Source organism: Mustelus asterias, chromosome 17, assembly GCF_964213995.1.
Source record: "Mustelus asterias chromosome 17, sMusAst1.hap1.1, whole genome shotgun sequence".
Classification (NCBI taxonomy): domain Eukaryota; kingdom Metazoa; phylum Chordata; class Chondrichthyes; order Carcharhiniformes; family Triakidae; genus Mustelus; species Mustelus asterias.
The window spans coordinates 63,283,338-63,355,426 of NC_135817.1; the positions used below are offsets into that span (position 1 = coordinate 63,283,338).

Consider the following 72,089-nt stretch of genomic DNA (forward strand, 5'->3'; position numbering starts at 1 on the left):
ATTTTTTGCCTAGTCCCACTGACCTGCACTTGGACCATATCCCTCCACACCCCTCTCATCCATGAACCCGTCCAAGTTTTTCTTAAATGTTAAAAGTGACCCCGCATTTACCACTTTATCCGGCAGCTCATTCCACACTCCCACCACTCTCTGCGTGAAGAAGCCCCCCCTAATATTCCCTTTAAACTTTTCTCCTTTCACCCTTAACCCATGCCCTCTGGTTTTTTTCTCCCCTAGCCTCAGCGGAAAAAGCCTGCTTGCATTCACTCTATCTATACCCATCAAAATCTTATACACCTCTATCAAATCTCCCCTCAATCTTCTACGCTCCAGGGAATAAAGTCCCAACCTATTCAATCTCTCTCTGTAACTCAGCTTCTCAAGTCCCGGCAACATCCTTGTGAACCTTCTCTGCACTCTTTCAACCTTATTTACATCCTTCCTGTAACTAGGTGACCAAAACTGTACACAATACTCCAAATTCGGCAGAATGTTAATGTTAAACGCTGAACACGGAATCTAATATTTGAGTTCTAGTTTTGCTTGATAGAAACACTTTAGCTTTCCTGATGACAATTATTGTGCTTAATCTTGATGGGAGTACTGAGGCCAAAACAGAGAGGGCATTAACATTCTTTAAGCTGGCTTCTTAAGTGACTGAATGGAGTCTGTGGGATGAATTATCCAATCTACAATCATCAGGAAGATGCAGAGAAAGAAAGGGATAAGGAATCTGTAACCTAAATTAAGTAAAGGTGACTGTCTCATTATGGATTTTAATCACTCTCACTGGAGTGAATAGGCTTTGGAAATCAAGGTGCTAAATTAATAGCAATGCAAAAATGGGCTGGAGGAGCATTTATTCAATAGAAAGAGACAGTGGCAGTGATGTGAATTCTTTAAGCAACAAAAAAAGCTGATAATTTAAGCAGCAAAGAATGATCCCACATAGCACAATAAAAGACCAAACACACTCATGAAGACATCATAAAAAACAGATAGGTTTTTACAACAATTGATGATAGTTTCATGGTCAACTTTAGAACCTTAAAGGATCTAAAAAAAACTTTCAAAATCAGTAATTTACGAGGTATCTGAAACCGGACTGGTGAGGCATAATGTGGCGATATGGCGATGTGGCGATGTGTGGCATAATGTGACATTGGTTAGGTTATATCCAAACCTGATCCACACATACAAAGAATGTGTTGATTATGATAAACCAGAGAGCTAGAAACCAACATTGAATAAGCCATAAACTGATGATGAAAGTAGCACCCAGAGGAATCTTTGCAAGGAAATGTCTTCTGAGTTGAGCTATTAATCATGACTTGTCATCAGACTAAGATGGAATCACCTTGAGACAAGTGACAGAAGGGATAATTTTATAAATTTATGGTGCTGGAAACGCATTTCGGAAACTCAAGCACACACTATCACAATATGAGTCGCTGCAGGCAAGGTTCCTTTCTGGTCGTGCAGACTAATTAAATGACCTTTAGCAAATAATAGGGAAAGACTGACATGCAAGGAGGTACCTGAGCAAGAGACGGCAAAGTGGCTGAGAGAATTTATATGGGTCACCGTGACTTTTCATTTGTATTTTTAGTTAGATAACCATTACCTTTTGGAATACCAGAAACATTTAAGGGTTAACCTCTTTTTCAAAGTAATGGAAAGAAGGATTTTTTTTTTGGAAATGTGAGCGCCCGTGGCAAGGCCAGCATTTGTTGCCTATCCCTAATAGCTCTTGAACCGAGTGATTTGCTGCACCATTTCAAAGGGCAGTTAAGAGTCAACCACATTGCTGCTGGTCCAAATTCAATTCCCAATTTTGTCTCATCTGCTGGCTATATAATGATGATTTACCATGCTCCACTGAAAAATCTTTTAGTACTCCCCACCATGCCAGGAAAAGTACATGGAACATTCCCAGATTATATGACTCACACGATGTATTTACTGATTGAGCCATAAGGGGCTCTCTGTTAAACAACGTTCATATCCAAGGTTCTACTATTAATAGTAACCACTTAGAACTCACCATTCTACCTAATCCAACTGTTAACCTTATGACAGTGGGTCTTTTCCATTACTGGGACTGAGAAGAACTGAGTGAGCCAGTTCACCAAATAGAAGTATATTTCTGAACCATTAGACCAAAGACAAGCCAGTATGTGTCCAGTAAAAGATACTACTGTGTGGAAGATAAATGTTGATGTACTGCCAGGATTTGACAAACAGACTTCGGAGCTGTGTTGACTTACAAGAAAACTGTCTCCTGCAATGGAAGCCATGAAATCCTGTGGGAAAACTTACAATCAAAACATGAAGCTGACTTTATACATTAAAAAAATAGTTTGGGTTGTGAGAGTGCAACAAACTCTCCCAGTATGGTGAACCTTTGTCTGAACTGTATAGAGGTTACAGGCACGGTACATTCTCCGAAGTCAGCTGCTACTGTAGTTTTAATAGGTTGACTTGTTACAAAGTTAGTTTAAGAAACACTTATTTTAAGCAGACCTCACTTTTCTCATGTTGTTAAGCTGTCATTTGCTTCTATTTGGCTGGGAAAGAGGAAGACCTTTATCATTTTTGTAATTCTTCCAAAATTTGCGTTACATTTATTGCGTTGTCAAATGTTGGCTGTTAGCTTCAGGCCTTTATGCCTTAAGGGAAGAGTTGGTATCAGAATTTCAGTACGTAAGTAGCCAACTGTATTTGGGAGTTGATGCAAGATAGCTAAAATTGATAAGGATTCTGAGTTCAACATTGGAAAACTTAATGTTGGCTGTTTAGATAGAGCAGGCAAAACTTTCTCATGAAGTTGTGTGATGATGATTGCTGATGAGTTATACCATCTGTGTCGAGGTTCAGTTACGACATTCTCATCTCAGGATTCAGGAAGTTTCAAGTCCCATTCTGGAAACTTGTGTACTTATTCCAGGCCAAAACCTCCTGTGCATTACAAGGGAAACGCTGTACTGTCAGATGTATCATCTGTTGGACTGTTTCAAATAAGAGTGAGGAGTTCTGGCCAACATTTATTCCCCCCAAACAATACCTAAACCAGATAATTTTGTCACCAGCATTTTATAATTGTCGGACCTTTCTACGCCATGTTCCCTACATGACATCATTGACTACACTTGGATAGTACTTTGGTGGCTGCAAAGGGAATGGTAGCATAGTGTTTATATTACTGGACTAATAAGATCCAGTGGCCTAGACTAATGATCCTGTGTCAAATCCCACCGTGGCAGCCAGGGAGTTTAAATTCAATTAGTTAAATAAATCTGGAATAAAAAGTTAATAATCAATAACGGTGATCATGCAACTGCTGGATTTTTATCTGATTCAAAAATAAAGATCCACCTGATTCATTCCTGCCCTTTAGGGAAGGAAATCCGCTGCCCCTACCTGGTTTGGCCTATTTGTGGCTCCAGACCCACAACAAAGTAGTTGACACTTAACTGCCCTCTGAAATGGTCCAGCAAGCTAATCCATTACCCAAAAGGTGGCTCACCAGCACGTTCTCAAGGGGACGTAGAGATAGGCAATAAATACTGGCCTTGTGATGCTCACATCGCATGAAAGAATCAAAAATAAAGTTCTTTGGGACATAAGGTCATAAAAGTTACTCTATAAATGCAAGTCTTTTTTTCCCATTCTCACTGTAATTGCAGCTCTATTCCGAGAACACAGGAATATGAAATTAAGCGGTAATAAATTCCTTACCCTAATTCCACTGAATTAAAATTAAATAGCATTCTTAATATCTCCCTTAATAACGTCAATCTTATTTGACAGCAGATTTTGTGCAAAATTCCAGTCAGCAGCGAAACAATGGTGCCCACGGCTCACCTCAAAGAAACTGGCTCATAAAGATCAAACGACCTCCGTGGTGTGGAATATTCTTCCCAGTTTTTGCATCAAGCACCAGGTCAACAACAGCAGAACAAGCAGCTAATCAGATTGAAGTATTCTCACAGACAGCACCAGGAACTCACTTTTCATTTAAATTTTCAGATGCCAAAATAAGACCATAAGAACATAAGATACAGGAGCAGAATTAGGCCACTCGGCCCATCGAGTCTGCTCCCCCATTCGATCATGGCTGATATTTTTCTCATCCCCATTCTCCTGCCTTTTCCCCATAACCCCTGATCCCCTTATTAATCAAGAACCTATCTATCTCTGTCCTAAAGACACTCAATAACCTGGCCAAATAAATGATTGCGATTGAATTTAGATAGAACTAAAATATCAATTATGAACAAATTTAAAAAAATAAATGCAATGTTTTCGCGTAAAGGAGAAATTTGACATTCCACAATTGCTTCTTAGAGCCAGTGAGGGTGTTTAATAATCATGACGAAGTTAGTACATTGTTAAAAATCCAGGCACCCCATTCAACACAGCATAGCTTCTTCAAGGACTTTTTACAATGAGATTATCAGTGTAAAAGTGGAAATTTTCATCAATCCCACCGATTGCTTAGGGATTGCACTTAGCAGCACTCTCTCTGGAGGAATGTTGAATCATTGATGAAAATTTTTGGATTTCTGCAATATTCTGCACATAGACAGACTTCTGAAGTTGCTATCAGTTTCATGATTAGAATGCTAACAGTTTCACTGTCGCTACCAATGTGAAACTTAGGCCAATGTCCTGGTCCCTCCACGCTGACGCTATAGTTAAGAAAGCTCACCACCGCCTCTACTTTCTCAGGAGGCAAAGCAAATTCAGCATGTCCACTACGACTCTCACCAATTTTTACAGATGCACTTTAGAAAGAATTCTTTCTGGATGTATCACAGCTTGGTATGGCTCCTGCCCTGACCAAGACCACAAGAAACTGCAAAGGTTGTGAACGTAGCCCAGTCCATCATGCAAACCAGTCTCCAATCCATTGACTCCGTCTACACGTCCCACTACCTCAGAAAAGCAACCAGCATAATCAAGGACCCCACACATGCCGGGCATACTCTCTTCCACCTTCTTCCGTCGGGAAAAAGATACAAAAGTCTGCGAGCACATACCAGCCAACCCGAGAACAGCTTCTTCCCTGCTGCCATCAGGCCTTTGAATGGACCTGCCATATGTTAAGCTGACCTTTCTCTTCACCCTGTCTATAACTGCAACACTATATTCTGAAGAACATTGTTCTTCTCTCTTTGAACAGGGAGATGAAGGCCAAGAGGAGATTTGATAGAAATGTTTAAAACCGTAAGACCATAAGACCATAAGACATAGGAGCGGAAGTAAGGCCATTCGGCCCATCGAGTCCACTCCACCATTCAATCATGGTTGATTTCAACTCCATTTACCCGCTCTCTCCCCATAGCCCTTAATTCCTCGAGAAATCAAGAATTTATCAATTTCTGTCTTGAAGACGCTCAACGTCGCGGCCTCCACAGCCCTCTGTGGCAATGAATTCCACAGACCCACCACTCTCTGGCTGAAGAAATTTCTCCTCATCTCTGTTCTAAAGTGACTCCCTTTTATTCTAAGGCTGTGCCCCCGCGTCCTAGTCTCCCCTGTTAATGGAAACAACTTCCCTACGTCCATCCTATCTAAGCCGTTCATTATCTTGTAAGTTTCTATCAGATCTCCCCTCAACCTCCTAAACTCCAATGAATATAATCCCACGATCCTCAGACGTTCATCGTATGTCAGGCCTACCATTCCTGGGATCATCCGTGTGAATCTCCGCTGGACCCGCTCCAGTGCCAGTATGTCCTTCCTGAGGTGTGGGGCCCAAAATTGCTCACAGTACTCCAAATGGGGCCTAACCAGTGCTTTATATAGCCTCAGAAGTACATCCCTGCTTTTGTATTCCAAGCCTCTTGAGATAAATGACAACATTACATTTGCTTTCTTAATTACGGACTCAACCTGCAAGTTTACCTTTAGAGGGGGCTGGACAGAGTAGAAACTGTTCCTACTTATAAAAGGATCAACAGCGAGAGGGCACAGATTTAAAGCAATTTGCAAAAGAAGCAAATGTGATGTGAGAAAAAACTTCTTCACACGGTGGTTCGGGTCTGGAATGCGCTGCCTGGAAGTGTGATGGAGGCAGGTACAATCGGGGCATTCAAGAGGGCATGAGATGATTATTCGGATTGAAACAATATGCAGGGGTATGGCGAAAAGGCATTAAATCATGATGCTCGCTTGGAGAGCCAGTGCAGACACCATGGGCCAAATGGCCTCCTTCTGTGCTGTAGGGGAAGGGGGGAATCAGGATATTGAATCTGATGATCAGTAGTGGTCATAATGAATGGCAGAGCAGGCATGAAGGGCCGAATGGCCTACTCCTGCTTCTAGTTTCTATGTAACGATTCATTTCTTTAACATTTGAATTGTATTTTTTCGATAAGAGTCAGAGGTGCGTTAGCTCTGATGAAGGCTCATCCTGACTTGAAACGTTGGTTCTCTTTTCTCTCCATGGATGCTGTCAGACCTGCTGAGATTTTCCAGCATTTTCTGTTTGTGTTGCTGCATGTTAGTTTACTCACTTTGTCAAGAATAGTAAGGGATCATCTCATGGCGTTTCTTTTGATTTGATTTGATTGATTATTGTCACATGTATTAGCATATAGTGAAAAGTATTGTTTCTTGCGCGCTATACAGACAAAACACACCTTTCATAGAGAAGGAAACGAGAGAGTGCAGAATGTAGTGTTACAGTCATTGCTAGGGTGTAGGGAAAGATCAACTTAATGCAAGGTAAGTGCATTCAAAAGTCTGAGGACAGTGAAGAAGCTGTTCTTGAGTTGGTTGGTACGTGACCTCAGACTTTTGTATCTTTTACCCGGACTGAAGAAGGTGGAAGAGAGAATGTCCGGGGTGTGTGGCTGGCTGCTTTGCCGAGGCAGCGGGAAGTGCAGACAGAGTGACAGAAGATGATTACTGTCCAATGGTGCCCAGCAGAGGGAGTTCCTAGCAGCAGGTATGGCGATGAGGGAGGGAGACTGGCTTGCTACTGGAGTTGTTTCAGACACAGTGCTGCATTCAGTTAACAGTGACTGCAGCGGAGACGCAGGGATAGTAGCAGCGGTGGCGGCACAGCTGGGACACTGTCGCCGTATGCTGTATCTTACTGGCGCGCCGTGAGTTGTCTCCGAGCAAGTCTGGATAACCGGGATGACTGAGGTTAAAGCTCCGAGTGGGCTCAAAAACTCTTCCGAAGAATCCTTGATCAGAAGTCATATTTACGAGTACGAATATGAATATTACGAATGGGACGTTTCATTTGACGGGCTCAAAGCGAACAAGTGTAAGTGTTTCCATTCACACCGTTACCCCAGCATGGATTTTCTCAAACTAGCAAGAAAATACTGGGCAAACAATATATCTGCTGAGGTCTATAACTGAGGTTTCCCCGTCTTCATATCCAGACCAACAAGATGCAAAGAAACCCCACTATTCTCTGAGTGAGCTTTACCTTCTAAAACAAGATGATTCTTTAAATAACCTGGTTTGGGCAGAGTTAGTGATGTTCTCAAGTTATCAATAAATCAGCAGATGTTTCCAATGTAGTGGGCAGGGTAGGAAACAAGACATTTAAAGCCACAGTTTTCACTGACAGATTGAAAACATGTCCTTATTTTCTCCCTAAATCTTTGTTTTCAGAGTGTTGGGAGTGCTAGCCACAGTATGTTGAAGGGTTAGAATCAGGGTCAACTGTCAGGGCGGGAGAAGAATTTTCTTTGGAACTAACATGTTTCTTTTCCCCTACTTGGGATGCTCTGGTGCATCAGTATGTTTCTTCCCTACCATCTCCGCTGCTGGCGGCTATGTCTTCAGCTATCTCGACCCTGGTTTCTGGAGTCCCCCTGCCCCGCCCCACCCCGCCCCACCCCGCCCCACCTCACCCCACCCCGCCCTACCTCACCCCGCCCCGCCTCACCCCGCCCCGCCCTGCCTCGCCTCACCCCTCAGCCTCCCTCTCTCTCTCTCTCTCTCTCTCTAAAGTTTAAATTTAAAGTTTTTGTGAGATGTGACTATCATGGTTTAAAGCTTATTTATGTCACAAGTAAAGCTTACATTAACACTGCAATGAAGTTACTGTGAAAATCCCCTAGTCGCCATAGTCCGGCGCCTGTTCGGGTACACTGAGAGAGAATTTAGCATGGCCAACGCGCCTAACCAGCACGTCTTTCAGACTGTGGGAGGAAACCGGAGCACCCGGATGAAGCCCACGCAGACACAAGGAGAATGTGCAAACTCTACACAGACAGTGATCCAAGAAGATCAAGTGTAGTTGGATCTTGTTTGTCTCTCTTGTGGGGACCATGAATTGGATTCAATTGGAATTTGAATTTGGTTTTTGGAGCAAGCAAGGAACGGATTTGGGGTTGCCCGGTCGACTGTGAGCTTTGTGTTTGTAAGGATGGAGTAAAAATTTAAAAAAGAACCCTATACCTTTGATCAATTACTTTGCGTTACGCGCCCAAAATTTCCTTAAGTGACTTTACTTTGATAAGGATCTACCGAAGCATCTTGCAACATTTTAACAATGTTAAAAGTGCATCATGTAATTACATATAGATTTTCTCAACGCTATTGTTTAATCTCAATTTTTTTAAAGAAGCCCTTATTTTTAAAAAAAATTATTGAGGGATAGCTTGGTGGAAAGGGATAGAGATGAGGATTTCTGCCAAAAATTATGTTTGAAAGCACCTAGGATCTTTGTATAATATTTGCCCGTAATATGGTGAATGTTTATCACATCAGTGGGGAGTCTACCCACCAGGACAATTATCAGTGGTGTCTTTTGCAGTGCTGCTTCAAGGCATTAAAATCGTATGCAATGTGCTTTCTCGAAAGTGGCTTTGCAGAGCTCACCTTGCATTCTCGATGTAATTATTGAAAGATTCATTTTTGTTCTGAACTATTATTTTATTGGTATGGCTGGAACCAAATCAATGCTGCCAAATAAATAATGGTTGAATGTTTGAGGGAGTTCTCCTGATTGTCCGCTTGTCACCAGTTCTGATGCAGGGCCTTTATCTGTAAAGTTAACATGTGAATTAGGGGTAAAAAAAAAGTTTATTTATTAATCGCAAGTAAGGCTTACATTAACACTGCAATGAAGCTACTGTGAAAGTAGGTGTGGTAGTGAATCTGGAATTCGTTACTGCAGATGTGTAGATTAGATGTGTGGGGTTACAGGGAAAAACCTGTATTGGCGAAGGGGTGGGTCTGGTTAAGATGTTCTTTCAGATAGTCAGTGTAGATTCCATGGAGCAAATGGACTGCTTCTGCACTGTAGAGATTCTATGAGTAAGGTTTCAGGGCGGCATGGTGGCACAGTGGTTAGTGCTGCTACCTCACAGCACCAATGACCTGGGTTCAATTCTGGCCTTGGGTGATTGTCTGTATGGAGATTGCACATTCTTGTGTCTGCGTGGATTTCCTCCAAGTGCTTATTCCTGTACCAAATTGTGAAGCCTCTTTAATTGTCAGGAGCTGAGTGTTCTATTGTTGGAAATACAACAAAAAGGCATTTTTTTAAATAATATTTTTTATTTGTCTCTTTTATCTCCCTTTTTTAATTCAATGTTTCTTTTGTCATTTTATTTCAATTCTCTATTTTAGTTGACATTGAATTAATCATTGTAATTGACACTTCCTGATTGAGACTTTGTGCTGCTCATTGGCGATTCTTCAATCTGATTAGCCAAGAAGATGCACAGTTGATTGCTCTGTACACAAGAGTCCCAGATGCTTTGCAGAAAACTCAACACTTTTCAGTAGTTGGTTTACAGGAACTTCCAGTATAAAAGTTAATCAAAAGACTATACCCAAGTGCAGGTATAACAAATGTTCTTTCACTGCAGTAATGCTCATCTGCTGCTTTGTGATCCCATTGTGATGAACTTCAGGGGCACATAATTGTGTTCTGGCAAGATAATAAATGCATTTTAGTTACATTAAACCCTAGCGGTGCCTTGCATTGAGGTTTGAAAATACTCAGACAACTCGCATTATGATGGTCAGTTATCATATTGACAAATTCACTGGTCATGCCTTGAAAATCCATAATCGTACAACCATATCAATATATCTTTGCAGAAGACAATTTTTGTTATAGCTACATAATCCTACTTGTTCCTACATGGGCAGCTTAGGCAGCAAACACTACAATCCTTCATAAATGATAAAAGTAAAGCACTAATTATATTTGTAGTTTATTAAATGTAGTAATGCCAAAGTTTAATCACTTTTATTCATTTTAGATACTTATGTGCAAACTACAATTTCCTTTCCTTTGATGCCAATAGTCAATGCAGGAAAAACTACCAATTAGTAGCGGATATGAGTGAAACAATAAACACGTACTGATAATGAAGTGACATCAGGTCCTCAGATTTGAGGAGGAAAATCTAAATATGTAATTGTGTTTCCAACAGAAAATGGATTTCGATGCTATTTCTAATAATCTCGAAGTCTACACAACTCAAGAAACAAGAAATTTGTTCATGCTATCCTATTTACAGAAGACTCTGAGATATGAATCATAGAATCCCTACATGCAGAAGGAGGACAATTAGCCAATCGAGTCTGCACCGACTCTTTGACAGAGCATCTTACCCAGGCCCTAACCCTGTAACCCCATGTATTTATCTCGCTAATCCCCCTAACCCATACATCCTAACACACTAAGCGGCTCTTAAGCATGGCCAATCTACCTAACCTGCATGTCAAGCGTGGGAGGTAACCGGAGCACCCGGAGGAAGCGCACGCATGGAGGACATGCAAACTCCACAGAGACAGTCACCCAAGGCCGGAATTGAACCCAGGTTCATGGCACTGTGAGGCAGCAGTGCTAGCCACTGTGCTACCGTGCAGCCCATTCTAGAAGCACTTTTGCTCGGTCAGTCATTACCAAAGATAATTTCCAGTTGGAAAATAAATTATACAACAAAGAATTCAATTCCAGATTCCTTGGGATTACTAGGTTTGAGCTAAATCAACTTGGCCTTCAGGAATTCTACTTAGGCAGTCCCTCCAATTAGAGAATTATTCACACTCGTTCGATGGGTTTGGAAATGACTGATCAGTGCGCGATCTACAGACTCTGCCACATATGAGACAGGTGGTGCTTGAAGGGTTGAATAGGTTCATGCCTTGACTTCACTTCTGTATGTTCCCAATGAAAATTGTCGATGTATTGGTGTCTTTCCAAATGAGCCTTCTCCATTTCGGTGGGTCAAAATCCAGGGTTTCTTATGAATCAGCGGGTGTGTTTGACCTCTTCAGTGATGCTTTGAGGACATCCCTGAAGCGTTTCTGCTATCCTCCTGGGAGCCTCCTGCTTTGGTTTCCTAGTAGAGTAGTTGCTTCTGGAGTCTGGCATCAGGCGTACATGTCCTACCCAGCTTTTTAATGATTAGTCCCTCAATGTTGAGCACGTTGGCTTGGGAGAGGGCGCTGCTGTTAGATCTCTTTTCTTGCCATTGAATTTGAAGGATCTTGCAAAGGCACCACCGGTGATACATCTTAAATGCTTTGAGGTATCTGCTGTGGGTTGTCCAAATTTCTGAAGCATATAAGAGCACAGGGATCACTACTGCCCAGTAAACTATAACTTTATTTTTGGGGAATTGAGATCTTGGTTCTCAAATACTCTTTTCCTCAGTTGGCCAAAGGCTAACCTGGTACATTGGAGATGATGATGAATTTTATCATCTTTATCTACCTTCATCGAGAGGAGGCTCCCAAGATCAGGAAAATGTTCCACGTTCTCCAGGATCTCATTGTTGGTCTTATTTGACTGGGGGAGGTGTTTTGCTGTGGGAGCTGGTTGGATGAGGACGTTAGCATTCTGGATGTTTAGTGAAAGACCCATTTTCTCATATGCTTCAGAGAAGGAGTCGACAATGACTTGGAACTCAGTTTCTACCTCAGTGTGCCCATGATCACTGTGAACTAAGTCAGCCTGGCATTCAGGACCTACTAGAACTCACAAACACAGAGGGCACCACAGATAAAGAATGGGCAGCTTGCACAAACTAACAATGTGAAACTTGACAGAAAGATACAACTAGAGTCCCAATCCAGTTATCTTTCAAATCCGTGAGTTACTGTTGGGAGCAGACTCATAAAATGCAGTTCCATGCTTTGCTCTTCCTGTGTAAAGGGTGATCAAAGGTTTAAAAAAAAGGCATGGGGGAGAAGTGCATCTATAATCTATGGAGTTATCTCTTCGGATGATGGAACAGGCTCAGAAACTTTCTGACCGTTCATGCCAGCGGGATTTTCCCATCCTGCAGCAGTGAACGGAGATTCGGCTTGTCGTTAAATTCTCCATCTACGCTGCAGCGGGAGCGTTGTGTAAACGGGTGGTAAGATCGAGCCCATATATATCGGAAATTATTTCATCCTCACTGCATAACTAAATCAGATTAGTGCAAATCTTTTTTGATGTGTAATTTAGAGAGATGTTCCTTTAGCAATTGTTTTCTGACAGTGTATTAACTGGGACAGCACGGTGGCACAGTGGTTAGCACTGCAGCTTCACAGCGGCAGGGACCCGGGTTTGATTCCCGGCTTGGGTCACTGTCTGTCTGGAGTTTACACATTCTCCCCGTGTCTGCGTGGGTTTCCTCCGGGTGCTCCACTTTCCTGCCACCTTCTGAAAGACATGCTGGTTAGGTGCATTGACCCGAACAGGCACTGGACTGTGGCGACTGGGGGAATTTCACAGTAACTTCATTGCAGTGTTAATGTAAGCCTTACTTGTGGCTAATAGATCAACTTTAATATTTTAATAGCCGATGATGCATTACATCTAATTCTTATTCTCCTCCCCTAGATTCCATTGTAATAGCATTCTGGGTTGGCCTTGCTGTCTTTATGATATTTCTCTTCATAATTCTTATGTTGATGTCACGTTCGGGCTCCACACCTGCACAGTAAGTGAATTTCGTAACCCTTTCATGAGATGAGCTCGACTTTATTGAGTTTAGTTACAGTGATTGTTTGATTTGAGTCTTGTTAATGCACATTTCATTTGTGCAGTGACACATTTCTATAATTTCCTGAGTCAACTCCCATTTTAATGAGGCCTACGTCTGTCTAATTCTATGTGGGAGTCGAGTGGAATAAAATTAGATTGATGCTTCTAAAACCCTCTGACAGCTCAGCTAGTTAAAGCAACGAGTAACTTAGCTACGAAGGTCAATGCAAACGTTAACGCAAGTGCTAGTGTGACCATTGGCAGCTTGAATGAAACTAATTTTCGTCACTTAGAGTTTCTGATTGCTCACTTCACAGCCAGCCTGAAAATGTGGCACATTATAAAAATCATTAAAAATCAGACCTCCAAATGTATCTTTCTGTCAAGTTTAACAACCATATCCTGCTTTGTTTTTTTGTTAAACAGTGGCAGAAAACATCTCTCTAAATAATGTTATATATTACAGCTCGTCATTGTTAAATCTGGAGAGTGATAGGTTGTCTGGATGGACTAATGTGTTTATTTCGCCTGTAACGTATTCTTTCTGTGGGATCGTCCAAAATGGCTTCAACAATATGCTCTCAGATAATCTCCACATCTCAGATAATTAACCATAGTTCACGGGGTACGATGGGTATCTCGCCCATTAGAGAGCGACAATGGGTTAAATAGCTGGGGGGCGGGGGGCAGGGGGGCAGGGGGGGGGGTGGGTGGTGGGTGGTGGGGGGGGGGGGGGTGGAGAGAATCATTCCGCATGTGACATGGCAAGGAGGCAGGCTTTTATAAATTACTACAACCGGTAACGGGACCTATGCCATTGGCATCATTCTGCACCATGTTTTAGCAGCCTGGCCAACTATCTAACCCACCTCCTCAAAGAGGGCTCAGAATTATTGATCTCAGCTCCAACATCTCAACTGAAGCAAGATTTTAATGCAGGTAAACGCACGGCAGTAGTGGTTAGCACTGCTGCCTCACAGCGCCACGCACCTGAGTTCGATTCCCAGCCTGGGTCACTGTCTATGTGGAGCTTGCACATTCTCCCCGTGTCTGCCTGGGTTTCCTCTGGGTGCTTCAGTTTCCTCCCACAGTCTGAGAGACGCTGGTTAGGTGCATTGACCATGCTAAATTCTCCCTCAGTATTCCCAAGCAGGTGGCGGAGTGTGCCGACTAGGGGATTTTCATAGTAACTTCAATACATGTTAATGTAAGCCTACTTGTGACACTAATAAATAAAAGCAAAAAAAAATCATGAATATACAGTGAAAACACCCTCGGCCAATGACTGCTCTTCCTCTCCTGAAACATGATTTCCCTGCTGGAATATTGTTGGTTATGTGTCAACTGTTTGCTGGCATCTAATTTCAGTGGCCATTGCTCATGTATGTATTGACTAGTTTACCTTCAGTGCTTTCTCAGTTAAACCCAATCTTTCTGACCCAGTACAGTACCAAACATGCCTAAGTCATTGAAAATCAATGGGAATCCCTTTCCTAATTAAGAGACAATGAGGGCCACTGTCTAATTCCCACTCTTGTTCCTGGTGAGATCAACTAACTCAGCAGTGTCGAGGGTTTGAACATGTTATTTTCCTAATCAGCATGGCTGAGGTGCTTACTGTCTTAGCCAGCTGACTCATTGGTAAATTTTTAAAATTCATCTCAACACAGAAACAGAGAAGGAGGAATAGGCCATTCGGCCCTTTGGACCTTCTCCACCATTCATTTTGATCTTGGCTGATCATCAAATTCAATATCCTGATCTCACCTTCCCCCCCCCATATCCCTTATCCCTTTAACCCCAAGAGCTATATCTAATTCCTTCTTGAAATCACAGTGTTTTGGCCTCAACTACTTTCTGTGGTCGTGAGTTCCACAGATTCACCACTCTCCTTATCCTCAAACTATGACCCCGAGTTCTGGACTCCCCCATCATCGGGAACATTCTTTCTGAATCTACCTTGTCTAATCCTGTTTCAATTTTATAGGTTTCTATGAGATCCCCTCTCACTCATCTAAACTCCAATGAATACATTCCTAAGAACCTTAGTCTCTCCTTATATGACAGACCTGCCATCCCAGGAATCAGCCTGGTAAACCTTGGCTGCACTCCCTCTATAGCAAGGACATCCTTCCTCAGATAAGGACACCAAAACCGCACACAATATTCCAGGCGTGGACTCACCAACACCAGCTCACATTTCCATAGCACTCCTAGTGTTGAAAAATGTCTGAAAACACTCGGTAGAAGGGTAATCATAGAAAAATGAACATCAAACTGAAAGAGGAGATAGTAGAGGAGTGGCTGAAAGATTGGTCAAAGAGATGGGATTTGAAGAGGGAGTGACTGAAAGATGGTTAAAGGCAGAGAGGTTTAGACAGGGAATAAAACTTGAGAGGTAGGCAGTTAGGTGATGGCACGTAGTGGAATAGTGAAGTGGTCAGAGTCAGTGGAACATAGAGATCTTGGAATAATTTGGAGAAGATTATAGGAAAGAGGACGGGTGGGATTATGGAGGCTTTAAAAAACAAAGGTGATCATTTGATATTAATACCGCCAGGGAACTGGGAGCCAATGTAGGTGGCAAAGTACAGGGGCGATGGAAGAGCAAAGCTTGGAAATGGCGGCAAAGTTTTGCATGATCTGAAGTTTATCGACATTTGAAGAAGGGAGATTGACCAGACAAAATTTAGAATATTCAAGTGGAGATATTACAAAGACATGGATGAGGTTTTATGTAGGACCCATGTAGTTTGCAGACAGGGAAATGGTCACCCAATCAGTCAGGATTGGAAGCTAAGTTAAAGGCTATGCAGTGAAGGATATTTGATAGCAGTGGCATGGTAATTGACCATATAGAATCATAGAATAATAGAATCCTGCAGTGCAGAAGGAGGCCATTCAGCCCATCGAGTCTGCAGTGACCACAATCCCACCCAGGCCCTATCCCCAAAACCTCATGCATTTACCCTAGCTAATCTACCTGACACTAAGGGTCAATTTAGCATGGTCAATCCACCTAATCCGCATATCTTTGGACTGTGAGGGGAGCACCTGGAGGAAACCCACGCAGACACGGGAGAATGTGCAAACTCCACGTAGACAGTTACCCAAGCCAGGAATCGCACCTGGTCCCTGTCACTGTGGGGCAGCAGTGCTAACCACTGTGCGACCGTGCCACCCACTTTTCTTTTACTGATAATAACTTAACACTGATTGGATACTATCAATAATATTAATTGTATACTGAGATTTATTTCAAGGGCTTTTGACTGTAACTCAGAATGAGTCATTCTAACCTTGAATAGATCTGTGTTGAGGTTATGCTGTGTACAGTTTTCAGCACTCTTATCTTCGAAAGAAGGTTCATGCCATGGATAAGGTTCAGAAAACAGTGATAAGGATGGTTCCCCAATTTATGGCTTTAATTTATGAGGAAAGACTCATAAAACTGGAGATGAAAAACGCAGAAGTGGAATGAGGCAGGGTTTAAAAATGCTGCCAGCAAGGACAAAATCAACAGGGACAAATTTGTTAACTTAAGCCTCGTGTACAGGTGTGTATGGCTTTGGACAGTGCCATACCGAGTCACTGAGCAAAGAACAAAGAAAATTACAGCACAGGAACAGGCCCTTCGGCCCTCCAAGCCTGCACCGACCATGCTGCCCGACTCAACTAAAACCCCCTACCCTTCTGGGGACCATATCCCTCTATTCCCATCCTAATCATGTATTTGTCAAGAGCCCCTGAAAAGTCACTATTGTATCTGCTTTCATTGCCTCCTCTGGCAGCGAGTTCCAGGCACCCATCACCCTCTGTGTAAAAAAAACTTGCCTCGTACATCTCCATTAAAGCTATGCCCCCTAGTAATTGACTCTTCCACCCTGGGAAAAAGCTTCTGACAATCCACTCTGTTCATGCCCCTCATAATCTTGTAGACTTCTACCAAGTCGTCTCTCAACCTCCCTCGTTCCAATGAGAACAAACCAAGTTTCTCCAACCTCTCCTCATAGCTAATGTCTCCATACCAGGCAACATCCTGGTAAACCTTTTCTATACCCTCTCCAAAGCCTCCACATCCTTTTGGTAGTGTGGCGACCTGAATTGAACACTATATTCCAAGTGCGGCCTAACTAAGGTTCTATAAAGCTGCAACATGACTTGTCAATTTCTAAACTCAATGTCCTGGCCGATGTAGGCAAGCATGCCATATGCCTTCTTGACAACCTTCTCCACCTGCGTTGCCACTTTCAATGACCTGTGTAACTGTACACCCAGATCCCTCTGCCTATCAATACTCTTAATAGTTCTGCCAGACTGGGATTTTCCTGGGAGCTGTTTCTCGGTCAATTTGACTTGACAGAAGTGAGGCAGAAACTCCAGGAAACTTTACTGGGTGTGAAAACTAGCTGGTAAGTGAACAGTCCAAATCAGTATGTATTTCACTGCACCCTGTCAAACGAAGCTCTGTTAGTCCTCTTGTGGGCAGATCTATATGCAGAACATGCAGATAGTGACAAGCAGGGCCAACTTTCTTCAGGGTAGAATCCTGTGCAGAAGGAGGCCATTCGGCCCATTGAGCCTGCACTGATAACAATCCCACCCAGGTCCTATCTCCGTAACCCCATGTATTTACCCTGCTAATCCCCCTGACACTAAGGGGCAATTTAGCATGGCCAATCAACCTAACCCGCACATCTTAGGAGTGTGGGAGAAAACCGGAACACCCGGAGGAAACCCACGCAGACCTGGGGAGAACATGCAGACTCCACACAGAGACCCGAGGCCAGAATCGAACCTGTGTCCCTGGCCCTGTGAGGCAGAGATGCTAACCACTGTGCCACCATGCCGCTCATGATGTCTATTCTTTTATATTAATACATAACAAATTTCCTCACTCTTGCTACTGTGCAATTGGTCATGATGATCATGTTTAGGGACTGAATAATTTTAAATTATAGACCTCAAGTACTCTCTGTAATCTAGCTGGTTATAGAAACACATTTTATTATGAAGGTAAATGGGCATGTGTGACAGTTGATCTCTTTGATGATACACCAAGTAGGGCCATTGCGCACAGTGAGGTCTGGGGAAACTGACCTCAAATAAGGGCTGACCAACTGCAGAAAGGTAGCGTTTCTCACACTCCAGCTCGAGCTGCAGAAAATCCTCAGGGCAATAATACCAGACCCGGTTAAAGTGAATAGATAGCTATGTGAGCTGAACCTTTCCCGAGACACCAGAACTGAATCTTCACCCAATTACACGGCAATTCTCAGTCACTCATCCCTGATGACATTTAAACAAAACCCATTCTGCACAGCAGAGTTTACAGAAAAGAATCCAATTCTGAGTAGTAGACTCGAGCATTTCAACCTAACTGTTCAACACCATATGATGTTTTAGCACATCTGTGCAATGGCAACTAGCCAAGGCGGGTAGATGGAGTTAAGGTACAGATCAACCAGGATTGAGTGGCCTGCTACTGTTCCTGTCTTCCTATGTGCTAATCCTACTAGCCTGCAGTGCTGAGCATGATTTGATTGTCTAAAGGAGGTGTCTGCTTAGTCATGCTGCCCTGAAGGATGGGGATCTCGTTCATCTGTGACTCCTGCATAGCTTAGTTCTCACCATGACCTTCACCACCATCCTTCTTTGCTGCTCATGGTCACGGTAGATCATCAGAAGGTGGAAGGTGAGTGTCAGTGAACATCACCCTCTTGGGATTAAGGAGTGGGGCAGGTATGTTTGGCAATGAATTGTGGCAATGTAGTGTTTGATAGAGAAACCAAGGCGACAGAGCTGGTGCTGAGTTAGTAACTTAAGTTTATCTATTAGTCACAAGTAAGGCTTAAGTAACACTGCAATTAAGTTACTGTGAAATTCCCCTAGTCCCGACACTCCGGCGCCCGTTTGGGTCAATGCATCTAACCAGCACGTCTTTCGGACTGTGGGAGGAAACCGGAGCACCCAGAGGAAACCCACGCAGCTCAGCACCTCCCATGGAAAGGATTGCGTGCTCCCTTATGAGTTGCCTAACCTTGTTCAAAAGGAGATGCTGGGTTTATTGGTGGAGAAATGTAAAGCTGGAAGTTACAACAACAACACCAAGGGTGGCACAGTGGTCAGCACTGCTGCCTCACAGCGCCAAGGACCCAAGTTCAATTCTGGCCTCCGGTGACTGTCGGTGTGGAGTCTGCACATTCTCCCCGTGTCTGCCTGGGTTTCCTCTGGGTGCTCTGCTTTCCTCCCAAAGTCCAAGAATGTGTAGGTTAGGTGGATTGGCCATGCTAAAAATTGTTCCTTAGTGTCCCAAGATGTGTAGGTTAGCGGGATTAGTGGGCTAAATACATGGAGTTACGGGGATATTGCCTGGGTAAGATGTTCTGTTGGAGAGTCGGTGCAGACTCGATGGGCCAAACAGCCTATTTCTGCACTGTAGTGATTCTATGATTCTATAAACTTCCATTTGTCTGGCACCTTTAACGGAACAAAATGTTCCCAGGCACTTCACATGCATATTATAAAATAAAATGGCACCGAGTCAAAAAAAGAGATATTAGATCAGATGATCAAAAGCTTGTCCAATGATACAAGTTTAAAGGAGTGTCTTAAAGAAAAAAGAGAGGTGGAGAAGGTTAGGGAAAGAATTGCAGAGTTTAGGCAGACGAAGGCATGGCCAGCAATGGTGGGGTGTTACATAGTGGCAATTGAGGCATCAGAGAGGTAAGGTAATAGAAATGGGGGATGTGACAATGTTAAAGTGGAAGAAACAATTATACATATCAAATGTGCAGTAATGTAGGTGTGTAGCCATTGAGCACAAAATGGAATTGAAAGCGGCCTCAGCCAGAGAACACTGATTCTGAAAGTGTGGCTTTAAGTCAGTGAAGGTTGTGCAGATTAAACTCAGCAGGTCTGACAGTATCAGTAGAGAGTGAAACAGTTAGCATTGCGAGTCCATATGATTCTTCGACAGAACTGCTGTTATTTTAAATTTTCAGCATCCGCAGTATTTTGCTTTTATTATAAGGTTGGTGCTGGTGCCTAGTGGTTCTAGGAAGAAGTCAAAGAGGTGTTTGCATTATCAACTTACAGAAGCTGTGCAGTGTTCTGCAGTCCTTGGGGTAAGCAAGCTGGCAATCACTTCTCTTCGGGTAAGGTCAGTGAAAATAGGTTAGTTGTCTTGTCTTCAATGCCTCTCTCCATTCTTTTTGATTTGATTTGATTTATTATTGTCACATGTATTAGAATACAGTGGAAAGTATTGTTTCTTGCGCACTATACAGACAAAACATACTGTTCATACAGAAGGAAACGAAAGAGTGTAGAATGTAGTGTTACAGTCATAGCTAGGGTGTAGAGAAAGATCAACTAATGCAAGGTAAGTCGATTCAAAAGTCTGAAGGCAGCAGGGAAGAAGCTGTTCTTGAGTTGGTTGGTACATGAACTCAGACTTTTGTATCTTTCTCCCGATGGAAGAAGGTGGAAGAGAGAATGTCTGGGGTGCGTGGGGTCCTTAATTATGCTGGCTGCTTTGCCGAGGCAGCGGGAAGTGTAGACAGAGTCAATGGATGGGAGGCCGGTTTGCGTGATGGATTGGGCTACATTCATGACCTTTTGTAGTTCCTTGCAATCTTGGGCAGAGCAGGAGCCATACCAAGCTGTGATGCAGCCAGAAAGAATGCTTTCTATGGTGCATCTGTAAACCTTGGTGAGAGTCGTAGCTGACATGCCAAATTTCCTTAGTCTTCTGAGAAAGTAGAGGTGTTGGTGGGCTTTCTTAACTATAGTGTCAGCGTGGGGGGACCGGGACAGGTTGTTGGTGATCTGGACACCTAAAAACTTGAAGCTCTCGACCCTTTCCACTTCGTCCCCGTTGATGTAGACAGGGTCATGTTCTCCACTATGCTTCCTGAAGTCGATGACAATCTACTTCGTTTTGTTGACATTGAGGGAGAGATTATTGTCACTGCACCAGTTCACCAGACTCCTGGCATTCATGTGAATTTATATTTTAAAAATATGCAAGTCATTTAAGTAGCAAATTAATAAGCTGAGTGGTCTGTGGTCTGTTGAATTCTATAGGTTGAACAGTGGAATTAAAAGGTTGCACCAAAGTTTTTTTTAACTTATTCGTGGGACATGGGCATCCCGAGTTGCCCTTGGCAGGCAGTTGAGAGTCAGCCACATTGCTGTGGCTCTGGAGTCATACGTAGGCCAGACCAAGTAAGGATGGCAGATTTCCTTCCCCAATGGACATTAGTGAATCAGATGGGTTTTACTGACAATCAATGAACGGTTTCATGGTCATCAGTAGATTCTTAATTCCAGATATTTTTTATTGAACTCAAATTCCGCCATCTGCCATGCTGGGATTCAGAACCTGGGTCCCCAGAGCATTAGCTGAGTTTCTGGATTAATAGTCTAGCGATAATAGCACGAGGCCATCGCCTCCCCTCTAATGTGTCATGCTGGTTTAGCTGCTTGCACTGGTTGTACAAAGAACAAAGAACAGTACAACACAGGAACAGGCCCTTTGGCCCTCCAAGCTCGTGCCGATCATGATGCCCTAACTAAACTAAAGAAAAAACCTTCTGCCCTTACTCGGTCGGTATCCCTCTATTCCCTCCCTATTCATGTACCCATCCAGATGCCTCTTAAATGTTGCTAATGTGCCTGCTTCCACCACCTCCCCTGGCAGCGTGTTCCAGGCACCCACCACTCTCTGCATGAAAAACGTCCCTTAAACTTTCCCCTCTCCCCTTAAACCTGTGCCTCCTTGTAATTGACACTTCCACCCTGGGAAAAAAGCCTCTGACTATCCACCCTGTCTATGCCTCTCATAATTATGTAGATCTCGATCAGGTCTCCCCTCAGCCTTTGTCTTTCCAGAAAACAATCCTAGTTTATTCAACCTCTCCTCATAGTCAACACCCTCAAGACCAGGCAACATCCTGGTGAACCTACTTCGTACTCTGTCCAAAGCTTCCACGTCCTTCTGGTAGTGTGGTGATCAGAACTGCACGCGATACTCCAAATGCGGCCTAACCAAAGTTTTATATAGCTGCAACACGATTTGCCAGCTCTTGTACTCAATGCCCCGGCTGGTGAAGGCAAGCATGCCATATGCCTTCTTAATCACCTTGACCACCTGTGTTGCCACTTTTAGAGAAACACCCATTAATTCCACCCATCTTCACAGTGAAGGATATGTAAATGAGCATACCTCGGGAATGTCCGTACTTTTCCAGTCAGAGGTCAGATATAACACCTTTGTCCAAGTGCGCTTCTCGGCCTTTTGGCTAAGATCAAGTGTAGTATGGATTGGATGCTGCACTTGGTTGAGGTCATTAGGTTACATTGAAGCTTCATATGTTCCATATGAAGCAATTTTTAAAAGCGGCATCCCGACCTTTTGGCTAAGATGCAAATAAGCTCAAGTCTTGGAGGAGGAACCTCCCCCTTCTCCAATCAGCTTGGCTCATGTAGATCAGGCCCAGGACAGGGTGATTTGGTCGCTCGCCCTGTCTTGTCAGCCTGGATCTGAAATGTCTCAACTTGTTGAGACTTTTGAATTGGATTTGATTTGATTGAATTGGAAAAGTATATTAAAAAAAAGTGTCAGTCACACTAAGGAAATTCTGAGCCACAATCTTGCAACTGCGAATCACATGGCTTTAGCATGTGTCAATCAGAAATCAAGCAGGATCTCCACATACATTTGCTGGAATTGTCTGGCCATTCACGCCCCGCCGCGAGCGAGAACGGAAAATTTGGTGCCCAGCCAAATCTCCATTCACTGCAGCGGGACCGGAGAATCCCAGATGTGGGTGAGATCGGAGAATCCGGCCGATTTTTTTTTAGCAGCCACAGAACTGTATCATTTTGTCTGCTCTGCCTTACAGCAGCACAGTGTCACAGTGGTTAGCACTGCTGCCTCACAGCTCCAGAACCCGGGTTCAATTCTGGCCTCGGGTGTATCTCTGGGCCCGATTTTACCATTGAGTTGCGCCTGTTTTCGGGAGCGGAAACTTGGTAAAGTCAGGCGTGAGGTGAGTAGCACGATCCGCGACCACCTCCACATCGGTTCCCCTTTACCAAGGCCCGAAAATGGCCTCAATCTGAAATGGGCCCGAAATGGCCGTGATGGCCATTTAAACGCATTTGCATGCACTTCAATAGACTTAATGGGCCCAACTTTACCGGAACTTCCCCCTTTACCACCGCGTTCGCCAATCCAGAATCGGCGCAAAACAGACGTGCTCCATAAAAGTCCAATTTGGGCGCTCCATCAGTGAGGGTTAGTGAGGAGGTAAGTGCTTAGTGTCCCACAGCTCTCTGCTGCTTATGTGGTCCTTTAGTTGCAGCCATTTAGCTTCTTGGGACGGTAGGGGCTCTGCGAATATGTGTGTGGGGGGGTGGGGGGTTGGGGGGCTGTTGCTCAGCAGGGTCTCCGATATCTGATTTTCAGCATGGACCCGGGTCTCAGCACTAACCTCGGGTCTTGTGGATGCTGCTGGGTCCTAGTGTAATCAACACTCTTCCACCTGAAGGATGTGCACAAAGTCCTGGCAAATTGCACTGCTGTGGAGATGCCGGCGTTGGACTGGGGTAAGCACAGTAAGAAGTCTCACAACACCAGGTTAAAGTCCATCAGGTTTATTTGGCAGCACAAGCTTTCAGAGCACTGCCCCTTCATCAGGTGAGTGGGAGTTGTGTTCACAAACGGGGCATAAATAGACACAAACTCAATTTACAAGATAATGGTTGGAATGCGAGTCTTTACAGGTAATTACTTTGCAAGGAGCTGTGATTCTGGGGAGCATGTGGGTGTGGGAATGGTGGGGGGTTTGTGATTCTGGGGAGCATGTAGCTGGAGGAATGGGCAGTATGGACAATGACTGTTGCTGGGCTCGGGGCAAGCAGCATTCGTTAACCTCTACATGTGTTCCTCTTCATCTCCAACCACTCCCCACCCCCCCCCCCCGCCCCCCAGAGTGACAAGATGGCTTTTGCGATGCAACCAATCGATCTTGCTGTTCTTTTGGTTGCTGCTGGAGCTGAGGAGGAGGAGCAGGAGGAAGAATTACGGGCCCAGGAGGTCCAGGCCTTACCACTTGCAGGAGCAGAGGGAGACGACCACCAGAGGCATGAGGTGGCTGCCAGCCGCCCAGAGGGGGGTCTTGAGGAGAAGGAGGGAGCAGAGATTTCAGCAGTCCTGTGCACGAGCATCACTTGAACAGATGTCGGAAGCCGTGTGTTGCCAACGGCTCCGCCTCTGAAAGGAGACAGGGCCACATCTGTGCCACCTATTGCAGGACCTGGCACCTTGGGGGCACCAACTTTCAGTGGCTGTCAAATTGACGGCCGCTCTGAACTTTTATGCGACTGGCTCCTTCCAGACCCCTCGCAGAGATATTTGTGGCATTTCCCAGTCAGCTGTGCTCACCTGTGTCAAGCAGGTCACAGAAGCCCTGTATGCCTGGGCTGGGCAGTACACCAAATTTAACCTGGACCAGGTCCATCTGGAAGCCCGGGCTGCAGGGTTCGCAGCCATTGTGGGGATGCCTAACGTACAGGGGGCCATCAACTGTACCCATGTCACTTTCAAGGCCCCGCTGCAGAATCCACGGAGATTCATCAACAGAAAGGGGTTCCACTCCCTGAATGTCCAACTGTTGTGTGACCACAATATGAACATTATGCACATCTGTGCGAGACGCACAGGCAGCGTGCATGACAGCTTCATTGTCAGGAGCTCGGACATCCCAGAGGCATTTGAGGAGGAGTCCAGGCTGTGGGGGTGGTTTGTGGGTGATATGGGTTACCCGCTTTGGACATGGCTGATGACGCCTGTGTGGAGGCCTGTGACTGAGGCGGAGACCTGCTATAATGAGGCCCATGTAGCCACCCGCGCGATAGTGGAGAGGCGCATTGGGCTCCTCAAAATGCAATTCCAGTGCCTGGACCGCTCTGAGGGAGCCCTACAATACAGCCCAGTGATCTCTTCCCGCATTGTGGTGGTGTGCTGTGCCCTGCACAACCTGGCACACCAGAGAGGTGATCTTTTGGAAGAGGAGGAGGAGGAGGACATGGAGGCCGACCAGCCTGGTGTCGCTGGGGAGGAAGCTGCCCAGCAGGAGGTGGAGGAAGAGGGGGAGCATGCCAAGCAAGATCACCCAGGCGCTTGGGGGCTGGCAGCTTGAATGAGACATGCGAGGGTGGCCAGGCGGTTCAGTCACTAGTTGTAGGCTCTGATCAGAACTGCAGGGTTTCAGGCGCGTTAGGCCCCACCCACAGGCTTGTGCAGTGTGATTCGGAATCACTGATATTTTTCAGGCAGAGTGCAAATGGGGGCGCCTGAGAACGGGTCTAAAAGTCGGATCTGAAACACTCCCAGTTTCAAGTCCGTCCAGCACTTAGAATCAAAATGGTAAAATAGGGCCTTCTGTGTGGAATTTACATGATCTCCCCGTGTCTGCATGGGTTTCCTCCGGGTGCTCCGGTTTCCTCCCACTGTCCAAAGATGTGCAGTTTAGGTGGATTGACCATGCTAAATTGCCCCTTAGTATCCTAAGATGTGTTGGTTAGGTGGATTAACCATAGTAAATGCGTGGGGTTACGGGGAGAGGATGGGGAGAGAGCATCTGCATAAGATGCTCTGTCACAGAGCCGGTGCAGACTCAATGGGCCGAATGGCCTTTTCTGCACTGTAGGGATCCTATGATATCAGTCTGCTTAGGTGAGACATATGTGTGCGCATTTAGGTATGAAGCTTGATGCCTTTGGCTGTTGTAATTTTCCTACATCATCACTCCTTACTGTGTGCCTTCTGCATGACAGAAAACTTACTGAGTAAACAACCTGTAGCTATGACAGGAGGCAAGCACATTGTAGAGAGGATGTCAAACTACTGGGGCTATACCAACCACCCTGTGGATATGTGCTTGATCCTAGCAGATGAAATGGTGATTGTCCCCGTTTCTGCTGTCCTGGATGTCAGGGATAGGTGAAAGATCAGGAAAGATTGACAAAGATGCCATGGACACAAGGAGTGTTAATGGCAGTGTTCAAGACTAAAGAAGGTGCTCATACTGGCATAAAGATAGAAGGATGTTGTTATATATTACTGTGGTCAGCTCACTTGTACAACAAGATAAAAGGATGTAAAGGTTGCCACATGGTGGGTTACTTAACCAGTTAGTCGAGCTTTAGGTGTTGCTTGCTTATAGTCCAGGATGGAAGAGGGAAAATCCCGTGAATGCCTCTGATGGCATCAGTAAACTTCAGATGACTAATCAAACAGAGATGCATTGGTTTACAATATATAACATCCCTCCCCCTTTACTTCAATAGTACAACAATGAATTTTAAACATTAAGTATTAACACTTATCCACTATGAGCATAGGTTACATTGCCAACTATTATATACATATATGTACAGTTAATACGAGTCTTTTTGGTGGATGTCGATATCGTTTTGGTAAGACGTGACGCTCTGGAGTCTTATCTTCAATACCCTCAGCAGTCTGTTCTTCACTAATATCAGGTACTTCATCTTGTGAAGTTGCTTCCTTGACGGTTTCCATGGATGTTGGTTGTTCTATCAGAGTAGATTCTGAACTCGGTTCTGTAGTCATCCTTGGCTCAGAAATTTTACAACCTTGCGTGTCTGACGTAAACCTTTTTGATACAGACTCTGTAAGTTCTCTCTTTGAATGGATGGTATGGTGCAGTCCTCATGTGCTGTATACTGTTGCTCATAAGGGAATCCACAAATTCCTTTGATGTAAATTGTAATCTGTTATCAATGGCTAGTTGTTTGGGCTTTCCAAATCTTGCGAATAACTCACTAACTTCGCTATGGTTCTCTCCATCGTGGTAGATTTCATCATCATGATTTTGGGCCATTTTGAATGCACGTCAACTGGGACAAGAAGCATGTATCCTTCGATCGGTCCCCCGTGTATTCTCTGCCATAGTTGTTTTGGTCATTCCGACAGATAAAGTGGTTGTAGCGGTGGAGTATTTTGTATTCTAGTGCAGGGCTGGTTTTGCCCCACTTTTCCTTCTGTTGTGAATCAAGTCCCAGGCACTAGGAAAAGCTTCTTGCAGGGTCTTTCACTCTTACCACCCCTTTGTGACCTTTGACCTTTGTGCAGTTGATCCAGGATTCAGCTTCGCAAACCTGGAGGGAAGATTACACTGATTCCCCAGAGCAAAACTCCATTTTGGACAGTTAATTCAAGTTCACTTGTGATATAAGGTCTAAATTCAGCCTTCTTCCTTTGTTGGGCCAGTGATGTTTGTCTTAAGACCATGTCCATAACCTTCCCTATCAATGAATCATTTCCATTATGCCTTTGCGCCTGAGGCAATGTATTTGGTACACTCTTTACCTGGGAAAAGTAAAATATGTTGATGTAGCTATCCTGGGATTTGATTTTGTCCTAAATTGACAATCATGATAAGGCATTGGAGTTGGCATGTTGCTCTGATCTCCTATACTTGATATCAAAATTATGTGCTAGTAGTATTAAAGACTATCTTTGGAGATGACTTGCAGCTAATGATGAAATTCCCTTGTGTGGACCAAATATGGTTGTCAATGGCCTAGGTCGGTTAACAAAGTGAAGTGTCTCCCATACAGGTACTGGTGAACTCATTTGATTCCCAAAATTATGCTCAGGCCTCTTTCTCAAGTTGAGCATAATTCTGTTCAGTGCTTGATAAAGATCAGTGATGAATGCTATTGGTCATTCTTCCCCTGTTGGCATGATATGCGAGACTGCATCCACCCCCTAGGGCGGTGTGTTACATGCTAGCTGAACTTTCAACTTTAGGTTAAAATGGACCACTACTTCAGATTTCTTTAGCACGTCTCTAACTCCTTTGTACGCACTTCACACTCTTTCGTCCAATTCCATTGTTGGGTAGCACACATTAAGGTACTAAGTGATTTCAGTTGTGTTGCAAGATTTGGAATGATACTTTATTTATTCTAAAACTGATTGCAACTGTGACATATTCTGTGGTCTTGGTGACCTGAGGATTGCTATCTTTTTCTTTGGTTCTTTATGGAGGCCATCTTTATCTATTGCATGATCTAGATAACTGATTGACGATTTGAAAAATGAACGTTTTTCTTTCTTCACATGAAGATCGTGTTTCTCCAGATGCTCCAGTATTTCTTTTTCTAAGTTTTGTATCTTTTGTATCCAGATAATATTGGACACCTTTGAGATCACTTAGGATTTGATCCATGGATTTTTATAGTATGGCCACTGCCGACATTATTCTGAATGGTAGGCGTTTATACTCCTACAACCCTTTGTGAGTAACAATTGAGAGCAGTGGTTGCGTCTAGGTTGCCACTTTCATTTGGAGGTCTGCTTGGGGTAAGTCTATGTTACTGAACTGCTGACCCCTGGACAATCCAGCAAATAGCTCCTCAGTTAATGCTAACAGGTACTGCTCAACACACAGCACTGGATTTATTGTCGCCTTGAAGTCACTGCCAATTCTCATAGAACCACCTGGTTTAATGACAGAGTGATTGGAGTTGCCTAATCGCTTGTGGTTGCACATTCAATCACTCCATCCTTTATTAGTTTCTTTAGTTCCACTTCTAACTTCGGTCTAATTGCGTATGGCCCAGTTCTTGCCTTTAAAATTCTAGGGGTGCTATCAAATTTGACCTTGAGTCATGCTCTGACTCCAGCCATGGACCCTAAAGTATTCTCGAACACCTTCCTCCACCTCTCTAAAAGTTTTTGTTGTGTGTTCTTGTCATCAACCAGTTGGTTAACTGCTTCCCAGTTAAGCTTGATTTTGTTTTCCAAAGAGTACAGGAAAATTGCCTTAGACTATGTGCAGAGGCAATTCTGCTGATTAACCATTAGCTTCTACTTGAACCATGACATATCCATTCAGTGGAGCACCCTCCTCAGTAAAAGCTTGCAGGATGACATTTGATGGCTTTAGTGGTAGATATTTGAGCTTCTGACTAAATCTGAGATGAGATGATACAGCTGCTCCTGTGTCTACTTCCCTCTTCACTTCTTCCCCGTTTAACTTTGATAAACCCAGAACCTTTGATACCCCTTTTATGGATAGGACACCTATTTTAAGTTCTTAGATGTTAAAGTTTATTTATTAGTCGCAAGTAAGGCTTACATTAACGCTGCAATGAAGTTACTGTGAAATTCCCCTAGTCGCCACACTCCGGCGTCTGTTCGGCTCAATACACCTAGCCAGCACGTCTTTCAGACTGTGGAAGGAAACCGGAGCAGCCAGAGGAAACCCACACAGACATGGGGAGAATGTGCAAACTCCATACAGACAGTGACCCAAGCCGGGAATCAAACCCAAGACCTTGGTGCTGTGAGGCAGCAGTGCCAACCACTGTGCCACCGTGCCACCCTGGAAGGATCAAACGTCAAAGTGAAGAGGAGGCAGTTCGGGGAGGAAATGGGAGATGGTTGATATGGTATAGGGCATGAGAGGAACCACAAATGTAGGTGAGAAGAGTCTGGACAAGGAGAGAAGGAATAGAGTCAAATTAGGAAGAAATGAATTTAGTGAGGCAGGTACAGGCTGAAACCATGGTCTGCCAAGACAGTCCTGTTTGTGGATTTTCAGAAGGAGGTAAAAGTGGGCTGTGATTGGTGAGTGACTGTGAGGTTGGAGACAGTAGAGGGACAATTTCTGGATGGGATGAGATCAGTGACAGCCCTGGAAATAATGGTTTGATGTTTGAGGGTGGGATCATGGTCCAAGGATGGGGTAGGAAGAAGTGTCTGAGAGTTGGAGATCAGCCTCTGTCAATACGCCAGACAACAACAGCAACACCCTCGTCAGCAGGTTTGATAACAAAGTCGGGGTTGGGGAGAGCGGAGTGCAGCAAGTTCAGAAGGTAAAGTAAAGCTTATTTATTTGTCACAAGTAGGCTTACACTAACACTGCAATGAAGCTACTGTGAAAATCCCCTAGTCTGGTGCCTGTTCAGGTACACTGAGGGAGAACTTAGCATGGCCAGTCCATATCTTTGGACTGTGGGAGGAAACCAGAGTGCCCGGAGGAAACCCACGCAGACACGGGGAGAATGTGCAAACTCCACACTGATAGTGACCCAAGCCGGGAATCGAACCTGGGTCCCTGGTGCTGTGAGGCAGCAGTGCTAACCACTGTGCCATGGTGCCACCCACAGAAGGAGACAGGTTGGAGTGGGTGAGGGCTTCTCCCCAAAGAATTGAGCCTGGAGACGGAGGCGACAGGATGGCTTCTTTTCACTTTCAACGTGATATGCCTTATTGAATTCTCTGCGTGTGATTTCAATACAGATACTTGTTGAACTCACTATAGAGTTTTGTTTCCTGGACTCAGCATCTGATACATGCTTCTCCTTGTATCTGGGGACATTTGTGCTGATCAATGATTACTTACAGCTCTTCAAACATGCTGACAAGCTGTGTGCCTTTGAAATGAGAAATATTTTGCAAAAAGAATGTCTGTGAAGCGTATTGAGGTAATGAAATCTTGTGCAGCATAACTATCTAGTGAAGCAATGTGCCAGTCATGGGCAATCACACAATAAGAAGGTAAACATGGATGAGGAAGATCATTTCGTCCATTTAATTCATCCATTCACAAAAATCTTGCAGTCCTCATGTTGTAGCATCCAGCTGTTTTTTTTTAATCATTAAAACATGTTTTGCCTCCAAATGGGAGGCCATTCCATATTTGAACCTTCTTTATATGAAGAAGAATTTCCTGACATTAATCCTAAATTGGCCTTTTGCTAGATGGAACCTGTGTCCCTTTGCGCTCTTGTTGTTTAGCCTGAAGTAATTTACTCAATCTAACTTTTCATACTATTTATTACCGATAATGTCTCCCCGCAGATGCATCCTTTCAAGGCAGAACAGCAGAGATTTTTTCAGTGTTCCCCCACAACACCGACTCTAGGCTCTTCTCTAACATAGAAACATACATAGAAAATAGAAGCAAGAAAAACCATTTGGCCCTTCATGGCTGATCATCAAATTCAATACCCTGAACCCGCCTTCCCCCCCATATCCCTTGATCTCTTTAGCACCAAGAGCTATATCTAATTTCTTCTTGAAATCACACAATGGCCTCCGCTACATTCTGTGGTAGTGAATTCCACACTTTCACCACTCTCTGGGTGAAGAAATTTCTCCTCACCTCAGTTTTAAAAGCTTTACCCCTTATCCTCAAAGTATGACCCCTAGTTCTGGACTCCCCACCATTGGGAACATCCTTTCTGAATCTACCCTGTCTAACCATGTTAGAATTTTATAAGTTTCTATGAGGTCCCTTCTCACGCTTCTAATCTCCTAACTGACTTAGTCTCGACTCATATGACAGTCCAGCCATCCCAGGAATCAGCCTGGTAAACCTTCGCTGTACTTCTATATCAATGACATCCTTCCTCAGATAAAGACATCAAAACTGCACACAATATTCCAGGCCTCATCAATGCCCTGTACAATTCCTATACTCAAATTCTCTTGCTATGAAGGCCAACATACCATTTGCCTTCTTTACTGCCTGCTGTACCTGCTTACTTCCAGTGATTGATGCATGAAGACACCAAGGTTTCGCTGAGTATCCACCTCTCTCAGTTTACACCCATTCAAATAATAATCTGCCTTCCTCTTTTTGCAACCGAAGTGGATAACTTCACATTTATCCACATTATACTGCATCTGCCATGCATACGCCAACTCACTCAGCCTGTCCAAATCACACTGAAGTATCTCTGCATCCTCACAGCTCACTCTCCCACTCAATTTTGTATCATCTGCAAATCCTGGGGATAATACATTTAGTTCCCTTCTCTAAATCACTAATATATAATGTGAACAATTGGGGTCCTAGCACAGATCACTGCGGTACCCCACTAGTCACTGCCTGCTAATCAGAAAGAGACCCATGCTTCCTGTCTGCTAACCGCTTTCTATCCATCTCAAGACACCACCTGTAATTCCATGCGCTTTAACTTTACATGTTAAACTGCTATGTGAGACCTTGTCAAAAGTCTAAATAAACCACATCCATCGTTCTCCGTGGCCAACACTACTAGTTGCAACCTCAAAGTATCCCAGTAGATTTGTCAAGCATGATTTCCCTTACGTAAATCCATGCTGACTTTGCCTGATTACACCACTGCTTTCCAAATGTTGTGCTACGAAATCCTTGTTAATGGACTCTTAGCAATTCTGTACTACTGATGTTAGGCTCACGAGTCTATAGTTCCCTGTTTTCTTTCTACCTCTCTTTCTGAATGTTCTCCAGGTGTTCTGTCTTGGTGACTAGTACTCACAGTCTATCGCAGCTGCAGTACTTTTACTGAAGGTATTGATTAAATACTGCAGCATTTAATTTGGTTTGCTGATTCTTGAGCCTGTGGAGGTGTTCCTCAAACTCAGTTCAGTGCAGGAAGAAATAAAGAAAAAGTGGAAGAGAAGGAATTTAAAAAAACTTGAAAACTTGAGTAAATAAAATCTGCAGCTGCTACAAACTAGATAATAATTCCTTGGTATTAATATTTAAAAAAATAACAGAGACCAGATGACAAGGCTGGACTGCAATAGTAATAGATGCCAAATAATGTGCTTACCCTAAATAAAAACAGAAACTGTTGGAGATATTCAGCACATCTGGCAGAACCTGTGGATGGAGCAACAGAGTTAAAGGGCTGAATTTTCATGGGGTAGTAGAGATGGGTCAGAGCTGAGTGTGCCGACCATTTTGCACTATCGGTCTGTGTTCCAGCCTGCTGTCGCGTTTCCACCTCCAGCCTGTTCCCATGGAGACTGCTTGGGAGGGGGTGGCAGCTACTTGCCCAGTAAGAAGCCTCACAACACCAGGTTAAAGTCCAACAGGTTTATTTGGTAGCACAAGCTTTCGGAGCACTGCTCCTTCATCAGGTGAGTGGGAGTTGTGTTCACAAATACCTGATGAAAGGGCAGTGCTCCGAAAGCTTGTGCTACCAAATAAACCTGTTGGACTTTAATCTGGTGTTGTGAGACTTCTTACTGTGCTTACCCCAGTCCAATGCCGGCATCTCCACATCATAGCTACCAGAGGTCAGTAGCCAGTTAGGCCAATTAAATGCCGATTGAAGGCACTCATCGGATACAGTCTGAAATGTTTCAGACAGTAGACAGGTCCCCCACTGAGGCAACAGCCCGTTAGATGGATGGAGGTGGCCTTTCGCCCGCAGGCTAGATGGTCCAGCAATGCCTCATTTATTCCAAACTCCCCACCGCCACAGTGTGGGTTATGGAGGGCCATAACTGCGGCCACAAGCTATCCTGTTCCACCCCTACAATTAACTATTTTAAGCTTTCTAGGGTTGACAGGGCCCTCAACTATGTCCAATCCGTTTCCCGTACTACTCCTCTGCCTCCTTCCCCTACCTCCCAGGACTATGATTGGTAACCCCTTGTTGTCATCTTCCACCTCAACATCTCCACATTCAGTGAATCACTCTGCCCTCTATTTGCCACCTACAGTCACTATCAGGTACATGGCCATCCCCCCACTAATGCTCTCTGTGACACCTTGTTCCGCTCTTCAGTCACTCCAAACGCACCCTTCCCTTTTTAAGATAAGCACAGGAGTTGCAGTACCTGCCCTTTCACCTAGTCCCTCTCACTATCCAAGACCTCAAACACTCCACGCAGGAGAGACAATTGAGTATTCTGTATCCATTGATCCACACGCACTCTCCTCTCCATTGAGGAAACCAATTGCAGATAGTTGATCATGTTGCCGAACATTTCTGTTCTGTTCACAAGATTCTGAACTTCAGTTGCCTGCCGTTTAATTCTTCACTTCCCTCCCACTCTGACCACCCCCCCGCCCTGTCCTCAGCCTCCTCCACCATCTCAGTGAAGCTCTACATAATTCACAGAACACCACCTCATCGTTCAACTAGATACCACCCGGATCAAGCATTCAATTCAACAATTTCAGATCATGATCTTTTTTCCTCCCTTCTTGTTTTTTTTAATTTGTGGGACATGGGCGTCACTGCCTGGCCAGCATTTATTGCCTATCCCTAGTTCCCCTTGAACTGAATGGCTTACTTGACCATTTCAGAGGGTAGTTGAGAGTCAACCACATTGCTGTGGCTCTGGAGTCATATGTAGGCCATACCAGGTAAGGATGGCAGATTTCCTTCCCTAAAGGACATTAGTGAACCTCGCAGCAACAGCTGTTGGTGCTGATTCTGCCTTTCACATTTACACTTCTTCTCAACTCATTTTTTGTTTCTTCTCCGTTTACCACCTCTCTTCGCCTTGCGCTATCAAGCCTTTTGCCGTTTAATCCTTCCTGTCACAGACTTTCTCATTCATTCTTTTTCTTCCTCCCTCCCCTATTTTTTTCGGCCTTGCTTAAAGCCTGTTACATCTCTAAATTCTCCACATCCTGAGGAAGGTCATTGACCTGGAACATTAAGGCCGGAATTCTCCGATGTCCACCGCTGCCGGCGAGAACGGAGAATTTGGACGCTCAGCCAAATCTCCATTCACAGCAGCGGGACTGGAGAATCCCAGCCGAGAACAAGATCAGAGAATTCTGGCCTAACTCTTTCTTCGGTCCACAGATGGTCCCAGATCGGCTGAGTATTTCCAGCATTTCCTGTCTCTTCATCAGATTCCATTATCCACAGTACTTTCCCGTTGTGTAAAACTACCATGGCATCGTTTAATTTTAACTCCGAACATAACACTCCACCGATGGCACCTGAAGGTTCAGTGAATTGATCATTTAGAAAATGAATACAGTGAACAAACAGATGGGTGAATTAATGTTGCATTTTATGTAGATCGCAAAATCAAGAATTCTTTGTTGTAATACTTGGACAGCTGCTCATGTCTGTGTCAGCAAAGCAGTATAATCTTGCAATGGTGATAATTAAGATTCTGAATTACATAGGAAATTACCAAAGGAAATTATTTTTTGGCGCACTGGCCCAGAAATTGGTTTGTGCCACATCTATTTCTCAGGCACGACACAGACACCTAAGGATCTGATATAGCCGGCTTGGGCACCCCTGTAGTCATCCAGGATATGCATCAGATTTATTAGAAAGCCCCATCATAATGTTAAAATAATGATCCAGTGCTCCAACTAGACCAACTAGAAAAAGGACCAACTAGAAAAATGGGCTGAAAAATGGCAAATGGAATTTAACGCAGACAAGTGTGAGATATTGCACATTGGAAGGACAAACCAAAGTAGAACGTACAGGGTAAATGGTAGGACTCTGAAGAGTGCAGTTGAACAGAGGGATCTGGGAATACAGGTACAGAATTCCCTAAAAGTGACGTCACAGGTGGATAGAGTCGTAAAGAGTGCCTTTGGTACATTGGCCTTTATAAATCGGAGTATCGAGTATAAAAGTTGGAGTGTTATGGTAAGGTTATATAAGGCATTGGTGAGGCCGAATTTGGAGTATTGTGTACAGTTTTGGTCACCTAGTTACAGGAAGGATGTAAATAAGGTTGAAAGAGTGCAGAGAAGGTTCACAAGGATGTTGCCGGGACTTGAGAAGCTGAGTTACAGAGAGAGATTGAATAGGTTGGGACTTTATTCCCTGGAGCGTAGAAGATTGAGGGGAGATTTGATAGAGGTGTATAAGATTTTGATGGGTATAGATAGAGTGAATGCAAGCAGGCTTTTTCCGCTGAGGCTAGGGGAGAAAAAAACCAGAGGGCATGGGTTAAGGGTGAAAGGAGAAAAGTTTAAAGGAAATATTAGAGGGGGCTTCTTCACGCAGAGAGTGGTGGGAGTGTGGAATGAGCTGCCGGATAAAGTGGTAAATGCGGGGTCACTTTTAACATTTAAGGAAAACTTGGACGGGTTCATGGATGAGAGGGGTGTGGAGGGATATGGTCCAAGTGCAGGTCAGTGGGACGAGGCAAAAAATGGTTCGGCACAGACAAGAAGGGCCAAAAGGCCTGTTTCTGAGCTGTAATTTTCTATAGTTTTATGGTTCTATGCTCGTTTGAGGCCCCTTTTGTGAAATCGGTCTGCCCCAAGACCTAACTTGCTCTGTGATAAACCGACCCAAGAGGAGCCTTTCCTGGTGGAAACCTGCCAGCCTTTGTTAGAAAGCTGGACCATTGAATTTAGCAGGTGAGGAACATTTCAGCGGAGCTAGAATGCAGTCTCACTTTACCTGGGCCACCCTTCCGCCTTTCCCCCTCCACCGCAAACCCCCACTGCCACCACCCCCCCCTCCCCCCCCAACCTTTGCGTCTGCACACTTATGCACAATGATTCATCATGCAAAGATTGTTCTCTTAGCTTTACGCATTGTGCCACTTCCTGAACTGCTGTCTGACATGGTCAGTGATGTTGCCACCTATTTACCTATTTAAGAAGGCTGACCTCATAGATACTTGGGGTGCGATCTTACCTGCTGCTCCCACTGCAGCAAGGTCAGAGAATTTGGCACCCCAGCCAAATTCCTGGTTGGGAAAATCCCACTAGTGGGAACGGTGGTAACATTCCGGCCTTGGAGTCATAGAGATGTGCAGCACAGAAAAAGGCCCTTCAGCCCATCGCATCTGCACCAGTCAAAGACAAACCACCTAACTATTCTAATCCCATTTTTCCAGCACTTGGCCAATGGCCTTGTATGCCTTGGCATTGCAAGTACACATCTAAATACTTCTTAAATGTTTTGTCTCGAACTGGCTCAGGCACCATGAAATTTTCTGCACTTGAAATAACAGATTTCATAGGTTACCACCGAGCAGAAGGACACCTTTAAAACATCATGTCTGACATGAGAGTGACAACACAAATAGGTTTCACAGTAGACAGAATAGATGCAAAGAACTGCTACTTGCTTTAAATAAGGGGGTGTGTGGGGGTGTAAGCTGGTGATATTGGGTTCAGTTTTACAAAGTGTGGGTGTTATGGATAGTTAGCAAGTGAATAATGCTACTCATTTCCTATAAACCATGAAGTTTGAACATTTTTGAGCATAGTGTGACCATCCAACCAAAAAGAACACAAAATCCTGCAAGTTTCACAGCTTAATTAACAGCAATAAACCACTGTGTGTGTGTCAATGAGTCAGACATAACGGCATGCCAGGAAAATTCCTCCAACAGTTTTAGTGAGATTGAATGTGGCATTTTAGTTGAGAGCTTATCAAAAGGATGCATGCACAGAGGAAACATTGTGCACAGAGCAAACGCACTGTACTAGGCAGGAAGCAATGCTAATGGCATGTGGGAGAGTCTCAATAACTTAGAGTGAACCAAAAATGACAAGGTTACTCAAAAGAAGAGTCTGAGATGCAAGGAAAAAAGGAATTGGGTTAGCAATTGTCAACAACGAACGGAAAGTGGAGATGACCCTCCAAATGTCTCTGGGCTGGATTTTACAGGAGGTCGCCCACACACCTCTCACCAGTAGAACAGTTGAGTGGCCGTAACTCGCTGAGGGTGGGACTCCAAACCCTCACCGAAAGGTTGTCTCGCTCTCTAAAGCCGCTGGCCAGTCTTACTGGCTGACAGCTGAGTCATCCCAGTGGGATGGAATATTCTCAATGGGTTCAGGCTGCAATAAAGAGACTGTGCACTCTGGGTGATTTGGAGATTCTCTGGCCTCCCAGTCGCATGTTTCTCGTTGGCGGGAGGAGGCGGGCTGTTCACTGGCCTCGGGATTCAATGGTTCCGCCGCTATCAATGGGATTTCCCATTGATGTCACTCCACGCCAGCGGGAAATCCGCGGTGGGGCACTGGCAGTGGGACCGGAGAAACCCGCCGGTGTAAATGGCCAGAGAATCGCCCCTGTTGTCGTTCGGCTGAGGTATTGAAATGAGGCCTCATCCAGTCTCTTAGTTAGACGTAAAAGTTCCCATTGAACTTTTCAAAGCAGAACAGGGCAATTCTTAGGGAATCCTATCCAACATTCATCTGTCGTCCATAGCCATCTGGTGATGCATCTCATTGCTGCTTGTAGGCCACAGCTATGCAAAAACAGCTTGCTGCATTTCCTCTATCGAAACAAAGGCTACATTTTAAAATGCAAACACATTATGAGCAGAAAGAAAAAAAGCAACAAGGTAAATAAGATGATAATCTGTTTCAGTGATGCTGGCTGAGCAATTAATATTTTCCAGGAAACTGGGAGAACTCCCCTGTCCTTTGAATATTGCAGTGGAATATTTTGTATTCACTTGAATGGGAAAACTAGGTTTAATTTCTCATTCAAGGACTGCGCCACCAATTGTGCAGCATCTTATCAGTACTGCTCTGATATGTCTCAGTGACTTTTCAAAGAATGTTTATTTTTCTTTACATCATGAATTACTTTGAAGTATTGTTATGTGCTTAAGGGTCTGAGTTTTCCTAATCTCACCACAAGAGAATTTGGTTAGGATTTTTGCCTCCCACCCTGTCCTAGTTTCCTCCTTGGGCCTTAGGTAGGGTGGATTCCTGGCAGAATCTCTGCAACGGAGAGGTAATCTGCTGCTTCTGAAGTGGGAGATACAGCACTGCTGCAGGATAACATTCATTGCAGCAACAGAAAAGAAAGAAGCCCATTTAAATTGGGTTACAGCTAAAGAATGTGGTACCTTAGACATTAACCAACAAGCCATTTGGAATGAATATCTGTCGGAGTAGGACTAGAAGGTCCATATTATGACCACTTTCACATTTTTATGACCATTTTTGGGTTAATTAATGACCTCATAGTGAAGGCACCTCTAGTTAGCAATGATGATAGTATGATTGAATTGTACATTCAGTTTGATGGAGAGAAGAGTGGTTTTAAGACCAGTATTCTAAATTTAAGTAAGGACAATTATGAGGGCATGAATGCAGAGCTAGCTATAATGTACTAACAATTTAGGTTCAGGGATAGGTCAAAAGAAACGCAGTGGCAGACATTTAAGGGGAAATTTAAAACCAAGGGAAGGACCCACCATCTGTGGTTAATTTAAAAAGTTAAAAGATGGTAGCATACTTAAAGAAAAAATATATATAATTGTGAAAAGCTGGCTGGCAGGCCAGAAGATTGGACAGAATATAAAAAGTATCAAAAATGACTCAGAGATTAATAAGGAGGGAAAAGTTAGAGTACAAGAGAAAGCCGGCTAGGAATATAAATACAGATAGTGAGATTTTCTATAGATATTTACAAAAGAAAAATGTTAACAAAAGGGGTGTTGGCCTTATAGAAAGCGAGTCTGGGGAATTAATAATGGACAGTGAGGAGATGGCAGGTGGAGTGAACAGGTATTTTGAATGGGTCTGCATCTGGAGGGTACAAGTAACATCCCAGAAGTCCAAAGATGTGCGGGTTAGGTTGATTGGCTATGCTAAAATTGCCCTGAGTTTCCTGAGATGCGTAGGTTAGAGGGATTAGTGGATGGATATGGGGGTAGGGCCTGGGTGGGATTGTGGTCGGTGCAGACTCGATGGGCCGAATGGCCTCTTTCTGTACTCTAGGGTTTCTATGAAATAGCAGTAATTCAGGAATTAGAAGGGAGGGAAGAACTCAACAAAATTACAAACACCAAGGAAATGATTCTAAGCAAATTGTTGGAATTACAAGCTGACAAATCCCAGCGCCCTGATGGACTTCATTCAAGGGTCTTAAAAGAAGGTGAATGAGATAGCTAATGTGTTGGCTTTAATTTTCCAAAATTCACTAGATTCAGGTAAGGTTCCATTAGATTGGAAACTAGCAAATATAACTCCTTTATTCAAAAAGAGAGGGAGACAGAAAGCAGGGAACTACAGGCCTGCAGCTTAACATCTGTCATAGGGAAAATGTTAAAGCTATTATTAATGATATTACATCAGGATACTTAGAAATAAATCAAGGTAATCAGGCAGAGTCAACATGGTTTTGTGAAAGGGAAATCATGTTTAACCAATTCATTGGAGTTCTTTGAAGGAGTCACTTTTACTGTGGATGAAGGGGAACCAGTCAATGTCCTGTAGTTAGATTCCAGAAGGCATTTAAAAGGTGACTCATCAAAGGTTATTGAGGAAAATAGAAAGCTTGTGTTGTAGGGGGTAATACATTGGCATGAATAGAGGATCAGCTGGCTGACAGGAAACAGACAGCAGGCATAAATGGGTCGTTTTTTTGGCTGGTAAGATGTGACGAGTAATGTGCCATGGAAATTAATGCTGGGGCAAAGAACAAACAAAGAACAAAGAACAATACAGCACAGGAACAGGCCCTTCGGCCCTCCAAGCCCGCGCCGCTCCCCGGTCCAGGATTGAATCCTGAATCCAGGATCCCCGCCCAATTTTCCAGCCTATCTACATCCTAATATCCTATCCACCGAGCTGTCCCTCACAGCTACGATGCTTTGTTCATCACAACCTATTTACTCACCCCCACCCCCTCATTCCAGACCATGTGATCTCCAGGGAGAGGCGAAAACCCAGAGTGAAAATCCCAGGGCCAATATGGGGAAAAAAAATCTGGGAAATTCCTCTCCGACCCCCTGAGGCGATCGAAACGAGTCCAGGAGATCACACTGGCCCTGATCAGAAAATGCTTCCCAACCCTATTCATTTCCACTTCTGCTTTTCGAACACCATCTGAATTCCCTGCCCCCGAGACAGGTTCCCAACTATCCGCAGTCTCGCTCTGTACTGGCACCAGCAAGATGATCATAGAATGAAGCCTTGAAACGAGAAACGGAAGCCCGCGCCGCTCCCCGGTCCAAACTAGACCACTCTTTTGTATCCCTCCATTCCCACTCCATTCATATAGCTGTCTAGATAAGTCTTAAACGTTCCCAGTGTGTCCGCCTCCACCACCTTGCCCGGCAACACATTCCAGGCCCCCACGACCCTCTGTGTAAAATATGTCCTTCTGATATCTGTGTTAAACCTCCCCCCCTTCACCTTGAACCTATGACCCCTCGTGAACGTCACCACCGACCCGGGGAAAAGCTTCCCACCGTTCACCCTATCTATGCCTTTCATAATTTTATACACCTCTATTAAGTCTCCCCTCATCCTCCGTCTTTCCAAGGAGAACAACCCCAGTTTCCCCAATCTCTCCTCATAACCAAGCCCCTCCATACCAGGCAACATCCTGGTAAACCTCCTCTGTACTCTCTCCAAAGCCTCCACGTCCTTCTGGTAGTGTGGCGACCAGAACTGGACGCAGTATTCCAAATGCGGCCGAACCAACGTTCTATACATCTGCAACATCAGACCCCAACTTTTATACTCTATGCCCCGTCCTATAAAGGCAAGCATGCCATATGCCTTCTTCACCACCATCTCCACCTGTGACGCCACCTTCAAAGATCTGTGGACTTGCACACCCAGGTCCCTCTGCGTATCTACACCCTTTATGGTTCTTCCATTTATCGTGTAGCTCCTCCCTACATTATTCCCACCAAAATGCATCACTTCGCATTTATCAGGATTGAACTCCATCTGCCATTTCTTTGCCCAAATTTCCAGCCTATCTATATCCTTCTGTAGCCTCTGACAATGTTCCTCACTATCTGCAAGTCCTGCCAGTTTTGTGTCGTCCGCAAACTTACTGATCACCCCAGTTACTCCTTCTTCCAGATCATTTATATAAATCACAAACAGCAGAGGTCCCAATACAGAGCCCTGCGGAACACCACTAGTCACAGGCCTCCAGCCGGAAAAAGACCCTTCCACTACCACCCTCTGTCTTCTATGACCAAGCCAGTTCTCCACCCATCTAGCCACCTCCCCCTTTATCCCATGAGATCCAACCTTTTTCACTAGCCTACCATGAGGGACTTTGTCAAACGCTTTACTAAAGTCCATATAGACCACATCCACGGCCCTTCCTTCGTCAACCATTCTGGTCACTTCTTCAAAAAACACCACCAGGTTAGTGAGGCATGACCTCCCTCTCACAAAACCATGCTGACTATCGTTAATGAGTTTATTCCTTTCTAAATGCGCATACATCCTATCTCTAAGAATCTTCTCCAACAACTTCCCCACCACGGACGTCAAGCTCACCGGCCTATAATTACCCGGGTTATCCTTCCTACCCTTCTTAAATAACGGGACCACATTAGCTATCCTCCAATCCTCTGGCACCTCACCTGAGTCCAGTGACGAGACAAAGATTTGCGTCAGAGGCCCAACGATTTCACCTCTCGTCTCCCTGAGCAGCCTTGGATAGATTCCATCAGGCCCTGGGGATTTGTCAGTCTTTATATTCTCTAACAAACCTAACACTTCCTCCTTTGTAATGGAGATTTTCCCCAACGGTTCAACACTCCCCTCCGAGACACTCCCAGTCAACACATCCCTCTCCTTTGTGAATACCGACGCAAAGTATTCATTTAGGATCTCCCCTACTTCTTTGGGCTCCAAGCATAAGTCCCCACTTTTGTCCCTGAGAGGTCCGATTTTTTCCCTAACAACCCTTTTGTTCCTAACGTATGAATAAAATGCCTTGGGATTCTCCTTAATCCTGTCTGCCAAGAACATTTCGTGACCCCTTTTTGCTCTTCTAATTCCCCGTTTGAGTACTTTCCTACTTTCTTTGTACTCCTCCAGAGCTCCCTCCGTTTTTAGCTGCTTGGACCTAACATACGCCTCTCTTTTCTTTTTGACCAGTCCCTCAATTTCCCTGGTTATCCACGGTTCTCTAATCCTACCCTTCCTATCCTTCTTTTTTACAGGCACATGCTTGTCCTGTAGCCCCAACAACTGTTCCTTAAAAGACTGCCACATACCAGATGTGGATTTACCCTCAAACAGCCTCTCCCAATCAACAGCTGCCAATTTCTGCCTGATCACACTAAAGTTAGCCTTCCCCCAATCCAACACCTTACCCTTGGGACACCACTCATCCTTTTCCATCACTATCCTAAAGCTAACAGAATTGTGGTCACTATTTGCCACATGTTCCCCTACCAAAACTTTGAAGACCTGACCGGGCTCATTCCCCAGTACCAGGTCCAGTATAGCCCCCTCTCTAGTCGGGCTGTCTACATATTGTTCCAACGAACCCTCCTGTACACATTTTACAAATTCCTCCCCATCCAGAGTCCCTGCCCTCAGCGATTTCCAGTCTATACCAGGGAAATTGAAGTCTCCCACTACAACAACCCTATTTTTCCTGCACCTATCCAGTATCTCCTGACATATCCATTCTTCCACATCCCTTGGGCTGTTGGGGGGCCTGTAGTACACCCCCAACATAGTGACTGCGCCTTTCCTATTTCTAAGCTCCACCCAGAGTGACTCGTTACACGACTCCTCTGAATTGTCCTCCCTCTGCACCGCTGTAATATGCTCTCCAACTAATACCGCTACTCCCCCACCTCTTTTGGCCCCTCCTCTGTCTCGCCTAAAACACTTGTACCCTGGAATATTCAGCTGCCAGTCCTGTCCCTCTTTCAACCAAGTCTCTGTCACCGCAACCACATCCAAATTCCTCGTGCGCATTAAGGCCCCAAGTTCGTCTGTCTTACCTGCTACGCTCCTTGCATTGAAGTATAAGCACTCCAGACCTCCAGGCCCAGTGAGGTCGTCCTCCCCCAGAGTGCTCTTCTTCTTTGCCAGCCTTGTCCCAGCCCCAAGCTCGTCCCCAGCCTCCACACTTGTAGACCTAATATTTTGATCCCCACCCCCCTGCCATACTAGTTTAAACCCCCCCGAACTGCACTAGCAAAGCTCCCAGCCAGGATATTTGTGCCCTTCCAACTTAGTTGTGACCCCTCCCTCTTGTACAGGTGCCATCCTCTCCTGAAAACTTCCCATTGATCTATGAAAATGAAGCCCTCCCTCCTGGACCAGTCCTTTAGCCAGGCATTCATTTGTACTAACTCCCTATTCTTAGCCTCACTGGCATGAGGCATTGGGAGCAGCCCAGAGATGGCCACCCTAGTGACCCTACTTTTTAACCTATTTCCCAACTCCCTGAATTGCTCTCTTAGGATCCCCCTACTCTTCCTATCTACGTCATTTCCACCAATGTGTATAATGACATCCGTTTCTTTATCTTCTCCTTTTAATATGCCTCCTATCCGCTCGGAGACATCCGTGACCCCAGCACCAGGTAGGCAGACTACCATCCTGGAGTCCCGTTCGCACCCACAGAATCGCCTGTCTGTGCCTCTAACTGACGCATCCCCCACCACTATCGCTCTCCTAACCCCTCTCTTCCCTTTCCGGGCCACAGAGCCTGACTGTGTGCCAGTGACCTGGTCACTGTGTCTTACCACTGGAGAGGCACACTCCTCCACACTATCCAAAACAATATACCTGTTTTGGAGTGGGACAACCACAGGTGACCTCTCTTCTAACTGTTCACTCCCCTCCCCTCTCACACCTGTCACCAAGCCCTTCCTATTTTGAGAGACCGCCACTGGAGTACTCCCTGGTACTTTACCCTTCTGCCCTTTACTCCTCCTAACTGTGACAACTGGGCCTCAATTTTTTACAATTTATATAAAGTACTTGATTGAAGGGACTAAAGGTATGGTTACTAAGTTTGCTGATGACACAAACGTAAGTCAGAAAGTAAGTTATGAAGAAAATATAAGGAGGCTACATGGGGATATAGATAGGTTAGTTGAGTGGGCAAAGATTATAAAGTTAGAAAATGTGAGATTGTCCATTTTGGCAGGAAGAATAAAAAAGAAGTATATTATCTAAATGGTGAGAGATTGCAGAGCTCTGAAATGTAGAGGGATCTGGGTGTCCTAATGCATGAATTGCATAAAGTTAGTATGCAGGTGCAGCAAGTAATTAGGAAGGCTAACAGAACATTATTGCTTATTGCAAGGGGAATTGAATACCAAAGTTGGGAAGTTATGTTTCAGTTATACAGGGGTTTGGTGAGAGCATATCTGGAGTACTGTGTTCCATAGTGCTCTCCTTATTTGAGGAAGCAGTTCAGAGAAGGTTTCCTGGTCTAACAGCAGGAATGGGCAGGTTGTCTTGTGAGGGAATTAGACAGGATAGGCTTGTACACGCTGGAGATTAGGACATTAATAGGCCACTTGATTGAAATATATAAGATCCTTAGGGGTCTTGACAAGGGTGGATGTGAAAAAGGTGCTTCCTTTTGTGGAAGAATCTAGAATGAGGGGGTCACTGTTTAAAAATAAGGGGTTGCCCATTTAAGATCGATATGAAGAAACATTTTTTTTCTCTTAGAGGGTCGTGAATCTTTGGAACTCTCTTCCTCAATAGACGGTGGAGGCAGAGGGGGGCATTTTCCCATTCTGCCTGCCATGGGTACTGTGGCAGGCAGCGGGCGGACCATGCAAAGATTGCTGACCTCAGGCGGTTTTTTCCAGTTTTGGGGAGAGCGCAGTCGGAAAATCCCGCCCAGAGTCTTTGGGTAGTTTTAAGGCAGAGCTAGATGGATTCTTGATAAGCTGGCAGGGGTGAAAGATTATTGGAATGTGAAGTTCAGGTTAAAGTCATATCAGCCATGATCTTGTTGAATGGCGGAGCAGGCTCGAGGACCCAATGTCCTATTTCTGCTGCTAATTCACTTTGGTGACAAAAATAGGAAGGCAGGTTATTATTTAAATGGGTGTAAATTGAGAGAGATGGTTACTTAGCGAGACTTTGGTGTTCTCGTGCATCATTTGCTGTAAGAGCGCAGGTACAGCAGGCAGTAAAGAACGCAAATGGTATTTTGGCCTTCAAAGCAAGAGGATTTGAGTATAGGAAAAGGGATGTTTTACTTTAATTGTACAGGGCGTTGGAGTATTGCATACCATTTTGGTGTCCTTATCTGAGGAAGGATGTCCTTGCTATAGAGGGAGTACAGCACAGGTTTACCAGGCTGATTCCTGGGATGGCAGGTCTGAGATATGACAAGAGACTAAGTCAGTTAGGATTGCTTTCATTGGAGTTTAGAAGAGTGAGAGGGGATCTCATAGAAACTTATAAAATTCTAACAGAATTAGACAGGGTAGATTCAGAAAGTGATTCTCCCAGAAGTGCTGAATTGGTGGGAAAATTGTTCTAAACCCCGACTATTCTGTCAGTCCAGCTTCTCACCTGAATCTCCGCACTCTGTGCACTGTAGAGGTCCAATCGTGAATATCATTAAAAACCCAGGGGGACGGGGCCTATTCGTATCCAAATTTGACAGTTCTGGAACTCTGCGCATACGCAGTGGTCCCAAGCCGTCAGATTCCCCGTTTGCTGGCCAGCTTAATCACTGGCCAGCCTGGGACCACCCCAGTGCTGCTCCTCCAGCTCCACCCCCCGCCCCCCCCCCCCCCCCCCCCCCGCCCCCGCCACCTCCACAGCCCAAACGCAGCCCCCACAGCAATTCCCAGGCCAGCCCTGACACCCTTGTCCCGGAGTGCCCTGATGTCCAGCAGTGGTGATCCCCCGCCCCCCCCTTCACACCGGCAGACCCCCCCCCCCCCCCCCCCAACCTGTCCCCAATCGCTGCCCTCCCTCCATCCCAGACCGATCCTGTCTGCAAAGTGGAAGCAGGACCCCCCACCCCCACCGATCACCCCAGGCCCTGCCCACCAAAGGCCCTTGGCCCGATGGGCAGTGCCAAGGTGCTCCCTGGGCATGGGCACTTTGTCCCTTGGGCAGCGCCAGGGGGCATAGGCTGGCATTGACAGGGTGCCCATACCCAGGGGGTACCACCCCCCCGCCGCCCGACCCTCTGGGGGGCCCCGATTGTTCCCCTCTTCATTCCGGCGGAGTCTCCCGCTCGTTCCCCAAATGTGGGGAGCTACTCTAAACTCCGCCGGAATGAAGTACTCCTGGCGGGTTGGGAGATTCAATCGGGACCTGAAAGGTCCCGATAATGAGCTAATAAACATATTTAAAATACATGCAAAAAAGATGAACATGACTTACCTGCCTTCCCACTGGTTTCCAGCGTGGTCTGACAGGCGACTGTTCACCGGCTCTGGGAGATGGACATGCGTTCCTGGCGCATGCGCAAATCCCGGAACAAGGCCGGAGACGCACGTCTCCCACCGTGACCTGACAGAAAAGTTGCAGGTCGCAATGGGAAAATCGCGGCCAGTATTTCCGATGGTGAAGTAATCCAGAACTGGGGGCCATAATTTAAGGATAAGGGGTAAACCTTTTAAGACTGAGGTGAGGAGAAATTTCTTCACCCAGTGAGTGGTGAATCTGTGGAATTCACCATCACAGGATGTAGTTGAGGCCAAAACACTGTGATTTCAAGAAGAAATTAGATATAGTTCTTGGGGCTGAAGGGATATGGGGGGAAGGCACAGTAGGTTCAAAGGGCTGAATAGCCTTTTCCTGCTTCTGTTTCCTACCTTTCTAATTTGTATGTACGAATGTACATTTATACATCCAGGAACAGTTAAGGAGATATGGATAATGGAGAAGAGTGGTCAATTAGTCCTCAGCTAGAATGCTTTAGCAGTAGTAAATAAACCGCAGCAAGCAATAAATTTACATTTCACACAGTTCACTGTGGCTTTTATTTTTAACTTCAGTATGAGCTATTGCCGCTACAACTATTTCACGGCTTATTAAGTAGCCAGATTAAAGTTATTGCACAAAGAAGCTTAGGGATATTTTTCAGGCTTTATAGATAATTGGAGATAATTGTAAAATAGCGCGATCTGGAACTGTTGTAAGTGCAGCATGACTCCGTGCCTCTCCCGGGTCCTAGTTTTGCTACAGGAAACGTAATGAGTTTGCTGTTCCATTCATCAAAAACGGGAAGTGCCTCTGGGTTTAAACGGCCTGCACAATAGCTGGTCTTCAAATCTGGAGTGAATAAAATTTGGGCAATGATTCAATGATACCAGATTGTTCTAGTCAAACAATGAATTCATTTATTTACTGTTGAATGGAGAATTCTGTGTTTAGATTTGACAGTTACATCCTACTGCTTTTGAAAAAAAGTTGCGAGAAGCTTGCAAGTCCGTGAATGAGGACGTTTTCCCAATTTTATATGTTGCAAATGGTTCCCCTCCACTTGTGAATAAACAGAGTAATAATGGCAATCTGCATTTATATATCTCTGTAACCTAACAAAATATCACAAGGTACTTCACAGGAGCATTGTCAAACTCAATCGCTTAATAGGATACGTAACCAAAAGCTTGAGCAAAGAGTTGGGTTTTAAAGAATGTCTTAAAGAGGACAAAGGAGTGGAAAATTTAAGGAAGCAATTTCAGAGTTTACTTGCAAATGAGTTGCAGTTATGGTGGGGAGAAGGGAGTCGGGTATGCGCAAGACGTCGGATTTTGAGGATCTCAGTAATCTGAGTAGCTTCCAGATATAGGGAGGGATAGCAATTCCAATCTGGGACTTTGATGGATCCTGATCACCAAATGATACCTTGGCTGTGATTTTCCAGCCAGCTCGGATTTTCCAGCCCCACCAACATTGTTGCAGGCGGGATGGGAATTGTTTTACATAGAACTTTTATTTATTATTTATTAGTCACAAGTAAGGCTTACATTAACACTGCAATGAAGTTACTGTGAAATTCCCTCAGTCCGGCTTCTGTTTGGGTCATTGCACCAAACCAGCACGTCTTTCAGACTGTGGGAGGAAAGGAGCACCTGGATGAAACCCACGCAGACACGGAGAGAATGTGCAAGCTGCACAAAGACCGTGACCCAAACCGGGAATCGAACCTAGGTCTCAGGCACTGTGAGTGCTAATCACTGTGCTATTGTGCCGCCAACAGTATTTAAATATTTGTTCATGGGATATGGGTGTTGCTGGATGGTCTGGCATTTGTTTAAGGGTCAACCACATTGCTGTGGATCTGGGGTGGGATTTTCCACGTCCCCCGCAGTGGGTTTCCGGGCAGCGGGAGTTCGCTATCGGCGGAACCATAGGATCCCATCGGTGAAAATTGCTGGAAAATTCTGGCCTTGGAGTCACATGAAGACCAGGTAAGAATGACAGGTTTCCTTTTCTAAAGGACATGAGTGAACCAGATAGGTTTTTACAAAAATAATCAACGTTTCATGGTTATCATTTAATTCCAGATTTTTATTGAATTTAAATTATACCATCTGCCCTGATAAGATTCAAACCCAGGTCCTCAGAGCATTACCCTTGGTCTCTGGATTACTAGTCCAGAGACACTAGGGCGGCACGGTGGCACAGTGGTTAGCACTGCTGCCTCACGATGCCAGGAACCCGGGTTCGATTCTGGCCTAGAGTCACTGTCTGTGTGGAGTTCGCACATTCTTCCCGTGTCTGCGTGGGTTTCCTTTGGGTGCTCCAGTTTCGTCCCACAATACAAAGATGTGCGGGTTAGGTGGATGGACCATGCTAAATTGCCCCTAAGTGTCAGCGGGGGCCAGAATAGTAAAAATGTGGGGTTACGGGACCTGGGTGGAATTGTTGTCAGTGCAGGCTCGATGGGCCAAATGGCCTTCATCTGCACTGTAGCGATTCTATGATTCTACTCTATGACTAGTTAGGTCAAGTGGCCCTGCACAACAATGCAATTCAAAGTAATATATCGGAAAACATGTCAATAAGCAGGGAATGTTGATAAACCAGATTCTTTCCTAATTCTTGAATGTCTATCTTCCTTTGTTCTGTAGGATTGACAATTTACGAAAAAAGTCAGCGAACAAGTTGAACAAGAATGATGGTGGTCCAGTACAGGGAATGAGCTGTGCCGTTTCATCATTACTGGCAGTTGACACTGGAGATGTGGCTAGTGTAAATACCAACAATGAACAGAAGTGCCTTGAAGTCGTGGAAGGACCACAGCCACAGTTGGATAATACTGTAATTCCTGCCAGAGTTATTCCATGATCAGACTATCGAAAACCTATAATAACATTCCAGTTCTCAGGAATGGGGACAATCTTTTGTGTCACAATATTTAGCATCGTGGCTTTAAAAGAAATTGATGTTATGAATCATTCCTGTATGTGCTGATGGTTCAAGGGGATCTCGGAGCTCTCAATGGTACATGTTTGTGGGTTGAAATTGCATTAGGTGACATTAGTAACAAATGTGATTATGTCAAATTCTTTTGTCCACAATTTTAGTCAGGCTTTTGAATTATCAGACTGAAAAATATGCTGGTGCATTCATTACTAAAAGTAGAAAGTGCAAATTCAGCCCAGTTGTAGCAACACTGCATATTGGGGCTCATCTTAATCCATTCAAAACCCATTCACTTTCCCAGAGTTAATATTGGGTCCAGCAGCGCCAGGGACCCGGGTTCAATTCCTGGCTTGGGTCACTGTCTGTGCGGAGTCTGCATGTTCTCCACCTGTCCGCATGGGTTTTCCCACAGTCTAAAAGGCATGCGGGCTAGCTGCATTAGCCATGCTAAATTCTCCTTCAGTGTACCTGGACAGGCGCCGGAGAGTGGCGACTAGGGGATTTTCACAGTAACTTCATTGCAGTGTTAATGTGACGGTAATGAATAAACTTTAAATAAATAATGAAATTTGATAAAGTGCCACACAACAGACGTGGCAGCAAAGTTGACATTGCCAGCGTGGATAAGAAGTTGGCTGAGTGAACGGGGACAGAGAGTGATGAATATTGGTTGTTTTTTTAAAGAGACTGCATGATGGTGAAGTGGGATTTTCCAGGAATCAGCCTTGGCACCAGTGCTTTTCTTGATGCGTGTTAATGTCCGAGACTTTGCTCTACAGGACACAATTTCACAATTTGAAGTGATGCAAAATTTAGAAGTACTGTGAACTGTGAGGAGGTTAGTGATAGACTTCAAGAGGACATAGGGTGGTAAAATGGACAGACATGTGATAGATAAAATTTATTGAGGGGAAACGTGAAGTGATAAATTCTGGTTGGAGAACCAGAAGAAGAAGCAATATAAAACAAAGGGCACAGTTCTAAAGGGGATGCAGGAACACATACATCTGGAGGTATCTGTGCACAAATCATTGAAGGTGGCAGGACAGGTCTGTGTGGACTTTACACGTTCTCCCCGTGTCTGCGTGGGTTTCCTCTGGGTGCTCCGGTTTCCTCCCTCACTCTAAAGATGTGCGGATTAGGTTGCTTGGCCATACTAAATTGATCTTTGGGACCAGTTAGAGTAAATACATAGGGTTACGGGGATAGGGCCTGGGTGGGATTATTGTCAGTGCAGGCTCGATGGGTCAAATGACCTCCTTTTGCACCGTAGGCATTCTGTGAGGTAGGGAAAGCGACAGAAAATGCATATGGTATCCTGAAACTAAAAGAGAAAATGCTGGGAAATCTCAGCAGGTCTGGCAGCATCTGTAAGGAGAGAAAAGAGCTGACGTTTTGAGTCCAGATGATCCTTTGTCAAAGCTATCAGAGTTGTCAGAGCTCAGCTGGAGTATTGCTCCCAATTCTAGGCACCCACTCAAGGAAGAACGTGAAGGCTTTGACAGTGCAGGAAAAAGTTTATGAGAATGGTTCTGGAGATGAGGGACTTTAGTTACATGGGCACATTGAAGACTCGGGCTGTGCTTGAAGAACAGAGGTTGAGAGGAGACTTGATAGAGGTGTTCAAAATCATGAAGGGTCTAGACAGGGCAAACAAAGAAATTGTTCCCACTGGCAGGAGGGTGAAGAACCAGACGAACTCTGATATAAGATGAATTGATATAAGAACCAACGGTGCTATGAGGAAAAATATTTTTACACAGTGAATATTAGGATTTGGAATGCATTGTATGAGACTGGTGGAGGCAGATTCAATTGTGGAATTAGAGAAGGACCTGAAGCGAAAAGAAATTGCAGTGCTACAAAGTAAGGGCAGGGAGTGGCATGAGCTGGAACTAGCAGATACAATGGACTGAATGGTCTCTGTGCTGTAATCTGATCCTAAAAATATCCGCCTTACAATGGTGCAACTCAAGAATTTGTTTTAAGGCATAATCTTCTGTAGTTTTATGGTGAAATCACGAATGATATAGATGATTTGAGAAGAGATATTTCAGGCCTGTTCGCCAGTACGTTGCTTCCCTGGTGACCCCATCCCCCAAATGCCAAGCATCTTAAGGTTATGTCCCTTTATCTGAACTGTCCAACCAGAAGAAATAGCTTTGCTCTGTTCACCCTATCAACTCATTTAATCATCCACATATTTTGTAGGAATTTAATGTTCTGTCATGAGTACATTTCCTTTATTGGATGAGCATGATTTCTTCAAATACAAGTTGCTTCAGGACAATGGAGTTCCTTGTACTCCAAAAATATTGGTCTAACATGGTCATTCCTTTGATTTAATTCACAGTGAAACACTCTGAATTATTGTTTAATTCTGAACATACATCCTTGTTTATCTTCAATGTTTGTTTTCTTCTCTTGTAGAAAGCCGAACACGACATATCACATCATAATGTGTTAGTACTTCATGACTGATTCCATTACTTTGTTAGAGCTTCTTCCTAATGCCTAATTTACCTACTGCGGCGCCAGTGCCAATAGTGCTTCGATTATGAGCCATATGTAGTGGTTTGAGCATCACATGGCATGCCCCACCAGCTGGGCATTTTTCCTCGCATGTTAGTTCAAAGATGTGGCACAATGGTTAGCACTGCTACCTCGTAGCTCCAGCGACCTGGGTTCAATTCCGGCTTGGGTCACTGTCTGTGTGGAGTTTGCACATTCTCCCTGTGCCCACGTGGGTTTCCTCCGGGTGCTCCGATTTCCACCCAAAGTCCAAAGGTGTGCAGATTAGATGCATTGGCCATGCTAAATTGCTCCTTAGTGCCCCTTAGTATCCCACAATGCGTAGGTTAGAGGGATTAGCAGGGTAAATATGTGGGGTTACGGGATAAAGCCTAGGTTGGATTGTTACTGGTTCAGACTCGATGGGCCGAATGGTCTCCTTCCGCACTGTAGGGATTCTGTGATTCTATGTGCAGGCTAGATAGGTTGGCCATGCTAAATTGCCCCTTAATATCAGGGGGATTAGTAGGGTAAACTACATGGAGTTACAGGGATAGGGTCTGGGTGGGATTGTTGCTGGCGCAAGCTCGATGGGCTGAATGGCCTCCTTCTGCACTGTAGGGATCCTATGATTCTATGAAATATTTCATGTCTCACATTGCTGGATGAGCAAACTGATAGCAATATGGTGTGAATGTAGGACATTTGGGATCTCACTGAATGACAGGACAAGCTGTCTTACCTCCTCAATCACTGAGATTTAAGGATTGAGAAAGAAACAGAGGAACGATTGAGAAAGAGATTGGGTTATGGTCAAATCTGACATGGAACGGTAGAAGAAGATTGGGCTAAGAAAGAAGAGACAAAAGAAGTTAACATTTTGTCATTAAAAAAAACAATTTATTACCCTTCCATAGTGAGATTCCACAGTTTAAATTGTCCCCTTTCTGGGCTGGAAAGTTTTGCTGGGATTGTAGAAACAGAGGCACCATGGTTCGCACTGCTGCTTCACAGCGCCAGGGACCCGGGTTCGATTCCCAACTTCAGTCACTGTCTGTGTGGAGTTTGCACGTTCTCAGTGTGTCTACGTGGGTTTCCTCCAGCTGCTCTGGTTTCCTCCCACAGTCTGAAAGACATGTTGGTTAGATGCATTGGCCATGCTAAATTCTCCCTCAGTGTACCCGAATAGGCATCGGAGTGTGGCGACTAGGGGATTTTCACAGTAATTTCATTGCAGTGTTAATGTAAGCCTACTTGTGACACGAATAAATAAACTTAAAAACTTAAACTTAAAAAAGCATAAACGTGAAAGACTCCTCACATTGTTATGTACCAGCCAGCCCCAACTTTCCCCAGTGTGTTTAATTTGTACTTAAAGTGCAAGTTCAGCAACTTCTTGAAATTCAAGGGAAGGTGAAGAGTAAGTGGCCACTTTTACAGAAGCAATACGCACTGGCACATTTCACCCAGAAATTTGTGATGACTCTCAAACCATGGGGCTTCCTCACTACAAATCGCTGAGCTGTTTACCTAAGTCAGCAACACTATCTGTATGGGACGGGTGGCATGGTGGCACAGTGGTTAGCACTGCTGTCTCACAGCACCAGGGACCCGGGTTCGATTCCCGGCTTGGGTCACTGTCTGTGTGGAGTTTGTACATTCTCCCTGTGCCTGCGTGGGTTTCCTCCAGCTGCTCTGGTTTCCTCCCACGTTCTGAAAGACGTGCTGGTTAGGTGCATTGACCCGAACAGACACCAGAGTGTGGCAAATTTCACAGTAACTTCATTGCAGTGTTAATGTAAGTCTTACTTGTGACTAATGTACTTTAACTTTAGCATTGCTTTAAATCATGACTGCATTTTCAGACGTACACTATACTCAATATACACATTAATTGTTGCGAAAATCTGCTTCATAATTCATAGGTTTTTGAATGTTTCAGGGACTGCAGCAGTTCAAGAAGGCAGCTCAAGGGGCGATTAGGGATAGGCAATAAATGCTGGCCCAGTCAGTGACACCCACATCCTGAAAATGAATACAAAATATATAACTTTTAGGCTGGAGATGAAAGTGTTAAGTGTAAGATAAGTGGACTCTGAAGCCATAAATCAATTTAATGATGACTCTAAAAAATGCTGTGGAAATTCAACTCCATAATCTTGTGTGGTGTGTGAACCGCCCTTTTATCAGCCTCATCGTTCATGTGAATCTGATGATATGCATGATCCCGTTTAGAGATACATGGATATATATTGCAACAGAATCACCATTAACCACCAGAAATAGAAATAACTGGTGATAGTGACGTAAAATGGCCGGTTTAGGTCTTCACTCTTGGATAAGCCACCATTTGAGGATACCATTTATGACATGTGCCACCCACCACCACATTCTGTGTATGATCAGAAAGCAAATGGTGAAAACTAAGAAAGGAGCAAGACAAGCATAGTGAATAGAAACATAGAACCATAGAAACTAGAAGCTGGAGTAGCAGTGCTAACCACTGTGCGGCACGGTAGCACAGTGGTTAGCACTGCTGCTTCACAGCTCCAGGGTCCCGGGTTCGATTCCCGGCTCGGGTCACTGTCTGTGTGGAGTTTGCACATTCTCCTCGTGTCTGCGTGGGTTTACTCCGGGTGCTCCGGTTTCCTCCCACAGTCCAAAGATGTGCGGGTTAGGTTGATTGGCCAGGTTAAAAATTGCCCCTTAGAGTCCTGGGATGCGTGGATTAGCGGGTAAATATGTGGGGGTAGGGCCTGGGTGGGATTGTGGTCGGTGCAGACTCGATGGGCCGAATGGCCTCCTTCTGCACTGTAGGGTTTCTATGATTTCTATGAATTGGACCCTTTTAGCCTGCTTCGCCATTCATTATGATCATGGCTAATCATCAAACTCAATGTCCTGATCCTGCCTTGCCCCCCATATCCCTTGATCCCTTTAGACCCAAGAGCTATATCTAATTTCTTCTTGAAATCACACAATGTTTCACAGTATGCTCCAAATTCTTCCTTGTCACGCAATGGTCTGCAGTTCAAACCTATAAAAATCAGTACTTCAATAAATTGCACCAGAACATTTCAGATTAAGACTATCCTGAAGTTTGTTGCACAATAAATTTAGGTGAATTAAGTAATTGAAACTGTGCTTCCCAACCCTGTGCTAAAGGCAGTAATTTATTGTGAGGTACAGTGCTGTGGGGGCTGTGAATTTCCTGCAAGATCTTGTCTAGGCAATCCTTACTCCAGAGTGAGTCTTGGTTTGCTATTCAACTGCAGGAACCATAATAACAAAAACAATCATGCTCACATGTAAGTGGGTGTCTGGCAGATGTTACCAGATAGTAATCAGAAACAGGAATCCTGAATAGTTTTCTACCCCTGACCCTATGAGCCAAGAGACCTTGATCACTAACCTTATCAAGAACAAAATCTGGGACTTGCCTGATTTACAAGATTTTGCTACTTATCAGAATGTACTCATTGAACCATGAGAGCGACAGGATTATGATTCATAGACTGAATAAGGGACAGACGAGGCTCGTAAAATCCCGCCTGAGGCCAACAGAGAAGTCTGTTCTGCGAGCCTCGCCCACTCTATTTCCGGTGTGGGCAAGGCGGTAAAATTCCAGCCAATGTCGTGTAGGGATGCCACAAAATGGGCATCACCAAATCAGCCACCTGCTATAGACAGTTCCTGACACTTAGTTCCAATGCCCAAAACTTATTTCCACTCCAAAATATTTTGAGATTCAAAGAATCTTATGCCAACAATAACCCCTGTGGAAATTCAACAACTTTTTCTCATGTTTGTTTAGTGAGGCAGCTAGGGATTGACAGAGGCTGCACGTTAATGTGCCATTACATTTGAGGGATAAGCAATCGTCTCAGAGTCAGATCTTGGTTTGTGCTGAGCCAGCTAGCCAGGTGTAGGGTGTCATCACCAGATACCCTGAGGTTAAGGAGGGGAAAGATCAGTTGGGTCTCTCATCCCTGACTGCTAATCATTGAGTTCCGCTGGTAAATGCACATTTGGATGGTGGGTGAACTGAGGATGACACCTGGCAAACCCATGGTGAACCATCCTGTCAACACCTGAGGAATTAAACCAAGGGACAAATCTATGTCTCGAGGAAGGAAGGAAGCGGAAGAAAAAAAAATGAGATTACAAAACACTAATTTAAATTCCAATAGCTTTCCTCACTCTTCAGAATTAAATTATTCCCAGTACTGTAATCATGGTTTGTCAAAAGAGAATTGCTTTTGAAACCACGACTGCATTTCCATATGTACCCTATATTCAGTGTACATATTAATGGCTGCAAAAATCTTGTTCATAATTCACGTTATAGTAGATAATTTATGGTTTCAGGAAAATAACTTTTAAGTTGGAGGTTAAAGTGTTAAGTGCAAGATAAGTGGAAATGTCGAATTGAGAAACTGGTAATAACTCTGCTGTAAATATAATTCAACAAGTCTGGGTTTAGTATTTTAAAAGGGTAAGCCACGCTTATCTTACAAGATGATGTGAAGCTTGTGATAGCAATAAACAATAGGGACTCTTCTGTTCTGATTCAATGGGGCCAGATTGTCTGCCATTATTTCAAGAAAAGATTTGAATTATATGTGAAAGGAAGCTAAAAACAGATTTGTAAACATTTGATTTGATTAATTATTGTCACATGTATTAGTATAAAGTGAAAAGTGTTGCTTCCTGCATGCATGGCCTTTCTTTGAGGACCCAAGGAGTTTGGAAAAAAGGCTGTAAAACTCCTTTAGCAATGTCAATTATTATATGGGTTATTGAATCAAAGAGTAGCATTGAAACTAAAATAATTTACATTTCTCTTTGAGAACATCCCAAAACAAATCACGTAGCCATAGAGATGGATTGTGGGCATGGAAGATTCTTGTTATGTTATCTGGGTGTTTGTTGATAGAAGCAAACAGTTCCAAATGGAGAATGTACAGAGACAGTTGCAGATCTGCTCTGATGTCGACTGCATCTCACTAGATTGAGAGAGCCAATATGAGACGATAGTCAGTTAGGCCTTCACTTCAAGCAGAGAATAAACTAACTTAATCATTCACCACATGGAATGCAGGCAGGGCTGTATCTCAGTTTTGATTTTGTGAAGATTTTCTCTAGCTTGCAGGTAGTGGAATAAATCTATGGTGGTCCTCTCAGAGCCTTGTGACAGAAAGCAGTCACCAGGATTAATTTACAAAGCTCACAGGTGGAGAAGGTGGTGAAGAAGGCATATGGCATGCTTGCCTTTATAGGACGGGCATAGAGTATAAAAGTTGGGGTCTGATGTTGCAGATGTATAGAACGTTGGTTCGGCCGCATTTGGAATATTGCGTCCAGTTCTGGTCGCCACGCTACCACAAGGACGTGGAGGCTTTGGAGAGAGTACAGAGGAGGTTTACAAGGATGTTGCCTGGTATGGAGGGGCTTAGTTATGAGGAGAGATTGGGTAAACTGGAGTTGTTCTCCCTGGAAAGACGGAGGATGAGGGGAGACTTAATAGAGGTGTATAAAATTATGAAAGGCATAGATAGGGTGAACGGTGGGAAGCTTTTCCCCAGGTCGGTGGTGACGTTCACAAGGGGTCATAGGTTCAAGGTGAAGGGGGGGAGATTTAACACAGATATCAGAAGGACGTATTTTACACAGAGGGTGGTGGGGGCCTGGAATGCGCTGCCAAGCAAGGTGGTGGAGGCGGACACACTGGGAACGTTTAAGACTTATCTAGATAGCCATATGAATGGAGTGGGAATGGAGGGATATGAAAGAATGGTCTAGTTTGGACCAGGGAGCGGCACGGGCTTGGAGGGCCGAAGGGCCTATTCCTGTGCTGTACTGTTCTTTGTTCTTTGTCTTTGTTCTCTGATTAGACAGTTGGACATCTGCCGACGACTCAAACACGGAGCTGAGGCGTCCACAGGGTCTGTAAAGAAAATGTGGAGAGTCATATAGCTAAATAGCTATTGGAAGGTCACCCATTGAAATTTATCTCAAAGGATGGTTGGATCACCACAGAGAATTAAACTAAATTCTGGAGGGCTGTGGCATACCTTTGGTCTGGTCTCTAAAGAATTCAATGCACCTTCAAGATTGTTATAATGTATAAGGTAATTCTTTGAGGAAGTTAGAAGTAAAACTGAATTCATAATATACATAGCTGTAAACTATAGTGTTTAAAGTGCTTACATTGTTTAAATCTTTCTGATAAACAATAAAGTTTGTTCTTGTTTAAAAATGTGAAATCTTGTGGTGTAATTTTGCAGATTGATTGCCGCATGTTTGAATTTCTTCTTTAAACATAAATGATGCCCAATGGGATTGTAATGTAATAGCAATGAAGTAATTTCAATTGTACAAGTTAAATTGTTGTTTACATCAGGATGTGTCCTTAATATTAAATGGTGTGGTGGCTAGTTCTATTATATTCTAATTCCAAATTGTGGTCATTTGGAGATTCTGCACTTGTCTGTCAGACAGATACATTTATACCACAATATTTGTTTTTCTGTAAATGCCAATTAGTAGTCAAATGAGTAGGTAGAAAGGAACAAACCTAATTATTTTTGGAAGGAAATAGCCAGATGATAAGGTATGACTTTCATCCATCTGTCTGTAAATTGAATCAACTATTCTTCCTGTGATTCATTAGGGAGTAATAGGAACAGATGAATGCTATGTTATCTTGTGCCTGCTCAGTTGACACTGATTTGTTTAGGAAGCTTTTATGCACACAAACTCAGACCTTTCAGAGCACAGGAGAACTTAGAGCAATTTCAACATCCAGAAAATGATATTGTACAGGGACACTATTAAGTATTATTATAAAATGATGAAGAACAGAAGGAGACCATTTAGCTCAGTGTGCCTGTGAATGTTATTTTTTTTTATTATTCATTCATGGGATGAGGACATCGCTGGCTGGGCCAGCATTTATTGCCCATTCCTCGCTAGGCCATTTGAGAGTCAGCCACATTGCTGTGGGTCTAGAGTCACATGTAGGCCAGACCAGGTAAGGATGGCAGATTTCCTTCCCTAAAAGGGCATTAGTGAACCAGATGGCTCTTTACACCAAACAACAATGCCTTCATGGTCAATTAATTCCAGATCTTTCTTGAATTTAAATTTCGTAGTGGGATTCAAATTCAGTCCCCAGACTGTTACTTTGGGTCTCTGGATTACCAGTCCACCCTCAATACCACTATGCCACCACCTCCCCTTTAATACATTTATTATGCTGCAAATGCTAAATTTGCAACTTAATGGTGAATTCAGATTTGCAAAACAGAAATTGAGTGATTTAATTGACTTGCCTTCTCCTTTAATTGGTTGTTCTTACTTAATTTGATGTATTTTTGTGCCCTTCCTCACTGGTAGCTGTCCTATTTGCTTTTCCTGAACTTGATTCCTGTGTTCTGCTACAGTTGTGGTTTGTTGGTATTTAAAAAAATTCAGTCCATCGGGTGCAAGTCTGATCCAAAGATTGAGAATAAAAAAGTTTGATGATTATGACAGATAAAAGGAGCTCCACTAACGAAGCTTTCTTCATTTTTGAACTCTACCAATGAAAAAAGGAAGTGGGAAATACATCCAATCTCTCTGAAATCTCTGAGGCCAATTTTGATGGTATCAGGCAGGAACTTTCAAAAGTTAATGGGGGGAGTCTGTGGGAAGGCAAAGGGACATCTGGTAAGTGGGAGGCTTTCAAAAGTGTGTTAACAGGTTTCAGGGTAAGCACATTCATCTTAGAGTGAAGGGCAAGGCTGGCAGAAGAAGGGAACCCTGGATGACTTGGAGTATTGAGGCCCTGGTCAAGAAGAAGAAGGAGGCACACGACATGCATAGGCAGCTGGGATCAAGCGAATCCCTTGAAGAGTATAGAGGGTGTAGAAGTAAAGAGAGAAATCAGGAGGGCAAAAAGGGGACACGAGATTGTTTTGGCAGATAAGGCAAAGGAGAATCCAAAGATCTTCTACAAAAACATAAAGGGCAAAAGAGTAACAAGGGAGAGAGTAGGGCCTCTTAAGGATCAACAAAGTCATCTATGTGTGGATCCACAAGAGATGGGTGAGATCCTAAATGAATATTTTTCATCAGTATTTACTGTTGAGAAAAGCATGGATGTTAGGGAACTTGGGGAAATAAATAGTGATATCTTGAGGAATGTACATATTACAAAGAAGGAGGTGCTGGAAGTCTTAAAGCGCATCAAGGTAGATGAATCCCCGGACCTGATGAAGTGTATCCCAGGACACTGTGGGAGGCTAGGGAGGAAATTGCGGGTCCCCGAGCAGAGATATTTGAATCATCGGTAGTCACAGGTGAGGTGCCTGAAGATTGCAGGGTGGCAAATGTTGTACCTTTGTTTAAAAAGAGCTGCAAGGAAAAGGCTGGGAACTACAGGCCAGTGAGTCTCACATCTGTGGTGGGTAAGTTGTTGGAAGATATTTTGAGAGACAGGATCTACAGGCATTTAGAGATGCAAGGACTGATTAGGGACAGTCAGCATGGCTTTGTGAGTGAAAAATCATATCTCACAAATTTGATTGAGTTCTTTGAAGGGGTAACCAAGAAGGTAGATGAAGGCAGTGCAGTTGATGCTGTCTACAAGGACTTTAGCAAGACCTTTGACAAAGTACCGCATGGTAGGTTGTTGCACAAGATTAAATCTCACGGGATCCAAGGTGAGATAGCTAAATTAATAAAAATTGTTTGATGACAGAAGATGGTTGTAGAGGGTTGTTTTTCAAACTGGGGGCCTGTGACCAGCGGTGTGCCTCAGGGATCAGTGCTGGGTCCACTGTTATTTTGGATGAGAATATAGGAGGCATGGTTAGTAAGCTTGCAGATGACACCAAGATTGGTGGCATGGTGGACAGTGAAGAAGGTTATCTCCGATTGCAACGGGATCTTGATCAATTGGGCCAGTGAGCTGATGAATGGCAGATGGAGTTTAATTTAGATAAATGCGAAGTGATGCATTTTGGTATATTGAACCTGGGCAGGACTTACTCAGTTAATGGCAGGACGTCGGGGAGAGTTACAGAACAAAGAGATCTAGGGGTACATGTTCATAGCTCCTTGAAAGTGGAGTCACAGGTGGACAGAGTGCTGAAGAAGGCATTCAGCATGCTTGGTTTCATTGGTCAGAACATTGAATACAGGAGTTGGGACGTCTTGTTGAAGTTCTACAAGACATTGGTAAGGCCACACTTGAAATACTGTGTGCAGTTCTGGTCACCCTATTATAGAAAGGATATTATTAAACTAGAAAGAGTGCAGAAAATATTTACTAGGATGCTACCAGGACTTGGTGGTTTGAGTTATAAGGAGAGACTGGATAGACTGAGACTTTTTTCTCTGGAGCGTAGAAGACTGAGGGGTGATCTTATAGACGTCTATAAAATAATGAGGGGCATAGATCAGCTAGATAGTCAATATCTTTTCCCAAAGATAGGTGAGTCTAAAACTAGAGGGCATAGGTTTAAGGTGAGACGGGAAAGATACAAAAGTGTCCAGAGGGTCAATTTTTTCACGCAGAGGGTGGTGAGTCTGGAACAAGCTGCCAGAGGTAGTAGTAGAGGCCGGTACAATTTTGTCTTTTAAAAAGGATTTGGACAGTTACATGGATAAGATGGGTATAGAGGGATATGGGCCAAATGGCGGCAATTGGGACTAGCTTATGAGTTTTTTAAAAAAGGGCAGCATGGACAAGTTGGGCCGAAGGGCCTGTTTCCATGCTGTAAACCTCTATGACTCTAAGTAGGCTTACATTAACACTGCAATTAGGTTACCGTGGCAATCCCCTAGTCGCCACATAGTTGCATTGTAATTGTGACATTCTCACTGATTCCAACAAAGACTTTTCCTGTGCAGAAATGGCTTCTTTTCCCCTCTTCCCCACATCAATACCTGTAGAGACACCCAGAGATTTATCCCCGGTAGGCTTCTATTGTTATCTATAAACTGCCCTTTGCTAAAATAATTCACAGGTAGGGAACCAGTTCTCACAATTGCATGAAGATGCCCAGACCCATCTCAAAATATCAAAGCCGTAGTTAAAGCATTGAATGCTGTTTAGGCATGCTCACTATAAAAAGGACATTAAAGTCATAGAGAGTTATAGTTAAGCGACCAGAGATCCAGAGACTACTTCTACTGGAGCAAAAGTTGTTTAGATCGAATAGAAGTTTTAAATTGATTAAAGATTTCAATCAGGTGAACAGGGAAAGATTACTCCTGATGGGAGCCTCAGTAGCAATTACCATGAGGAGAAATATTCTTTACACAGAATTTGCTAGTAATTGAGACAGGCACCTATTCTGCTTTTAAGGGAATAGCAGACAAGTAATTAAAGCAGATAAAGATGTGGAGAGAGTGGGCAGTGGGATTGCTCCTAAATTACACGAGCTCGGGCACAATGGATTGATTAGACTTCTGCACTGCAAACCTTTAGATGGTTTTACATTGCCGCCACTTGTCTTGTGGCTCCAAACAAGCCAGACGAGCATCAAGCCCTGATTAGTCACAGCTTCTATATCAAGACTGAAACCATTGTCTTTTAATCTTCCACAAAGTCTGCTTCCTTTCCAATGACTCCATTGCCACCCCAGGCACTCTCAGGCTGAATTAATCTATTGAGAGCCCCTATGTTCACTTCAGCTCAGGGCTGACCTTAAAACCCCACATCACTAATCTGCAGTGCCCAACTTTATGTCTAACTCAGCCCTTCTGTTAAAGCTTTTGTGCCTGTCCTTATCACAGTTAGCCTTAGCTACCCGAAAAGCTCATGTTGGCTCAAAACCCTCCACTGTTCATGAACTCTTCCACCCTCTTCCGTCGGGAAAAAGATACAAAAGTCTGAGATTGCCTACTGACCGACACAAGAGCAGCTTCTTCCCTGCTACCATCAGACTTTTGAATGGACCGATATTACGTTGCTCTTTCTCTACACTCTGTGACTGTAACATTATATTTTGCACCCTCTCCTTTCCTTCTCCCCTGTGCTTTGTCTGTATAGCACGCAAGAAACAATACTTTTCACTGTATCCCAATACATGTGACAATAATAAAGCAAATCAAATCAAATTCTTAACTTGTTCAAAGCTCTACCTCACCTTTTCTATCATTTTCGCTCATTTCCCACCTCGCCTCTCCTCGTTGACATGACAGCTCACCATTCCTCCATAGATTAAATGCGATATCCCAGCCCTCATCTACAAATTCCTCCCACCTTTTGGTGAAATGTCCTCATTCCCCCGTTCTTGGGCCGACCCTGCTTTTGTTAAACTTGTTGGCAAAGCACCTTGGGATGTTTCTTATATTAAAAGTATCATAATACTCCGAGCTAGTGTCAGCAAAAGTGAGATAAGTGGCCAGTAGAATCATGGGGCATTATTTAATTGAGTCTGTATGAGCCTCATGGGGGTTGTGGGGGAGGAGGGGGGAAGGTGGAGAATTGGGTGGCAGTTCCTGCCTCAGGAAAACTGTCCCCAGTTAAATTGAGGTTGGACAGGCCCAATGTGGGAAACCTGGTTGCTGGGAGTGTGATGCAAGTTAGGCTCCTTCCTAAGCCACTTGATACCAATTATCCCTCATGAGCCAATGGAATCCAGTGATAGCTCGGGGATTTAAGCGGGTCACACATGGCTCTCCTCACTCTCCTGAAGGCCTGCAACTGCAGCCTCATAGATGGGGTGCTCCACTCACAGGAACACAATGTCTGACTGAGCGACCAGCATCGGGAAGGAAAGTGATGGGGGGGAGGCGTTGAATGCTATCTTCCCAATTACCTTCCTGGACAGGGGAGGTGATGATCGAGCGGTATTATCGCTAGACAATTAATCCAGAAACTCAGCTAATGTTCTGGGGACCCGGGTTCGAATGTCGCCACGGCAGATGGTGGAATTTGAATTTACTAAAAATATCTGGAATTAAGAATCGACTGAAGACCGTGAAACCATTGTCGATTGTTGGAAAAATGCATATAGTTCACTAATGTCTTTCAGGAAAGGAAATCTGCCACCCTTACCTGGTCTGGCCTACATGTGAGTCTAGAGTCACAGCCGATGTGGTTGTCTCTGAAATAGCCTAGCAAGCCACTAGCAAGGGCAACTACAGATGGGTAATAAATGCTGGCCAAACCTGTGACGCTCAAATCTCCTTTCCCTGGTGATCTCCCATCCCCCATGAGCCCCCCAATCCAACCTCAGTTATCCACGTCCTGAGGTCAAGCACAGGTCCTCTGCCTGGGCAATGCTGGAAACAGGCACCATTCCCTGTGGTGCTGCTGGCAAGGGGTGGGGGGGGGGGGGGGGGGGGCCTTTGTCACGGGCACTTAATCCCAGCCATGAGGTCCCTAGCAATTGGTTCAGTGCCATAGAGTCATAAAGTCATAGAGGTTTACAGTTTGGAAACAGGCCTTTCAGCCCAACTTGTCCATGCTACCCAGTTTTTGCCACTAAACTATTCCCAATTGCCCACAGTTGGCCCATTTCCATCTATATTATGTCCATCTGACCCATGTAATTGTCCAAATGCTTTTTAAAAGACAAAATTGCACCCGCCTCTACTACTGCCTCTGGCAGCTCGTTCCAGGCACTCACCACGTTGTGTGTGAAATAATTGCCCCTCTGGACACTTTTGTATCTCTCCCCTCTCACCTTAAACCTATTCCCTCTAGTTTTGGACTCCTCTACCTTTGGGAAAAGATGTTGACTATCTAATTCATCTATGCCCCTCATTATTTTATAGACCTCTTGCCTCAGATGTTAGGAATTTAATTCCTAATCCAGAAATCTGACCACATAATCTGTGCATACTGAGAGAGTCCTGCAGCATTGTAGATGCTGTGTTTTGGATAGAGCCTTGGGAGACCCCGTACTCTCTGTCCGGTGGATGTAAAAGATTCCATGGAACTAAAAGAAGGGAGGCATTATGATGTCTTGTATATTTTTTTAAACCCTCAATAAACAGATGATCTAGTGGTTACATCATTCCACATTGGATGCCAGATTTCCTACATTGAAATAAGGACTACTCTTAATAAAAATACTTCAATGGCTGGAAAATGCTGTGGGGTGGGCTGAGGTTGTGAAAGCTGCTTTATAAATTTTCCTTTGAGAATTAAGCAACATTTAGCCAAAATTATCGACTGTACCTTAAGATACATTCACAAATCTTGGTTGTGTTATCTCACTGATACCTAGAAATAAAAATTGTTGCATTTGAAAGCCAAGGACATAAATGACACTCAAAAAACATGACTCATCATCCACAGAAAGAGCAGTAACGAGGTACAGATTTATCACTCGAAAAAGGCACGGAAATTAAATTATTGCTCATAGCTGTCTCTATTTCACTGTGTTCACAACAGCATCATCACTTTGCTGAGTATGTCTGTGGAGCGAAAGCAATCTATAGGTTGCAGTTTTCCTAAAATTGCATAGAGTGCTGGTTCAGGTGAGAAAAACTGTGTGAAACTTGCCCTTTCTTGACTGATCACACAGCACTCTTTGCAATTTCAGAGTGCTGGCGAGGATCACACAGCCAGCTGGAGGGGCGGGGCCTAAACATGCCAGCAATGCCGGGATTCTGAGATTGGTGTTCTTGATGCCTCCGTATGTCCAGGGGTCTGGTAGGTCACATCAAGCCCATTCTCCAGAAGATGACACTGCAGGGACTGGGAGGACATCCATTGCAATTGGCTCTCAAAGTCACTACAGTTTAACCAGGGATGTTGATAGCATCTCTCAAGTTTCCACACAAATGCATGCAGGAGGTTACCCTCTTTGCCAAGGCACAATTATGTGCACTTCACGAGACATTAAGCTAGTCAGGCAGCCTGAGCACTGGGATTTGCTGCTGTTCCAGGATTCCCACAGGTGTAGGGTGCCATCGACTGCACTCACGTAGCTTTAAGAGCTTCCTGGCAAGAGCCATTGTGATACATTAATAGGAAAGGGTTCCATTCACTCAATGTACAGCTGGCTTGCAACCACGAGAAACACACGTAAGCGAGTAAGCGCAAAGTACCCAGAAAGCTGCCATGACTCCTAGATCTTCAATAAATCACTGATTCGAGGGCCCATACTACAGCCAGGGTTGGCTCCTCGGCAACAAAGGACATGGCTGATGATATCCTTCAGACAGCCACAAATTCCATGTGACTGCTACAACTATGCTCATTCCGCTACATGAACATTCATAGGGCAAACCATTGGCACATTGAAGATGTGATTCCGATGTCTTGACAGATCTGACAGTGAACACTCCCCAAAGGGTCTCGCTAAGGGCCAGATGAGGCAAGCATGCACATGAGGAGCTAATAATAGCCTCCCGATTTCAACGAGATAAAGTGATTGAGCTTCCAGTCACTGGCCTCCATGCTGGGCGCACATTGCCACCCATGTTGCTATCCTTCTCATTTCAGTCTGAGAATGAATAGTTACACATTAATGGCATGGTGGCACAGTGGTTAGCACTGCTGCTTCACAGTGCCAGGGACCTGGTTCAATTCCCGGCTTGGGTCACTATCTGTGTGGAGTCTGCACATTCTCCCTGTGTCTGCGTTGGTTTCCTCCGGGTGCTCCGGTTTCCTCCCACATTTTAAAAGACGTGCTGGTTAGGTGCATTGACCCGAACAGGTGCCGGTGTGTGGCGACTAGGGGAATTTCACAGTAACTTCATTGCAGTGTTAACATAAGCCTACTTGTGACTAATAAATAAACTTTAACTTTAACATTAGTGTCTCTGTGCCCTTATCATTTGGAGGATGATGAACTTGTTGAGCACGTTGCCATCCTGAAATGTGGTACTAACTGCAGGATGGCATCCCAGCATCACACATGAGATTGTTCAGTCTCTTTAAGCATCTCTCCAACAGCCCAGTTACTACAGAGGTAGGGGCTGGAATTCAAACCTCAGCGCGCTCGTGCTTGGATCTCTTCAGTCTGACAAGGTGCTTCGAGGAAGCATTCTCTCGGTACAGGACAATGTTTTCTGTGTGACTTCGATGGTGAAAATGCGAGGCGAGATATGAGCAAAAGCAGCCGAGGACATTCTCTAAAGTTTATTTATTAGTCACAAGTAGGCTTACATTAACACTGCAATGAAGTCACTGTGAAACTCCCCTAGTCACCACACTCTGGTACCTGTTCGGGTACACTGAGGGAGAATTTAGCATGGCCAATGCACCTAACCAGCATGTCTTTTGGACTGTGGGAGGAAACCAGAGCACCCGGAGGAAACCCATGCAGACACGGGGAGAATGTGCAGACTCCGCACAGATGGTGACCCAAGCCAGGAATTGAACCCGGGTCTCTGGTGCTGTGAGGCAGCAGTGCTATCCACTGTGCCACCATGCTACCCTATTATTTATATATTTTTCCAAGAGTTCAAACCTAGTCCTCAGTATTACTTCAATCCTTGTAATGTTGACATCCAGCACTCTCAATGAGGGATGCAGGGTTGCAGTCAGTCTGACTTTTCACTGGGCATGGAAGACCTCACTTGGACCATCTTCAGATACCTGCCTGCCACAGAGGGACACAATTATTTTTCTCTGATGGCCAGCCATGGCACTAGTTAGTCTGACAAGCCCTCAAGGTTCAGCATTGTTGATTATAAAGAGCAGACATTAGCTGCATTCCATGCTCACTCCTATCCCATTTCCACTCTTAGTGGTGTCATCCCATTAAGCTTGCATATGCACACTGAGATTAGGCTCAACAGTTCAAGTGACTGCAACATACCACTGTATGAAATTAGCATTGTGGAGCTCACCGAGGGTTTAGGTGAGGGGATGCATAGCAGAACTTGTGACCCACCCCCCCCACCACTGCATCCCACCATGTCCTTGATTGCCTGGTGGGTAACAATGCAGACAACTCCAAAGTCACTAACAGTAAGCACTGTAGCATTGAGCACCAACATAATAATGCATTGTTGAAGGCCAGAGCTCAGGAACGTTGAGGTGTGAAGATGTGCGTTTAATGCAGGGGGCACTGTGCAGATTTCCACTCAGAGATTTGACAATGATTCCACTGTGCATGGGAGCGTAGACTATTAGATCAACCAGCCTCATGGTTGATGGAGATCAAGGGCAGATTACCCATCTCCATACGCATTTACATCTCTCCTCCGACACTACACCTTTGTCTTTCCACAATGCAGACTACATGAGCCTCCATCTTACTCAGCCTGAAACAAACAGCACTGGAACCTGCAAAACATGTCCAGGAGATGCCCTTACACTGAGGGTGATGCATCACTGATGTCGGGAATGAGCTGAAAACAGACACTCAACATGATGAGGTGGCTGTACACCCATCCCATGATGGATGCCTACAGCAATGGAATGCAATTGCAACAGCAGCACAGGCGTTGTGTCCTGGGCCAAGGTCTCCATGGTGGTCACCAACCAATCAGTGTTGATCTTGGTATGCTGGCATATTGGTGCTATTTCCTTGCATTGAACACAGACAGGCTCCTCCATCGTATATTGCAATCTGTGGAATGCATCTAACAACACTGCCTTATATTCCCATGTTTGTTGCAGCAGCTCCAACATTTGAATAGGACTGAGTTGACAGTCTGGACACCAAACAGAGACGCAGCAGAATCTTTGTCCTCCGGGCATCAGTGACCTTGGATTGACCTGTCTCTACCTGCTGTGGATCAGAACCAAAGAACAAAGAACAATACAGCACAGGAACAGGCCCTTCGGCCCTCCAAGCCCACGCCGCTCCCTGGTCCAAACTAGACCATTCTTTTGTATCCCTCCATTCCCACTCCGTTCATGTGGCTATCTAGATAAGTCTTAAACGTTCCCAGTGTGTCCGCCTCCACCACCTTGCCCAGCAGCGCATTCCAGGCCCCCAACACCCTCTGTGTAAAATACGTCCTTCTGATATCCGTGTTAAACCTCCCCCCCCTCACCTTGAACCTATGACCCCTCGTGAACGTCACCACCGACCTGGGAAAAAGCTTCCCACCGTTCACCCTATCTATGCCTTTCATAATTTTATACACCCCTATTAGGTCACCCCTCATCCTCCGTCTTTCCAGTGCTATGTTCACACTGTAACACTGAGCCTGCACTGGATCCAGATCCCACTGAGGTGGTGTGCCTCTCTATGCTGGTGAAGGGTGTGGCTGAGCACTGTGACAGACTTTCCAACAGTGTGGCATCTGGATCGTCACCCTCTGGGCTGGAGATGAGCCGCTGGTTCCTGGTGTCTCTGAGCTGTTTGATTCCGGTGACTAAGGAGTGCATGGCAGCAGATTCCAAAAGGTAACAATGCAGTCACAGTGCGACTGTCTGATGGAGCAGCTGGTGCAGGATCCTCACGAGTCTGCATGGTCCCAGCCCTCTCTGGCCAGGCCAACAACAGGTTCCTCATAAGGAGTGAAGGTCTTGAACTCAGGCATCCCCATCGCTGGCCTGGGACCTCTCCCACTTATTGTGTGTGAGCCTCTTTTGCATAAAGACTGACTGAGTGCGAGCAGGACCCATGCCAAGCCAAATGATAAGAATGCTTGCCTCATGCCGGTGTTGAGTGGAGCAGTGCACAGGATGAAGACACAAGCTGGACAGGATGTGAAACCAGACGGAGATGGCAATGTGTACAGAGAATTCGTGGTGATGTCCCTTGAGCTGGCAGTATGCGAGATCCCTGAGGAGAGCCATCCTGCGAAGGTCTGATGGACTAGTGAGAGTTTTGAGTTGAGAGTGATGAGATGGTTAACTTACCCTGGTGTATCAGATGAGATTATTCATCCTTTTCCTGCACTGGATGGTTGATCTCCTAAGGGCAAAGTTGGCACTCCTTGCTCTGGATGTCTCGTCTCAAGCTGCAGTTGAGATGTTTTTGGAACTCCACCTACCATCGTTGGGGTAGAGTGCCTGCTGATCATTGATAGCATCAAGCAGTTGACCCAGTGACATGCTGATAAATGTGGGGGCTCTTTCTGTTCTGCAGCAGTCCTGGGTTGCAGGCATTGAGGTTATGCCCTTGTGTGGTGTAAACATGGAACCTGTTGCAATGGCCCCCTTAGGCCTCAGCAAGGCAGGCAAAACACATCTCATCACCGTGATACATGTTTCCTTTTTTATTCATTCATGGGACAAGGGCGTCGCTGGCTGGCCAGCATTTTATGCTCATCCCTAGTTGCCTGAGGGCAGTTGAGTCAGTTGAGAATGACATGTAGGCCAGACCAGGTAAGGACGGCAGATTTCCTTTCCTAAAGGACATTGGTGAACCAGGTGGGTTTTTCTGACAATCAAAAATGGTTCCACGGTCATCAGTAGATTCGTAATTCCAGATATTTTGTATTGAATTCAAATTCCATCATCTGCTGTGGCGGGATTCGTACGAATGCGTTTTTAAGCATAAAATTGGGTGCGAAAACAGCTATTAATCCGGTGGGCAAAATGATGCTTTTCCTCCTTAGCCCGTAAGACCATAAGACATAGGAGCAGAATTAGGCAACTCGGCCCCTTGAGTCTGCTCAGCCACTCAATCATGGCTGATATTTTTCTCATCCCCATTTTCTTGCCTTTTTCCCATAACCCCTGATCTCCTTATTAATCAAGAATCTATCTATCTCTGTCTTAATGACATTCACCTTCTGCTGCAGAGTTCCACAGATCCACCATTCTCTGGCTGAAGAAATTCCTCATCTCTGTTTTAAAGGGTTGTCCCTTTAGCCTGAGGTTGTGCCTTCTGGTTCTAGTTTTTCCTACAAGTGGAAACATTCTCTCCACGTCCACTCTATCCAGGCCTCACATCTCCCCTCATCCTCCTAAACTCCAATAAGTACAGACCCAGAGTCCTCAACCGTTCCTCATACAACAAGCTTTTTATTCCAGGGATCGTTCTTGTGAACCTCCTCTGGACCCTTTCCAAGGCCAGCACATCCATCAGATATGGGGCCCAAAACTGCTCACAATACTCCAAATGGGGTCTGACCAAAGCCTTATACAGCCTCAGAAGTACATCCCTGCTTTTGCATTCTAGCCCTCTCGACATGAATGCTAACATTGCATTTGCCTTCCTAACTGCCGACTGAACCTGCACATTAACCTTAAGAAAACCTTGAACAAGGACCAAGTCTCTTTGTGCTTCTGATTTCCTAAGCATTTCCCCATTTAGAAAATAGTCTATGCCTCCATTCCTTCTTCCAAAGTGCATAACCTCACACTTTTCCACATCATATTCCATTTGCCACTTCTTTGTCCTCTCTCCTAGCCTGTCCAAGTCCTTCTGCAGCCCCCCTGCTTCCTCAATACTACCTGTCCCTCTACATATCTTTGTATCATCTGCAAACTTAGCAACAGTGCCTTCAGTTCTTTCTTCCAAATCGTTAATGTACATTGTGAAAAGTTGTGGTCCCAGCACTGACCCCTGAGGCACACCACTAGTCACTGGTTGCCATCCTGAAAGAGACTCCTTTATCCCCACTCTCTGCCTTCTGCCAGTCAGCCAATCCTCTATCCATGCCAGGTACCTACCCTGAACACCTTGGGCTCTTAACTTATTTAACAGTCTCCTATGTGGCACCTTGTCAAAGGCCTTTTGGAAATCTGAATAAATCACGTCCACTGGTTCTCCTTCAACTTCCTTGTTACCTTCTCAAAGAACTCGAACAGGTTTATCAGACATGACCTTCCCTTGACGAAGCCGCGCTGACTCAGTCCTATTTTATCA

At 44.6% G+C, this 72,089-nt stretch overlaps 1 protein-coding gene across 1 annotated transcript; it reads left to right on the forward strand.

Annotated features, from left to right (window-relative positions):
* The first annotated feature begins 6,984 nt into the window (after nt 1-6,984).
* On the forward strand, nt 6,985-52,253 carry LOC144506183 (uncharacterized). The gene is made up of 3 exons (XM_078232034.1): nt 6,985-7,282; nt 12,827-12,926; nt 49,554-52,253. The coding sequence occupies exons 1-3, from the start codon at nt 7,150-7,152 to the stop codon at nt 49,768-49,770; spliced, it is 450 nt and encodes a 149-aa protein (XP_078088160.1). The 5' UTR covers nt 6,985-7,149; the 3' UTR covers nt 49,771-52,253.
* Nucleotides 52,254-72,089: the final 19,836 nt, after the last annotated feature.

What these genes read in the sequence shown, in the direction of transcription:
- LOC144506183 (XM_078232034.1), top strand. Translation starts at nt 7,150, where the DNA reads ATGACTGAGGTTAAAGCTCCGAGTGGGCTCAAAAACTCTTCCGAAGAA. An exon ending in CGGGCTCAAAGCGAACAAGT is followed by an intron (nt 7,283 to 12,826) that starts GTAAGTGTTTCC and finishes CTCCTCCCCTAG; the next exon opens with ATTCCATTGTAATAGCATTC. An exon ending in TCGGGCTCCACACCTGCACA is followed by an intron (nt 12,927 to 49,553) that starts GTAAGTGAATTT and finishes TTTGTTCTGTAG; the next exon opens with GATTGACAATTTACGAAAAA.